A 58,197-nucleotide genomic window follows, 5' to 3' on the forward strand; every position below is an offset into this window, starting at 1 on the left:
GTTCCAAGCCCCAGCCCTGTGGGGACAGTGCCTTCCTCCAGTGTCACAGAGCCCTCGCTGTGCCCATGCCAGTGGAGCCTCCAGCCTCCTCCTGAGCCCCAGGAGCCACGGGATATCCTGAGGGAAGGGGTGCACAAGGATCATGGAATCACAGACCCACAGAATGTTATGGGCTGAGAGGGACCCTAAAGGCCACCCAGCGCTACCCCTGCCATGGCAGGGACACCTCCCACTGTCCCAGGCCGCTCCAAGCTCTGTCCAACCTGGCCTTGGGCACTGCCAGGATCCAGGGGCAGCCACAGCTGCTCTGGGAAAACTGTTCCCCATAATGAGCCCAACCTCATCCTGGTCCTGTTCCCATCCCTGTGCCGATCCCAATCCCATTCCCATTCCCATTCCCATTCCCATTCCCGATCCCATTCCCGTTCCCATTCCTGATCCCATTCCCATTCCCATTTCTGTTCCCATTCCCATTCCGTTCCCATTTCCACTCCTATCCCCATCCCTGTTCCCGTTCCCATTCCCGATCCCATCCCCATCTTCATTCCCATTCCCGTTCCCATTCTCATCCCTGTTCCCATTCCCAATCCCGATCCCAATCCCCATCTTCATTCCCATTCCCGTTCCCATTCCCATTCCTGTTCCCATTCCCAATCCCATTCCAAATCCCGTTCCCATTCCCATTCCTGATCCCATTCCCATTTCTGTTCCCATTCCCTTTCCCGTTCCCATTTCCACTCCCATCCCCATCCCTGTTCCTGTTCCCATTCCCATTCCCGATCCCATCCCCATCTCCATTCCCATTCCCATTCCCATTCCCGATCCCATTCCCATTCCTATTCCCACTCCCATCCCATTCCATTCCCATTCCTGTTCCTATTCCCAATCCCATTCTCATTCCCCATTCCCATTCCCGATCCCATTCCCCATTCCCATTCCCGTTCCCATTCCCATTCCCGTTCCCATTTCCAGTCCCATCCCCATCCCTGTTCCTGTTCCCATTCCCATTCCCGATCCCATCCCCATCTCCATTCCCATTCCCATTCCCATTCCCGATCCCATTCCTGATCCCATTCCCATTCCTATTCCCACTCCCATCCCATTCCATTCCCATTCCTGTTCCTATTCCCAATCCCATTCTCATTCCCCATCCCCATTCCCGATCCCATTCCCCATTCCCATTCCCGTTCCCATTCCCATTCCCATTCTCATTCCCACTCCCATCCCGTTCCATTCCCATTCCCGTTCCCATTCCCAATCCCAATCCCATTCCCATTCCCATTCCCATTCCTATTCCCAATCCCATTCTCATTCCCCATCCCCATTCCCGATCCCATTCCCCATTCCCATTCCCGTTCCCATTCCCATTCCCATTCTCATTCCCACTCCCATCCCGTTCCATTCCCATTCCCGTTCCCATTCCCAATCCCATTCCCATTCCCATTCCCATTCTCATTCCCCATTCCCGATCCCATTCCCATTCCTGTTCCTATTCCCAATCCCATTCTCATTCCCCATTCCCATTCCCGATCCCATTCCACATTCCCATTCCCGTTCCCATTCCCAATCCCATTCCCATTCCCACTCCCATCCCGTTCCATTCCCATTCCCGTTCCCATTCCCAATCCCATTCCCATTCCCATTCCCCATTCCTGTTCCCGTTCCCATTCCCATTCTCATTCCCACTCCCATCCCGTTCCATTCCCCATTCCCGTTCCCATTCCCATTCCCATTCTCATTCCCCATTCCCGATCCCATTCCCATTCCCGATCCCATTCCCATTCCTATTCCCACTCCCATCCCATTCCATTCCCATTCCTGTTCCCATTCCCAATCCCATTCTCATTCCCCATTCCCGTTCCCATTGCCATTCCCATTCTCATTCCCACTCCCATCCCGTTCCATTCCCATTCCTGTTCCCATTCCCGTTCCCATTCCCATTCCCATTCTCATTCCCCATTCCCATTCCCACTCCCATCCCGTTCCATTCCTGTTCCTGTTCCCATTCCCAATCCCATTCCCATTCCCATTCCCCATTCCCCATTCCCGTTCCCATTCCCAATCCCATTCCTATTCCCCATTCCCATTCCCGATCCCATTCCCATTCCCATTCCCATTCCCATTCCCATTCCCATTCCCATTCCCATTCCCCATTCCCCATTCCCATTCCCCAGCCGGTTCCCCCCGGACCGAGCATGCCTCGGAACGCTGGTTGCGCGGCGCAGGCGGCGCGGTTTCGGCGGCGCACGGGCCGGGCCGGTTATCGGGTGCGCAGCTGGCGCTGTCAGTCGCGGCCCAAGATGGCGGCGGCCGGGGGCGGATGGAGGCGCTGGTGACGGTGCGGAGACTCGCCGCCGTCTGTACCATGGTGAGAGCCCTCGGGCCGCCCGGCCCGCGCCGCCGCTCCTCAGGGGCTCCCGGCCTTGTGCCCCGCGCTCAGCGACGGGGAGAGCCCGCGCTCCGCGCCCTGGCGCCGTGCGGGCAGTTCAGAGCCATCGCTGCGGGAGGCCCCGCCGCCGGCTCCGGGCTCTGAGGGGCCGGAGCGGAGCGGCTGTGCCGGGGCAGGGCGAGCGGAGCGCGGGGAGCCGCGGCCGGGCTGAGCGCGGGTGCCGGCCTGGCCGGGGCTCGCAGGGGTTTGGGATAATCGGGCTGAAATCCCGGTGGGAAAGGTGCTGGAGGCTCGGCAGGAACGCGAACCCGGCGCTCCCGGTGGGTGTGTCTGCCGCCGCCCGTGCTCTGAAATGTTTTTCGGGCCGGTGGGTGCTGCCTTTCGCAGAGAAAAGGAATTATCGAGCATTAATTGGCCTTGTGCCCGGGTCGCAGTGGGTTGTTGTGATAACTTGAGTTCATTTTAAAGCTCGTTCTACTCGTTTGTCAAAGCTCTGCAGTCGCTCCACGTGCATGCGTGTACCGGGACCGTCCCTGCCGCCAGCGAGAGAGGCCGGCTGGTAATTGCATGATTATGCAGAATTTTTAATGAAGCTCCGCTGCTGTGTAAATAGAGCCTGGAGTGGCCGGGCTGGCGCTGAGCACGGCTGAAATACCTGAGCCCGGCCGTGGAACAGCCGAGCTGTGCCCAGAGAACCTTCTGGGAGGAGCTCCGTGCTCCCAGCCCCGGCTGCAGCTCCCAGAGCCAGCAGGGCAGCGGCCCGGGGGTGCCCACTGGAGCAGTTTGGTGTTCACAATCCCACCTTTTCATTGCTCAGCTCCCCTCTGCAGCCTCCACACCAGTTCACTGGCTCTCTTTTCACCTGTGTGGGACAGGAGCAGGATTTTCCTACTGTTTGATGCAGGTGCTGCCTCCCAGTGTAAGTCCAGGCCCAGCTGAACTGAACCAGTACAAACTGACCAAAATGCTCAGCTCCAAACTGGGGATTTGCAGCCTCACACCCCTAACAAGGAGACATTAATCTTTGCTTTTCAAATCCCTGGCCATGGAGACCTCCCTGGAAGTCTTTGGGAGAAGACTTCCCAAGACTTTCTCCTTCCCTAATCTCACCAAATGGGTTTTTTTTCTGCATAATTTGTATTTTTTAATTGCCATCACAGACCCAGTGAGATGAGGGCCATGAGAGGTGAGTCAGGAATTTGCTGAGGAGTTCTGCACCCAGGGCAGAGATTGACTCAGTCCCTGGAATATTTTGGGTGCATTCCTGAGAGCAGCTGGCTGAGTCTGGGACTGGGAAGGCAGAGCATGTCCCTGGGACTGTGCAGCCACACCTGAGCACATCCCTGTGGGACTTTGGCATTTTTGCTCCTGATTTTGGTTGGGATGGTGGATGGAAGCTGGGCAGGTTCTTCCCATTCCCCTCCTGAGGTTCTGGGAGTTCTTTTCCAAGAACTGCAGCAGCTCTGGGGAGGCAGATTCTCCCCATTATGTTTCAAGTGGAGAATTTGCTGTTTCAGTTCTGTGCAGAAATCCTAAAGCAGTGCTAGTAGCACTTAATAATTGCATGAAAGTGGCTTCCAAATTTCTTAATTAATGATTCAATCAAATGCTGTGAGATCTGTCAGCATCAGTGTTTTAGGTGCATGTGTAGCTTGGCTAAACTTACTGTCAATATTAACATTTATTCCCTCATCTAGCCCAGGAAATTAAGGTCTGGGTGCTGTATTTTAGAACTAGATCAGTCTATTTGCATGCCCAGCAAGTCAAAATACTGTTTGGTTTGTCATAAAGGTAGATGAAAAAGCTGAGCCTTCTTTTTAAAAACATTGAAATACATGAACAAAGTCCCTTTGGGAGCTGCTTTCTTCAGGACTATGCTAAACTGTAGTGATTGTATAGAACTTTACATATTTTTTTAGTAAAATATGCAGTTTTTACCAGCATTTCCAGTCATCATCTGTGCTCCAGGCTGGAACAGTGAAACCCAGGTTTGTGACATGGTCAGACTCTTCAGCATCACAGGGACTGCTGTTCCTGATTGCTTCTCAGCCACTCCATTCCTCTCCAATGTCTCTTTAAAAATGAAATTCCAAGCTTGAGCTCATTCCAGCCCGTAATGAGGTTGAACTTGGATCATCTCCCCCTCCCTGAAATCACTTGCCCGTGGATCAGCTCTGCTGTGCCTCAGGGTGGTGGCATTTCCTTGCTGGGAGCACTGTCCCTTTTCCAGGGTTTTGATGCCTCAGGTTTGAGCTTTTCTATTTTTCAGATTCTGCGCTGCTTCAGTGTGTGGGTCTGGGCTTCATATTATGGGATGGTGAGCGCAGGGAGACAAAACAATTCCTGCTCCAGCTGGGACCAAGGACAAATGATCCAAATCTCAGCCCAAGAGCACAAACACCGTGGGCTGAGAGAGAAAAACAAGGATGGGACTGCATGGGCTAAAGCTGGAATGGGACAATGAACTGCAAGATGCAAATGGAGCAGAACTGATCACAGTGACAGACCCCATGACCAGTCAGGGATTTTTGTGACCATTTTGATTCATCTTGGGTGCAGCCCTGGCTGGGCTCTTGTGCTGCCCAAGGTGCATCCATTGAGGACATCCTTTGAATAAATCCCTGCTTTATTCTTTAGCTCTGTCCAGCCTCTGCTCAGCTCAGCCTTCCCAAGGCCTCAGTTTCATCACATCCCTGTGGCAGCTCCAGCCTGGCCAGGACTGGGAGCTGGGAGGCAGCAGGGGTTGTTCCCTGGGATGTGATTCATGGCTTGGGGAGGCTGTGGCACCACGTGGGAAGCACAGCCATGGCCAGGAGCCACTGCCCCAGCTCTGCCTCCCTGGCACCAGCTTTGTGTCCCAGCCCTTCCCTCTGCTCTGGGCTTTGGGGGTTTTTCCTTCTGTTTGTAGGCAACTGCAAGATTGGGGGAAATGGCTGCAGAGGTGGAAACAGAGAGCACTGCTGAGGCATTTTGCTTAAAAAATCTACAGTTGCTGTTTCAGAAGTGTTCAAAGGGGGGGTCTGTGGGTCTGGGGTGAGCAGGTGCATCCTGGTTCAGGGCAGATTTGGGAGAGAACCCCCAAAGGGCTCCTCTAGGAAAGCAGATTCAATCAGCCCCTCCCCCCAACCAGTCCAGGAGAAAATTCCTCCTTGGAGAAAAGTGGAAAAAACCCCACAGTCCAGGGAACTTCCTTGCCTCAGCAAGCTAAAACTAACTAAAAGCAAAGGAGAGCTCTGTCCCACTGTCTGTCCCTCCACAGACAGCACAGTCCAGGAGCAGGAATGTGGAGGAGTGAGTCCCCCAACCTGGGCCACATGTCAGCCTAGGACAAGGTGGGAATTCTCTCTTGGCTGAGGAGAGTGAGGAGGGCAGAGTTCCCTGGGTCTGACTGCATCCTCTGACCCAGGATGTATTTTCTGTGCTCTGAGGCAGTTGTAGAACTGAGTTTCTGAGTCAGAACTCGAGGATTTTGATGAATTGACAGGACTTCTGGAAGAGGACACCAGAACTTGAGAAGGGAGCAAGGTGCAAAGCCCAGAGCTGGGCTTTTCCTCTCTGGCAGCTTGTGAGCAGTCTGTAGTAAGCTGTGAGCAGAATATTGTTTCTTGTAGGCAATTAGGGCCACTTCCTCTGGGTTCATGTCTAATTGTTGGTCAAACCAGTAGGACATGCCTGAAGAACTCCAATCCAGGCTACAAATTGGGGGTAGTCTTACACACTCTGAATCAGGACATAATTATTGCCTTCAGTGCTGGAGGGGAGCTGGCTGCAGCATTTTTAAGTGCCACATTTCCATTTGCCACCTGAATAATTTACACTGGGCAGCTCAAGCAGAGCTGTGGTGTCCCTGGTGTGGAATGTCACCTCCCTGCTGTCACCTGTAGCTGTAGGACTTTGGTTTGGCTCTATCAGAGAATTAACATTTATAGCTTTTATTTTTATCACTGGTAGAAGGGAGTGTAGAGCTGGCTAAGCAGATTTCTGTCTCCAGCAGTGCTCTGCTTCTTGACTGACTTGTTAAGCTGAAAGAAACCAAATATTCATCTTTGCACTTAAAAGCCAGAATAACTGAGAGTAATTGTTTTAGGGGGAAAAGAACTACATAACCCTTTGCAAATCAGGGAGGAGGTCACGTCAAGGTTTTCCCACATGCTGTGTGTGATGGGTGTTTATTGCTGCAGATTTGGGGCTTCTGACAGTTTGGGGCTGGAAGCAAAGGAGGCTGCAGTTCAGGTTGGACCACCCAGGTTCCCTTGGAACGAGCTTTGGGATTTTACAGGAGTCCTGAATGCCTGAAGGAGCTTTTGTGCTGTTCTGGTGTCTGCTTTGACTGTCTATAAACTTTTAAAATGTCATTCTTTAATGACATTTCTCTCAGGAAAATGAGAGATCATGAGAGATCCCAGCTGTGTTGTGCCATGGAGTTGGGGAAACTGGTCACTCCATGGTTCATTTGTTCAAAGTAGACACTGATTTTATGAGAGGACTTGTGCTTCAGAGCTGCTACCGTGTAAAAATGAAGTGTGAATACCTGGGGAAGGATGCAAAAATACCAGAGTGTAGCTTGTTCAATATGTGCTCTGTTGTTGAATCTCTGCTGTTTGGTTCTTTAATCAGGATTTAGAGCAAATGCTTTTATTGCCTTGGAATTCATGTGTTTACATGCACATCACTTGCTGTCTTGTTGCCATTAAAAAAGAAATGGCTTTCAGTGCTTGCTCCAGCAGATGTCAGTTTGGGGGATTCCTGCACTTGCTGCCAAAATAAAGGGCAGCACTGTGCATCATTATGGTTTGTTTGTATGTTGTATTTTCTATTTTCAGCTCCTTTTATATACTGAAAGTGGGCTTGTAAAACAGATGGGGAGAAACTTTGTTGTGAAAGGACAGGAGGGAATGGTTTTGAACTAAAAGTGGGTTAATTTAGACAAGAAAGGATGGAATTTTTTTCCCTTAAGGGTGGTAAAGCACTGGCACAGGGTGCCCAGAGCAGCTGGGGCTGCCCCTGGATCCCTGGCAGTGCTCAAGGCCAGGCTGGACAGGGCTTGGAGCAGCCTGGGACAGTGGAAGGTGTCCCACCCTGGCAGGGGGTGGCAGTGGATGAGCTCTAAGGTCCCTTCCAATCTAAACTATTCCATGATTTATCCACTTAACCTCTCACACACTGAGTTGTGAATATATCTCCCCATTCAGATCCATTGATTGGTCTCACAGCTGAGTTTTACAGCTCTGTGCCTGTGTAATAGCTGAAGTTATAAATGAAATATTAACCTGTTTCTAAATCTTTGCTCTCCCTCAGCATCCACTTCCTCACCCTCCACAACATTGTCCCTGCCCTGTTTGATGTGTGAGGCTCCTGATAAAATCTCCCTGCCAGCTCACAAAAGAACAATGCTGGTAAACACTGGGCCTTGCACAGCTGGGAGCTGTTTGTGTTTGTTCTCTCGGGGAGCTGCAGAATCCCTGAGAGCTGAGCTGGCAAAGCCTCCTCTCCTATGTGTGTTACTGGGTCACTGCAGCCCCACAAGGACACCAGGAGTCTTGGGGTGGAGAAATCAGGGGGACGAGCTGGGAGCAGTGCTGGTGTGGGAGGCAGTGGCTGAGGAAACTGGGATGGACTGGGATAGACTGGGAGCAGTGCTGGTGTGGGAGGCAGTGGCTGAGGAAACTGGGATGGACTGGGATAGACTGGGAGCAGTGCTGGTGTGGGAGGCAGTGACTGAGGAAACTGGGATGGACTGGGAGCAGTGGTGATCTGGGAGCCTGGGATGGTCTGGGAGCAGTGGTGATGTGGGAAGCAGTGGCTGAGGACACTGGGATGCACTGGGAGCAGTGGTGATTTGGGAGCCTGGGATGGACTGGGAGCAGTGAGATGTGGGAGGCAGTGGCTGAGGACACTGGGATGAATTGGGAGCAGTGCTGGTGTGGGAGGCAGTGACTGAGGATTGGATGAGCTGGGAGCAGTGCTGGTGTGGGAGACAGTGACTGAGGAAACTGGGATGGACTGGGAGCAGTGCTGGTGTGGGAGGCAGTGACTGAGGAAACTGGGATGGACTGGGAGCAGTGGTGATCTGGGAGCCTGGGATGGACTGGGAGCAGTGGTGATGTGGGAAGCAGTGGCTGAGGACACTGGGATGAACTGGGATGCACTGGGAGCAGTGTGATGTGGGAGGCAGTGGCTGAGCAGTGGCTGAGGACACTGGGATGCACTGGGATGTGGGAGGCAGTGGCTGAGGACACTGGGATGCACTGGGATGCACTGGGAGCAGTGAGATGTGGGAGGCAGTGGCTGAGGACACTGGGATGCACTGGGAGCAGTGAGATGTGGGAGGCAGTGGCTGAGGACACTGGGATGCACTGGGATGCACTGGGAGCAGTGAGATGTGGGAGGCAGTGGCTGAGGACACTGGGATGCACTGGGATGCACTGGGAGCAGTGAGATGTGGGAGGCAGTGGCTGAGGACACTGGGATGCACTGGGATGCACTGGGAGCAGTGAGATGTGGGAGGCAGTGGCTGAGGACACTGGGATGCACTGGGATGCACTGGGAGCAGTGAGATGTGGGAGGCAGTGGCTGAGGACACTGGGATGCACTGGGATGCACTGGGAGCAGTGAGATGTGGGAGGCAGTGACTGAGGACACTGGGATGCACTGGGATGCACTGGGAGCAGTGAGATGTGGGAGGCAGTGGCTGAGGAGGGGAAGGAGCTGCTGCCAAAGGTCAGCCCTGAGCAGTGGTTCTGGTTTTCCTGCCCTTTTCCCAGCATCCTTTCCAGGTGTTTTTTCCCTGGAGCCCGGCTTTGCTGTCTCACTCACAGAGCATCAGCTGAGAGGGTTCCCAGGAGCTGGGCCCTGCTGTCCTTTGGGAGTGTGGATCCCTGCAGGACCAGCTCCTCACAGAACAAACACGTGCTTGGAGGAGTTCCCAAAGCACCCTGCCCTCATTCATTTAAACCACTCCAATGAAGCTTCCTAGGAGGAAATTCCTTTGGAAATGCAGCACTTTGGAGTTTCTCTGGGTGCCATGGCAGCAGTCAGGGTGCTCTGTGAGCTCTGCTCCCTGCTGGAAACGGGCACAGCCTTTCCAGGAGGGAGATTCCGTGGCATTTGGAAGGTGGAGCCTTGGATGGTCTGTGACACTGCTCCTTTCAGGATTATCAGTTTGTTTGGAGTGCTTATGCAGGCAAAGTGCTGCAATCCAGGGCTCAATTTACAGTAATTTGTTATGCCTGGAACACAGACAGCCTTCCCAGATCTGTGAAAAGGGATCCTTTCAAACCTAGCTGACAACTCTTTTTATCTGACTTCAGTGCTCAACAGCCAAGGAGTTTTAAAGGATGGGGAAAGCAACATCTAATCTATGTTTACAACCCCAATCGGCTCCATTTCCACTTCCCCCCAGGGTAATTTTAATAGTCCTGAAGCTGGAACTATTATCTCAGCAAATACAGCAAGTGCAGGCAGACTTCTGCATCAGCTCATGCAGATTCCTTTGCTGCAAAAGTAGCTTCTTAAAATTTATTTTTATTTTTTTTTTTTTAGGTTTTAAGTAGCTCTGGCTTGGCCTACTTGTTCTTTTCCTCCCTTTTTGTTTTGATTTGTTTATTCACTCTTAAAACAACTCCTCAGCAGTTGGTTTAAGCAGCTCCTCTAATCTGGAGTGCTGCACGATGGTGTCCCTGGGAGCCTTTCTGCACAACCTCAAAGCTGCTTCCCAGCTCCTTGAAACCCTCAATCTTCTGCTCCTCTCATTTGTTCAAATCCAAATGAGTCATTAGAGAGCAAGACTTGTGCACCAGGCATGTTCTGGACACTGAAATCCTGTCGGTTTTTTCCCTTTTTTTGCCTTTCTTTAAGGAAAATGTCTTTTGCAGGCAGGTGCTCAGTGGGAAGCAGCTGGTTCCAGTCCAGGAGTTAGAATGGTGTGGAGTCCAAGCCAAATATCCTCAGGGATTTTATTTCATCAGGTTTTTACTCCAGTGATGCTACACAACTCCTGGGTGTGCATCCAGCTGCAGGGAAAGGTTAGAGATCCCCTGAGTTATGAGCCTTTAATTCCTTCACTTGAACTGAATTAGATTCATTGCAAAAAAAGAAATGCATAAAAATCAGGTAATTTGAAATTAATATTTTGTACTGAGCTAAAATAATAGTAATTATCCTTAAAGAAAGGCTGAATCTTCCAATTTGCATTTATGGAGAGGGCTTTAAATTGATAGTTAAAATTGAGCTAATGGAATTGATTGGTCTTGGGTGTGTTTTAGACAGGCCTGAAGCAGCTGAAGGGTGGAGGCCAGCATGGAGAACTGCAGTTTCAACAGGATACAGTGAACAAATAGAACATTTTCTGAAATTTTGGGACACACATCCAGATTTTAAAAGTTCTCTTCTGACAGTCTGCAACTGTCCACAAATGAACTGCAAATGGAGCATCTTTTGGGGTGTGTGCATTTATGTGTGTCCATCTAAAGTAGTGGAGTGCCCAAAATAAACACAGCAGACTTTAACCAAAAAAAAAAAAAAAAAGACTCCTTGTAGATTTTGGCAGGATTAATTTTGAAAAAAGACCAAACTGTAAGTTTGTAGTTGTATTTTTGAAAAGATTGGAAGGACTTCACCATTTCAGTTAATTCCCTTGTACTTGAAGCAGCTGCTTCATCCCTGTTAAAAACCATCAATTAAAACCTCATGGGGCATTTGTTTGACAAGTCTTTCTGAATTTCTGTGTCTGTTAATGACACCAAAGAAATCTTGAGTATTTTTTGTCATTACATTGAGCCAGTGGTGGTTATGGAATGGCTCTAAACCCACTGGCAATTCAAAACCCGTGTAATTAGAGCCCCTCAGAACTTGTCAGGGGTGAATGCCATGAACTCTGAGGGCAGTGGGATCTCCCCACTCCTGACTCCTTCCCTGCTTTGTGGGTTTTTCCCTCATTTTCCAGCTCACTGTTTGCTGAGCAGCAGCACAGCACTGACCTGATTATTTTGACAGGAGCTCAGAATAGCACTGAGGGTCCTGCCCCAGAGTTGTGCTAATTTTGGTCCCTTTTTTTCCCTGGAGCTGCAGCAGCAGCTGCTCCATGCTCAGGTCTCCTCACACCCTTCTCTCTGCCTTTCTAACCATCCCCACAAGGGCAGAGTTACCTCCAGAGCACAGAAAGCAGATATTTGGGAATGGAAATGGGGATTCCAGCCAAGTGGGAAAGTGTGAATTCAGGGTAAAAAAAATGGGTAGTCTGTAATAACAGTGCACTAATTGTCAGCCAGGGTTTGTGGTGGATCAAGATTTCACTGCAACTCAGTGAAACTCATATTGCTGAGAAGGAAAGAGGCTCTGACTTGAAGCAGGAACCACGAGGATGCTGGAAATGTGGAATTCTCAGCTGACAGCAGCTCCTGTTCTGAGCTGTGGGGTTCTTCTTAATCACTCCCAGCTTTTATTCATCCACAGCTTCACCAAAACTCTTCAACTCTTGCCTGATTGCAATTTCTGCCATAAAGCTAATTCAATATAATACAGACAGAACTGAGCACTCCTCTGATTCCTGGCAGATAAGTGAATGCAAACTCTGAGCTTTTGTCTGTAAGAATAATTACAAATCCAGTAAGTTTAAGGTCACCAAGTCTTGAAGCCCTGTTGTTTGATACATTTCCAGTTTCTGAAATCAATTAAATCTAGGCTATGCAAAATACTCATTTTCTTTGCAGGAATAGGATTTTTTTTTCTTTTTTGCTAAGAAGAGGCAGTAATGCCTATTATCCTTCTCTATGATCTAGTTTTGGTGCTGCAGTGGCTAAGAAACAAAAGTCTACTATTATTTATTCCACTTGCATGTTGCATTGAACTGGAAAGAAATCTTTAAGACTTCTCTAGTGGGCAAAAATCGCTCAGAGCTTACAAGCTGGAAGAGTTGATAGATCTCTCTTCTGGATTTGATGGCTTTTTCAGTTAAAATTTCAGGAGTACTGTGGGATCACTGCCTCAGTTTGGCTTGGTTAGACAGCTCCCTCAGGTAAGGGGGTTTGAAACTGCTCCTTTCACATCCCTTTGCTTTAAAAAATTCACCAGAACTTGCCTTGAGTGTTCTCTGGGTAGGTATTAGTTTACCCCAATGCTCTTTTCTCTGTATCTCATCCAGCTCTGAGCATGGAATAGAATCCCAGAATCCTTTAGGTTGGAAAAGACTTCCAGGATTATTGAGTCCAATGTGACAGTCCCCACCTTGTCACCAGCCCAGAGCACTGAGTGCCCCATCCAGCCTTTTCTTGCATTTTTAAATCCAGATATTGGTGTGATGTCCCTCACTGTGTTGGTATAAAAAAGTGAGGAAAACTTGAATGTTACCAGTTCCCTGTGCTGTTTTTTGGTACTTCAATATTTGGTATATTCGATTTTTTAAGGGTGTTCTTTGTCTTTTCAGACATGAAATGTTCATGGATAGAGCCTTCTTTTAATTAGCTGATATACATAAAGTAAAATGACTGCAGCTGTGACAGGAAATATTTTCTTGTTGTTCTTTGGAGGTTTTCTTGGCCATTTTTAGCTGTGTGTATTCCTGCTGAGGTGGTGATAGTTGAGATGGGCCAGGCAGTTTTTCATTTTCCTGTTTGACTGATAATTGCAGAGCTGTGGAAGCACAGCCAGTTCTGTGAGTGGGCTGTGAGCAGAAAAGGGAAGCTCTGAGACAACACTTGAAATCCAGGAATTTCCAGAAAATGGAAAATTCTGCTTACAAGTGCTGAAACTTCCCTTGTCACCTCCCCACCACTGTGGAAGACCAAATCCACATCTCATGCTGGAAGTCAATCACTATTACCACGTGGTTAAATGAGAAGTTTTCCTCCTGGGGTAACTGTGTGTTGGACAAATCTGGGTTTATTCCTGCTCACAGAGCTGAGTTTGATGGTCCTGAAGCAGAGCAGCTCCTGGGGAGCATTTCCTTGCACCTCCCAGAAGTCAGGGAGGTACTCTGGGGTTGGTAAAACATTCATTTATTTGCCTTGCACTAGCAGTGAGAAGTCATTAATCTTTATCTTCAGCTGTATTTTAGTTTTTAGTGTTCTTGCTTAGCTGTTTTATGCCAAGCAAACTCTATTGCTATGGATGAGGGATTTTTTCATGGCATTTCTTGTTGCTCCCACAATATGTCACATAGTTCAGCAAAACTGTATTGATTTTCTGGTGGGTTTAGGTGTGCAAAGTGCCACAAGATGCAGAACACTTTGGCTGTGGCACCACAAAGAGGAGAATTTAATTAATTCCCCAAATAACAAAATTAATTTTCATCTTATGTACACTTCCCACTTTGGTTAGATTTTTAATTCTGGACAAAATGTGACTTTTCTATTTCCAAAATGATGAAGTGTGGATTGTTTCTGGTGAGGAATTATTCCTGTGATCTGTGACAGATGGAAGAATCTTTCGGCTGGGGTGGGCAGAGGGATGTGCCACCCGTCAGAGTGACAGCAAAGCCTCACTGCAGGCAGGCCGTGGCTCAGGCTGGAGCAGGTTTCACTGCCCTGAGTTAATTGCTAATTGTTAATTGGCTTGCAGAGATCCCTGACTGGGAGGAGCTGGACTTTGCCTGCAGTTCTGGACCTTACCCCAAAACGTGACCAAGTGCTGCCTTCCCCATAAAGTGAATTTCCCCCATGTCCTTGTTCAGTGCAGCTCTCCTGGACATTGACTCTGTGATGAATCATCTGTGATTCTGCAAGGGAGTTCTTTTTCCCTGGAACACTGGGCACTGCATTTCCTGGAACTTTTTCTCTATTTAATTTGCAAGTTTGCATCTTCAGAGCTATTTATGATTCATCTCTGGGTTTTTGTTTTTTTTTTTTTTTATTCCTCCCACAAGTGCTTTGAGTCCTGTTTTGGTTTTTTTTTAATGATTTTATGAATTGAAAATATTCTCTAGCAAGAAACTTTAGAATCATCACAGAATCCCAGAATTGTTTGGGTTGGAAGGGACCTCAAAGCTCATCCATTCCATGGGCAGGGACACCTTCCACTATCCCAGGTTGCTCCAGCCTGGCCTTGAACACTCCCAGGGATGAGGCATCTACCACTTCAATTGTAAATAAAACATTAAATATAATTAATATTAATTTGTTAAGGAAACCTTAATTTTTTAATCTGCCTCTGCAGTTAATTTACCCAAATTTATAAAGTTTGGGTAATAAATACAAGGAAACACTTGGGAAAAAATTCACCTGTGACCAGTCAGGTTAAATGGATACAAGTTGGTGGTGGCTTGGTTGACAACCCTAGTTTATGGCAGGTTATTCAATTCTTTATATCATAGCTTTACTCAAAATTACATTTTGAATAAAACCATTCTTCTGGTTTTATTTGTTTGTACAGATATTTATTCCATGTGCTGCTTTCCAGCTGGGTCATTTGGGCTCTCAGGTTTCACTGGTTTTGGAGGTTTGGTACCTCCTTTAATGGGCTTTTCTCCTAATAAAATACTGGAGATCATGGAGGGGCTGAGGAACCTCCAGAGAAATTGAAACTGAACTTCCCAAGCTCTCAGGGTTTACAAATCCTCCTTTCCTAATCTCCAAACATGCAGCATGGAAGAGCAAAACAACCTCAGCAGGAGCCAGTTCTGATTTCCAGGCTGAAAATTCCAGAATTTTCCCCTCCTGTGCATTTCCATAAATTTTGTCAGGAAATTTTGAATTTTGAATTTTACAGCATTTCCCAAAGGCAGTGTGGATCAGAGCAGAGGAAGTGGAGAGCTGAGGTAGCCCAGGAGAGACCCCTGGCAGCAAATCCTCCTCGCTGATGGTTCTCCTTTCATTTTAGGTTTGATTTGGGTTTTATTGAGGGCAGATATTGGAGGAAAAAGAGCTCCTTGGAAGCAGGGAATGGCTGCAAGGAAACAAATGAGAGGAGCTGCCTGAACTGGCACTGATGCCTCAGAAATGCTGTGTGTAATTGCTGCTTGAGCAGGCTCTGCTTGTAAATCTGTCAGCACCCTGGCAATGTTGGGTGGGGTTTGGAGTACCCAGTTCTGAGCCTGCCTCCTTTTATCTGCTTTGAGAACTGGAACTCACTGGGAATCTGATGGGGGACATCCAACTACAGCTGTTAAACCAGAATCCAGAATTGTTTCTTGGTTTCTCTCCTGGTTTTTAGGAAATTTTTAGTTATTTCTCTGTTAAAAACAATCTGGATGGAACTGTCCTTACTTGCTTGTGGTTTATATTAATAGGGAGCTGGTGGAAATGTTTGCTGAGCAATTGAAAAGCATTGGTAGCTTCAGGGGAAGAAATCAATTGAGTTTTGCTGGACTGAAATGTTTGGTTGAATGTTGTTCTGAGGTGCCTGAAGGTGGCTCACCTGTGCAGGAGGATTTCTGTTTGGGCAAGGTTAGAATTGGAGTCACTTGGGCATTTAAAACAGAATTAGGAATCCAAAGTGTTTGGATTCTGCACAAAGGAGCTCAGGAATGTTGGAGCATCAGCAAGAAGCATTAAAGAACAAGGTGGAGAGGAATGAGGGAAGGAACCAAACCCCAGGTATTGCCATCCATAAGGGGCTGGTGGATTGAAAATGGAAAGAGATGAAGAAACCACTTTGAATATGAAGTGGAGCAAGTTAAAATTAAAAATAAAGCATTGGAATGCTTTATGTGCCAAATAAGAGCAGTGGTGGTTTTCAGTTGTATCTAAAACAGCAAATTCCACCCTCATTGTACTGCTGGAAACTCAAGGATGTGTCAAAATGCACTGTGAGCTTCACACATCACCTTGAAATGGAAGGTAACCAAGCCACAGCACTTTCAGGTGATCTGTGGTAAAACTCTTCCTTCCATTCTTCTGGGGATTTGTAATAAAAATCTTCATTTGTCTGTAGTATTTTGCAAAATAAAGCTAGAAAAAGACAGGATAAGTTTATTTTTACAGTGCATTCTTGACTAAATTAAGTTGCTGTTTCTAGATCACTGTGGCCAACCTGGTGTTTTAAGTGAGAACAATTAATTGGGATAATTTTTAAAGAAACTCAAATGTAGCAAACCTTTCTGGTAGATCAGATTACTGATTTTGGTTGAGGGAGTTGAGATTTTAAATGACATCTTGGTACATTTATGATAATAAAGCTTCACATTCATTTAATTCTGACAAAATACTGATTTTCAGTGGAAGTAAATTATTTCCTAAGCTTTGGGGGGTTTTTTAGGAAATTTCTGTTTTCCCTAACATAAATATTGTTTTTTGTAGGGCGCCAATGCCTCTGCTTTGGAGAAAGAGATTGGTCCTGAGCAGTTCCCTGTGAATGAGCATTATTTTGGCTTGGTCAATGTAAGTGAATTTTGTATGCTTCAAATGCTGGGTTTTCATTCACATCCTAATTTGGAGCTTAACAGGATTCTCTCAGAACTTGATGGATGAAACTTCTCACTTGGAGTGGGACTGAGCGCAGACACCACATCCTGCAGTGTGCTTATTAACCAAGACAGCATTTCATCTGAAACACAGAAAAATAAATGTATTTCTTGTAAAGTCTCTGAGAGAACTCTTCCTCCTCCACTACATTTTTAATTCTAAGATTTTAATATTTCGCTGGAAAATTGGAAATAATAAAGTGTGTCCATTGTTCATATGCTGTTCCAGAGCAGATTTTCCACTGATGCTGCAGTGCAGGGGAGGCTTTAAAATTAAAATGTGTTACTTTTTAGTTCTAAAAACATCCCTCTCGTGGGAGGAGTGGAAGTTTTGTGCAGGAGATGAATGACATGGACTGGGTGGATATTTCCTTCGTGTCGTAATACTCCTTCTGGAGTTTTGGTGTAGCCATGAACCCTCCAAAAAGCTGAATTTTTGCAGTTTGTGTGGCTGTGGGGCAGCAGAGCTGTGCAGAGGATGTTGATCCTGGTGAGTTCAGAGCAGCAGTGGTTCTGTGGCATCCTATTCATGATGGGAAAATGCAATTTTGGCAGAACTCACTAGAAACAATTATTGCTGTGTTCTGGTCGTCAGGGTTGTGTTGAGAGCTGGGAGATGCTCCATGTCTTCACACACCAAGTAAGGCCAACTAAACAGTATTTATTGAGCTCATTAGAGACCCAGTTAATTGACTCTGTGTGGGTTTCTAGCAGTTTGTGTTTCACACACCCAGCTCTCCAAACACCCAGAATTCTGTTCCCTACGTGGGGTGCTGGTGGCCGTTCCAGAGCTGCTGAGGTTTGCACCAGAATGGCAAAAATGGAATTGTGACAGAAATAGCAGAGCACTGAATGGAGTGAGGAGGAAAAACAGCATCCTAAAAATAACCAGAATTATTAGAACCCCATCCATTCTCTGGTTTGAAGGACAAAACATGACTAACATTGTTGTGCTTCATTGCATGCAACTGGGTTCTTGAGGGTGGTGTTTCCACACTGTTGTTCTGCTGAGCTTTTTCTGAAGTTATTTCTGGTTCTTTCATGATTTGGAATTAATTGGAGCATTTTAAAGAGGACAATTCCATGCCTTCAGCATCAGTGCTGTTAAATGTGTGATTGCACTGCAAATACAATCAGGTGTTGAACTTGTGGGCAATGGAGGCCAAAACTTTGGGTTGAATAGTTATTTAATTATTTATAGTATAGTATTTCAGTATATTTTATATAAAATAGTATATTTTTATATATATAAAATATATTTTATAAATAGTTATTTAATTTTTGGATCAATGAGTTAAAGCAACCTGACTCTGTTAAAATGTATCTAAAGCCACTGCAGAATATGTGGGAAACTTAAAATAGTTTATATTTACTAAAACCTAAGAGGGATGGAACAATGGTGTCATTCCAGAATTTCATCTCAATTTTCATTTTAAGAAGCTCCTATCTTCAAATAAGCTTTCAGAATTAGGATGGCTATTTTGTGTTGTGTGCAGATTTATTTAGCATGATGATTCTTTGTTTTTCTAGGTCACTAACAAGCATGTGAGTGATTCTCTCTCCTAATTCATGTGTTTGTTTAGTTTCCATATATATTTTCCTCGTGTCAATAAGTTTTAGCTGTTGTTCCCTGTTGTTTGCATATGGTATAAATCAATGTTACTGGAGCTATAATCTGTGACCTTTAGAGCTGTATGAATGAAGCTGTTCCTTTTCTGTTTCAGTCAAAGTGATTATTACCTTGAAACCACTCTGCTGCAGTAAACACCCCAAATTTGGGTGAACAGTGACTATGTCTCAGTGTATCACCTAAAACCAGTTTGCTCTACAGACAGATTTTTGTTTTTTTGCTTTATTTAAAATATGTTGCTCTTGGGGTGCAGAACCTCGTTACCAGAATATCTGGGGGCTGAAAACCCAGAATTTGTGTCCCTTTTTGAAGCAGCAGCAGCAGCAGCACAGTGGATTGCAGAGCAGCAGCTCTGAAGCCATGGTGTGTTGCTGTGGGTGATAAGCTGATATCCTGGTGTCCTCCTTGCTCAGCCAGGGGGAGCAGCCTCTGCAAGGCCTTATCTGTGCCTGACACTGCCTGCACACAGGCCAAACAGCTGCTCTGGGCATGGCCCTGCATCGTGTGCTGCTCAAAACGTTGTGTTATAAGCAGGAAATATTGGTTTTATTATTGATTTATAATAGGTTTTGCTCCTGGAATTGGCTCAGTTGGTCAGAGCAGGGTGCTGGTAATGCCAAGGCTGTGGGTTTGATCCCTGTATGGGTTGCTCACTTTAGAGTTGGACTCAGTGATCCTCAGGGGTCCCTCCCAACTTAAAATACTCTGTGGAATTTTTTATTGATTTATTTAGTATCCTTGCTAGCTCTCCCCTCTCAGGATGATGAGTTGTTCTGTGTCTCCACAAATTTTGATTCTTTGCTGAATCCTTAATTACTTTTTCTGTGTATTCCCAGCATCCTGTGAGTGATGCCTCCTCTCCCTACCCTTGCTGTCACAAGGCTCAGCCTTTCCCCCCGTTCCAGGCAGTGTTTCCCCCATTCCCCCCATTCCAGGCAGTGTTTCCCCCATTCCCCCCATTCCAAGCAGTGTTTCCCCCATTCCCCCCATTCCAAGCAATATTTCCCCCCATTCCAACCACTGTTTCCCTCCATTCCTCCCTTCCCAACCAATGTTTCCCCCCACTCCAGGCAGTGTTTCCCCCCCATCCCAGCCAGTGTTTCCCCTTATTCCAACCAGTATTTCCTCCCATTCCAAGCAGTTTCCCCCCACTCCAACCAGCGTTTCTCTATATTCCCCCCATTCCAAGCAATATTTCCCCCCATTCCAGGCAGTGTTTCCCCCATTCCCCCCATTCCAGGCAGTGTTTCCCCCATTCCCCCCATTCCAGGCAGTGTTTCCCCCATTCCCCCCGTTCCAGGCAGTGTTTCCCCCATTCCCCCCATTCCAAGCAATATTTCCCCCCATTCCAACCACTGTTTCCCTCCATTCCTCCCATCCCAACCAGTGTTTCCCCCCACTCCAGCCAGTGTTTCCCCCCATTCCAAGCAGTATTTCCCCCATCCCAAACAGCATTTCCCCCATCCCACAAGCAGTGTTTCTTTCCCCCATCCCAGGCAGTGTTTCTTTCCCCCATCCCAGGCAGTGTTTCTCCTTATTCCAGCCAGTATTTCCTCCCATTCCAAGCAGTTTCCCCCCACTCCAACCAGTGTTTCTCTATATTCCCCCCATTCCAAGCAATATTTCCCCCCATTCCAGGCAGTGTTTCCCTCCATTCCCCCCACTCCAGGCAGTGTTTCCCCCCACTCCAGCCAGTGTTTCCCCCCATTCCAAGCAATATTTCCCCCATCCCAACCAGCATTTCCCCCATCCCACAAGCAGTTTTTCTTTCCCCCATTCCAGCCAGTGTTCCGCCCCATTCCAGACAGTGTTCCGCCCCTTTCCAGCCAGTGTTTCCCCCCCATCCCAACCAGTGTTTCCCCCCCATCCCAACCAGCGTTTCCCCCATCCCAACCAGTGTTTCCCTCCATTCCTCCTATCCCAACCAGTGTTCCCCCCCCATCCCAACCAGTGTTCCCCCCCATCCCAAGCAGCGTTTCCCCCCATCCCAAGCAGCGTTTCCCCCCATCCCAAGCAGCGTTTCCCCCATCCCAAGCAGCGTTTCCCCCCATCCCAAGCAGCGTTTCCCCCCCCATCCCAACCAGCGTTTCCCCCATCCCAACCATGTTCCCCCCCATCCCAACCGGTGTTTTCCCCAGTAAATGAGCTCTGCCAGGTGACTTCTCCAGTTTCACTGTGTGACATTTGCAATGAACTCTGTTCCTGTCATTCCTTTTTGGCAGCCCTAATGCAAAGGCCTTTGTTTTCCCTGTGTTCTGTTTCTGACCAGTTCGGCAATACCTGCTACTGCAACTCCGTCTTGCAGGCCCTGTATTTTTGTCGGCCCTTTCGGGAAAAGGTTTTGGCATACAAGGTGCAGCCTCGAAAGAAGGAAAGCCTCCTGACCTGCCTCTCTGATCTCTTCAACAGTATTGCCACACAAAAGAAGAAGGTGGGAGTCATCCCACCCAAGAAATTTATTTCCCGCTTGAGGAAGGAAAATGGTAAATGAAGAAATGATTTTTTTTTTTAATGCATATTTAAGGATGTCAAATGTTAAATTCAGGGGTTTTTTTGGAGTAAAAATTGTCAAGTTTTAACAGGTTTCTTGGAGATTTTTTGTGGTGTGAAGTTCACCACCTGTGAGTTGTCCTTCTCTCAGTGTCTGTGTTTCTAGACTTGCACATGTCCAGATATTTCACACTGGCCTGGTGCTCCCTAGAGGAACAAAACACACTGCAGGTCATTGCTCTCGTGAACTCTCACAGGAGACCCAGCCACTCATAGCCTCTTCCCTTGCATTTGTGGCAGGATGAATTCCTTAGGATCAGAGCTGCTGTTTGCTGAGGAAAAGTTCTGGCTGTTGATTTCTCCTCTCTGCTTGATCTTGAAAAGATAACAAACTTCCAGTAAGGGATTTTTGCCCCTTGGTGCTGGATTTAATGAATCAGTGGCCCAAGGCAAACACATCTGAATTTCTTTATTTATCTCCCTTCCCAAAGAAAAGAAGAAAAAAAACTACAAAAAGCCCCAAACCAATAGTGATTTCTTCAGTTCTGAGAAATGGCCAAATTAAGTTTCTTTAAGGGTATTTTTCAGCTGTGTGTTTCTTCTTCCTGAGGATAATCATTGAGAGAACAACAAAATGCAATTCTTCCCAAACTCACCAGTGCCACCAGAGCTGTGTAACAGGGGAGAGGAGGGAAGGGAAAAAGCCACAGTGACCTGGTGTTGGGAAGTGTCTGTAGTTGTTCATTCTCCTCCCTGTCTCCCTTTGCAGAATTATTTGATAATTACATGCAGCAGGATGCACACGAATTCCTGAACTACCTACTGAACACTATTGCTGACTTGCTGCAAGAGGAGAAGAAGCAGGAGAAGCAGAATGGGAAGCTCCAGAATGGCAGCATTGAGAGTGAAGAAGGAGACAAGGCTGATCTGACGTGGGTCCATGAAATCTTCCAAGGAACACTAACCAATGAAACCAGATGTCTTAACTGTGAGGCTGTACGTGCACCACCCAACCACTCCTCCTTAGCTCTCTCCCAGCTCCTGGATTGGTTTCCCCAACACTGAGCACCCTTTTTCATTCACTAGGGTAGATGAAATTGCACTGTCTCTATTAAAATATGGAGCATAGCCTATTTTAGGACTCTATGTTCAAACCAGTGCTCATTAAGGTATGTTGCCCAGAAAAAGCCCAGTGTTTTCCCTGTTTCTCCTCCCTGTTTCCATTGAGGCAGCTGCACTTGGCTGACCCAAGCTGCCTTTTTGTCTCCATGTTATTCCCTGTGTCAGTGGCTGAGAGTTTATGTTGTGTTCCTACATGAGAGTTGCTCTTAATTTAACTCTGGCACGAACTGAGTTGCTTGAACTGGAATTTTGTGCTTGGTGCTGGTCCTTGGCCACTCTCTTTGAGAGCAAATAAAGTGGCATGAATTCTAGAATTAGAACCACAGCACCTTCAGACCAGGGATTTGTAGTTTGTCATATGCTCTGATTTAATAGTGCTAAAAAAAAAAAAAAAACCCAGATGGGGAGAGAAATAAAAAACCCCAGGAGTGATTACAACAGAAAAGACTGCTCTTGGCATTTAAAATCTAAAGTTATGGCTATGTGGTGAGGAGAAGCTCTAAAAATGACATTAATAGGATTCTGTCTCAAGGTTTTTGCAATGAAATGTGACTGTTCCACAAATGGAAAGATGGTTTTCCTCCCTGCTAACCCATTTAATTGAGGAGCCATCTGCCTGTTTCTGCCTTGCCTCTGAGTATTGACTGTTACACCCTGAAATGCAGCAGAAAGCTGCAGCAGGCTGCAGAGAAAATGGAATGTGGTTAAAACCTCTCCAGTGAGAGCTCTGGGTGGTTAAAACCTGGCTTTGCCAGTGAAATAATCAGAAATGCCTTGAAGTCTCAAGGGGGAAGAGATGTTTCATGAGGAAGTGTTTGGGGTTTTGTGCTTTTTTCCGTGGGTTTTTGGATTTGTTTTGTTGTTGCCTTTTTTTAATGCTCCTCTACAGATTTTAACACCACATCAGACTATTTAATCACTTTTAGTTTACCTCAAGAAAAGGCCTCTTGGTGTACATGTACATTTATTTTTAATCACATTGCACCACTCCAGAATTGGATAAAAGAAATCTGCCAGCTCCAAATTGTTACCAAATATCTCCTCTTATTATTTTTTTTCAAGGTTAGTAGCAAAGATGAGGACTTTCTGGACCTCTCGGTTGATGTGGAACAAAATACATCAATTACACATTGTCTAAGGTAAACAGAATTCTTTGGGAATGGAAAAAATACCTGCCCTGGTCAGGAGGAAAGAGCCTGGATTAGTTATTCTCTGTAGGTTTTGACATGAGGTAAAACATTGTGAGTTTTGGAAGGGTTCTTAGTGGGTTTTAGTATTTAATAAATACTAGTGGTAGATAAGATTGATTTTCACTTTCTTTTATGGGGATTTGAATTTGTTACATCCCATAGCCAAGCTCTATCAAAAATAAACATGCAGTGTTTGATTTCACAATAAATTCTTGATTATTTTCATATTCTTACTGAATTTCAGTTGCCTGGCCCTGATGTTAAGGGTCAGTTTAGTTTTTCCTGGTAGACATTTACTCCATGTGTTTGTCTGCTAGATCCAAGGCTTATCAGCTGCTTGGATATTTAATTTGCATCCAGCATCTGGCTATTTAATAGCTGATAATGGATCTCTAATTGCTGGGAGCTGAAGGATCATCCAGACTTTGCTACTTAATGGCTGGAGATGTGAACATTTAATTTCTGCCACTAAAGAAAACATGGAATGGCTACTGATGGAAACAAAACTCAATCACCTTCTTGCTGTTTATTAGCTTTCCTAGCCAGAAAATAGGCAGTTAATAGTGTAAATTCCAGATTTTTCCAGCTGAACATTGATGCTGCATGCCAGGAACGAGACAAATACACATCAAATGGCTCTGGGAGCACCATGAGTGAAAGGAGTTTCATCCTCTGTGTGTTGTTTGGGGGTTTTTTTCAGCATTTTCAGCCTGGATGCTCTGGAATATCCCTGCTTATGCCACTCTCTGATTTCCACAGGGGATTTAGTAACACTGAAACTCTATGCAGTGAATACAAATACTATTGTGAGCAGTGCCGCAGCAAACAGGAGGCACAGAAGAGGTAAGGGCCAAACATTCAGGCTGAGGGAGATGTTCTCTCTACATTTCTGGGCAAATACACCTGGTGGATTCAGGCAGAGAAAAGGTGAGGTTGTGTAGGTCTGTGTTTGGTGAAGAAGTGGAGAGACCAAGTAACTTCATGAGGAGATTCATTCTGGGTTTCTCCCTGAAGAGTTTCTATCTGCTGTTTCCAGACATCCACATTTTCCCCAGTTAGCATTAATCAGCTTAAAGACCCTGGAAAACATCCCATCTGCTTTGTCTGGGAGCACTGGGTACAAAAAAATCTTATTTCTCCCCTCAGACTTGGTCACAGCCAGAGCAGCAACACAGATTTATTCCAGCTCTTTCTTCCCACTGATGGGTAAAAAAATCAATATTTTCCTGCAGTTGTTTTGCATTCAGATGCCAGTTGTGCTGTTAATAATTTGGAATAAATATTGCCTGTTCTCACTAAGAGAGGAAAAAAACCCTATTTTTTTATTCTATCAATATTTTGGATTATACGGGATTCATTTCATGGCGCTTCCTCATAAGGAAGATATTCTTGAACAAATCTTTGTCTGGAGTGATTTGCTAACCCTTCCCCTTTATTTCCCACATTTTTGTGCTCCAGAATGAGGGTGAAGAAGCTGCCCATGATCCTGGCTCTGCACTTGAAGAGGTTCAAGTACATGGACCAGCTGCACCGCTACACCAAGCTGTCCTACAGGGTGGTGTTCCCCCTGGAGCTGAGGCTCTTCAACACCTCGGGGGATGCCACCAACCCTGACAGGATGTACGACCTGGTGGCCGTGGTGGTGCACTGTGGCAGGTACCTGTGCACATCCCCTGCCTCTCCTTGGAGTTCTGAGGGGATCCCTCATCCCTCTGCTGCTTTATGACACTGCTGGGCAGTGCAGGAGCACTGGCAGAGCTGCTTGGATAGAAGTATTTCGATTTTTTTTAAATGTATTTTTTACTAGGTTTTTTGCTATTCAGTTTTATATTTTTACTGTCACTTTTTCTGGGTCTGGACTGAAGGCACTTGAGGAGGTAGCTCGTGTTCAGTTCAGGTGTTTATTATTTCTTATCATTGAGACAGCCTCACAACCATGAGTTCTGCACCTTTTCATTAGAAGGCACAAAATGGCCAACAATCTCTTGTTCCAAGATCTTTTAAGACTAAACTCTCCAATTAAAAAAGAACACCTAGATTATTTTCCCTTTTAACCCAATAACTGATCCTAAAAGTCAGCAATGAGGACTTTTCTGTCCAATTGCAAAACATCACCCAAACCCATGAAGAAGAAGGTGAAGAAGAACAACCTGTCTCCACCCTAAAACCTCCATCTTGCTTCATATTTATTTCTATATTCTAAAACCCCAAACTCTGAGTTTTCCACCCTGTGACATTACACATTTCTAACCAACTGCACACCCACAATCCCAGGGCTATCAATCAATTTTGGAAGTTTTCTCCACAGCCTCAGGTCAAATGCAGTGTTCTCTTGTGGCTCCGTGCCTTTCAGCCCAGAAAATTTAAAATTCTCAGCATCCAGAGCTCCAACATTTTACTGTTTTAAATTTTACTTTTCAGATTTGTCATTTTGTGTCATTTGTGTCATCTGCACAGTGGCACATCAGACAAGTTCTTCCTTTGAGCTGTAGCAAAGAGCAATCATTAAAAAAACCCAAAACAACTAAAAACCCCAACTCTAACCCTGCTTTCCAGGAAATCTAAATGGAAAAAAAAAAGAAATCTTGGAAAAACACCTACTGAAATAGAATTAAATTCTATTTTTCATCTTGCTGCTGCCTAAACCCTTGAAGTTTCTTTAGAAGCTGGTGCCATCATGTGGAATAAACTGTGCACTGCTGGGTTTCTAAAATATCCTTATTTTCTTCATTAAATTTTAGTTTTAGCAGCTTCAGTTCTGGTTTTAAAAGCAAAGAGGAAAAAACTTCTGAGCATTTTAGAAAAAAAGCCCTCATCAAAGGGAAAAAATATTTTTAACTGCCTTCAGGAAGTGTGAGTTTGAAAGTAACCAGTTATTACAGCACATAAATGCTTTGAAATATCTTTTTGAGGAAAAAAACCTGCTAATAATGAATAGATTTAGTATAAATAAACTTCATATAATTCTAGATTTTTGTTGTGCAGTTATAGTTATATATAATTTTTATCATTTTAGGATCTCAGGCAATGCATTTTCTTGTGTAGTTTTTATTTGCCATACCTGTGCCTACACTTACGTGTTTAGATAATGGTGATTAATAATTCAGATTATTAAATGGTTTTCCTTTTTTCTTCAAACCTTTTATCCTGTGTGGGGCTTTTAGGATTCCTGTAACTCACCTCCTCTCAGTTCTTACTGGGAATTTACCAAAGGCTTGAGATTAATGAGATTTTCTGAATATTTTGAGTTCTCAGAACTTGTTTGAAATATTTTGCACATAGGGTTTTACTTCAGTTTAAATTTAAATTAGGTTTAAATTCAAGTTCAAATTTAATTTTATGTAGTTGCCCTAAAAAAAGGAATTCCATTCTGGGAATTGGAAACTTCCACTAGAAAAGTGGGAAGGGCTCTCCCAGAGGGTCTGGCTGTGCTCAGGTTAAACCACACTGAGAACTAAAGGAATTCCTGCTGTGAAATAAAACAATTCAGAACTGATTTAAATCAAAATTTCACAGTGGTCAAAATACTCAGCAGTGGTGAATGCAACACAGGCGAGATTGAAATATTTTTAATTTTGATTTTTAAAATCTCTGAATGATGATATTCAATACAGCATTGTGCATTTGGAATATTTTGTGTTTTCAAGCAGCCAACAGCAACGTTTTAATTGAAGCAATTTGGCAAAAATCTAAAAACCTCCCCAGAGAAAATCTGGGCAGTGGAGCTGGGAGAGCAGAGGTGGTGCTGGGGAGGGCAGTGGCTCCTGGGTGATACATTTGCAATTCCTTCTCCTGCAGTGGCCCCAACCGTGGGCATTACATCACCATCGTGAAGAGCCACGGCTTCTGGCTGCTCTTTGATGATGACATTGTAGAGGTGGGTAACAAAAACACAGCAAACCACCCCAAAACTCTCATGGCAGCCCATTGTTAGGCTCCTCTCCATTGCTGACTTGCATTTCATTGCTGCACTCAAAGAGCTTCTCACTTTTTTTTTGGGTCGCTTTTCACCAACGAATTGTAGAAAAAAAAATATTTTAGAGATGATGTTGAAACAGCTCAAGCAAATTTTTCCTTTTCTGCCAACATATCTGTAAAGGCTGATATCCACAATATTTATACATCCATGGATTTCACTTAATTATTATGCAAATATCAAACAGTAGAACAAATGCCACAGCAGAGCTGCTTTTTGTAAAGATGAAAATGCTTTGTCTTGGAGATCCTGTGGTCAAGGCCTGATTAAGTGTCTAAATAGCAAAATCCATGCTTGTGTTGAAATAAAAATGTAGCACATTCCCCATTTTTAATTTTTTTTTTGATCTTTGCATGGCTTTGAGCATGAGGGGTGGCTCCCCAGTGTGTGTGGCTGTCAGCAGTTCCCTTTTTCCCATTTTTATGTTTTTGGGGTCATTTTCCTCTGTTTCTGTCATAGTCCAAGTACAGAATTGTGTCACCTAATTTGGAAGTGGTATTCACCCCAATATTTTAAAATGCAAGTGTTACCTGTATTTTCCATCCAGGCGATGAACTTCACATTTTAAAAGATGGAAAATAACCATCCTCTTATTCTGTATTTGTTTTCTATCAGTCACTTCTATGTTATATCTTCATTTTTAGTGCAAAACCAAATTTCTGTTTATCTGCAAGCACTGTTGACACTTTTATAGATGTGCCAAAAATGGCTTTTAAATGCGTGCTGTCTGATATTGGGCAGTAAATCCAGGAGCTGTCATGTAGTTCTTCTCTTCTGGGAAAAAATCCACTTTTTTTTCCTTTATGTTGCTTTTCTATCTTTAATTCTGGCTTGCTTTTGGTTTTCAAGTTCATCTTTTATAGATTTTTTTTTAATGCTGTAAAAACAAAGCTCTTTGGATGGTTTAAATTCTAGGTGTGGCCACCTAACAAAACAGGTTTGAGAAGGTGAGTGCAAAGCTCTTGTTCACAAATATTGCAGCTGAAAACCCAGGAAAAGCCTTTTCCCTCTGAAATACAAAAAGCTTTCTTGCATTTTTGGCAAGTGATGTGAGTGAACAGCTCCAAACTGAAAACAGGAAGGAGTTTGTCCTCATTACCCACTAAATGTCAGCAGTGGGGAAGGCAGATTTATTTGTGTGTTAGCATTTCATGGGAGGGCCAACTCTCAATTAAATTGGAGATTGATGATCCCCAAACATCCTGCAGCATATGGGGGAAACAGCAAATCCAGGGGACAACTCAGTCCAAGGGGGATCCTGAGCCAAGGCAAATGGGCTGAGAAAGCTGAGCCACTGATCTGTGGCTGATTTGAGTGTGACACTGGTCACAGAGCAGCCAGGGCATGCAGCCAGTGCCAGAATTTACCTGGAAACTCCATCCATGGAGCAATCCACACTGAGGGCAGGCACAGAATGGCTCTGCTTAAAAAAGCCCTCAGGGATTTGAATGCTGAACTGCATTTGCTTTGGAGAACCAGAATAGGTGGCTGGAAATGAGCAAATCTCAGTTCATAACATCATTTTTAATGCCAGGTGAAGTTGGAGAATCCTAAGAGTTGTAGCTTTAGAGTAACAGGATCCACTGGTTGGTACTCTACAGTTACAACTGGGTTAAACTATATCTGCTCAATAAGAATGGGAAGAATAGAATCTATATCATCCCCTTTCAGCTCCACTCTCTTTTCTGTGCATAGTGACATTAAAGGAGGAAGTCAGTTTTGCTGTGCCGAAACTAAAAATATCTGAGGCATGAATTAATATGGATCAAATGTTTGAGTTGCATTCAGGATGAGTAGTGGAAATAGGCTTGATTGCATGGCAAGTGAGCTGGCACTTAAAATAAAACATGTTTGACTTGTCTGCTAAATATACTGCAGGAGCAGAGGAGTGTTCTTTCACTATATTTCTGTTAAAATGTGCCTCTAACAGTCTGTAGTAACGTTATGTTAATAAATGGTGTGAAAATGCAGCAGCCTCAGCAGGGGATTTCAGCTTCCCCTCACTCCTTGAATGGAGAAAAGACAAAATCTGTTTAGGGGCTTTATTTCCCCCTCTGATTTTTTAAGAGAAGGTGTTTAACAAAACCCTTCAAGAGAGAATTTCTGCAGTTGATGCATCCTCTGAAAACTCCAATCTGCTTTTTCTTGTGCTGGGAAAAGGCTGCTCCCAGCTCACTGCTGTTTGGCAGTGCCACAGGGAGAAGCCAGTGCTGCTGAGCTCTGGTGATGCCAAAATCTGCTCAGGGAGCAGAGATTTCACCTTCTCCAAGTGGGTTCTGCAGCTTTCTCTTTCTTTCTTCTCTTTCTTTCTTCTCTTCCTTTCTTCTCTTCCTTTCTTCTCTTCCTTTCTTCTCTTCCTTTCTTCTCTTCCTTTCTTCTCTTCCTTTCTTTCTTCTCTTCCTTTCTTCTCTTCCCCCCTTCTCTTCCTTTCTTCTCTTCCCCCCTTCTCTTCCTTTCTTCTCTTCCCCCCTTCTCTTCCTTTCTTCTCTTCCCCCCTTCTCTTCCTTTCTTCTCTTCCCCCCTTCTCTTCCCCCCTTCTCTTCCCCCCTTCTCTTCCCCCCTTCTCTTCCCCCCTTCTCTTCCCCCCTTCTCTTCCCCCCTTCTCTTCCCCCCTTCTCTTCCCCCCTTCTCTTCCCCCTTCTCTTCCTTTCTTCTCTTCCCCCTTCTCTTCCCCCTTTTCTTCCATCACAGGCTGGTTTCTGCTCCTCCTGAGCAGGGCACGTGTTCAACCCAGAGCTTCTTGTGTTTGCAACATTTCTTTACTTCCTCAACTTTATTCCTTGGGAATAAAAGGAAACTTGAGGCTCATCTCCTCCTCAGCCTCTCATTTCTGTGGATCCAGAGTCCTAAAGGGATTAAAATACTCCATATCCCAGTGGATGCTGAGCAGCACAGGTGCCTGGAAATGTTTTATTCCAGTCTCTGGGCTGCAGGATCCAGCTCACTGATGGGAATCCAGGTGTGCTCAGGACCTGGACCATCTTTAAAAAACCTTTAAAATTCCCTCCAGTTGTGCTTGGAGTATGAGAGCAAAGCAGCTTTTCTGCACACAATCACAACTTGAAATACAAGCTGTGTAATGATTTGCTGTGCTAATAGATTTTAATTCTATTAGTACAGCAAATCATGATTTTTCTTAAGACACAAACGTTGTGATAGGTACTCCAGAAGGCTTTGCTTGGTAGAAAAGCTCTTTTATGACCAAAGATCATAATTAGAGGAGACCCACAGAATTCATGAAGCTCTTGCAGGACTTTTCTCCTTAAAAGAGTTACAATAACTTTGAAATCTGGAGTTATTTTAGCTGAAGCTTCTTGCCTGATTAGTGACTAATTAAAAAAAAAAAAAAATAATTTAATTATAAAATACTCAGTCAAGGTACCACCAGCATGAGGAAAGCAAATATAAAAATGTCATGTAGTCCTTTAAGGATACATTTTCATGGATCACTTGTTTTGTAGTCCAGCTAAGGACTGTACCCCTTCTGAAAAGTTTATTATTCATCCTCATTTCCTGGTTTTTCAATAGTCAGAAAGTTATTAAGTGGGGAAAAAAATGTTTTGTTGGATTGAATGATGTTGGAATGTCAGCATGTCAGCACTGCTTGGCTTTCCAGATCACCTCCAAGGGCTGGGAATAATGGTTTATCTGGGAAAAGGCTTTTAGGTGGTGATGTGATTGAAGCTAATTAAAACTTCCATTAATTTTCAGAAAATTGACGCCCAGGCCATTGAAGAATTCTATGGGTTAACATCAGACATTTCCAAAAACTCTGAGTCTGGATATATCCTCTTCTACCAGTCCAGGGACTGACAAGAGACACAAAGAATGGACACAAGGAAAAAGGGATCAAGCTTTGTCCAGGTGGAGCCTGTGTGTGCCAGCAGAGCAGCTCCTCGGTGCTGCTGTAGGACCAGGACAGAGCCAGGGGAGGGGAGAGCTCCCTCCTCCCCCTTTGGAGGATTAGTGCTGAACTGCCCTAACAAGAAGAGTTTTGTTCCAGTTTTCTTTCTGGGCTTTTTTTGGGTTTTTTTTTTACGTGCTATCTTCCAAAATCTGCGTTACCTCTACTTGGAACCCGGCTGCTTATTTGTTCATGAACTCAAGAAGAGATTTCAAAGTAGCATTGTAGGATTTTTACCATTTAAAGTTGGCCTGAGGCTATACCTTGGTTTCTGCCATCGTTTTTCTGTATTTTAGCAGAATGATTTCAATATTCAGTGTCAGCTGAAGGCATATTTTAGGATATGAGCAGCAGCTGCTTGCTGGATATTTTTGGTGACTCAGACTTGAGAAGCAGTACAAAGCTAAGACATATTGGAAATGTCAAGTCTGTAATTTTTATAAAGAAAAAGCAGACAAACCCTTTTCTCTGCAGCATTGTAAACCTCCCCATCCTGCATTCTCTTGGGTTTAGAGAACACTAACAGCACTGCTTCTTTTTGTACTCTTCTTTGTGCTGTTCTGTTTCTCCTGCAGAAGGCAGAGAACTGTCTCCACACCCAGCCTCTCCTGCTGTGCATTTTCCTTTGCAAGCAGCAGTTTTGCCTCCAGTTGCTGCAGGTTCCAGGGCAGCAGAGCAGCCCTGAGCTGTCAAAGACCATCTCTGCTGTAGAAAAGTTGGGAATTCCAGCCTTTCTTGGAGCTGTTGCATAAACCAAAAGTGCCCTCATTCTGAAGCAGGATCTGTTCCACATTTCACTCAATTCCAAGCAAACTGATGCAAATTGCATTTTGAATCTATGCTAATCACAGAAACAGCACCAGTTGGGAAGGGTTGGCCAAGGGAAGGGGTGTTTAGGGAACTAATCCAGGAGTTCTGAGTCTTCAGGGTAATGAACAGGGGAGAAGGAAAACCAACCAACCCAGCAGACATTACCTGGTCAGTGTTGCAGCCATTGTTGGTGATGTTTGTCTCCATCTGGGAATCATAACCCCCCTAAAATGCTTCTGATTGTTTTACCTCTCTAGGCCTTGCTTCCCAGGGGAAATGGTTGGTCTTTTGAAGACTGAAATGAAGCAATTATCAGTTATGTGTATATATTCTAATCTCAAGGATAACTAGGAATAAAAGACTGAAGAAGTTGGTGAGAAATCTCAGAAGATCTTGTGCAAGTTTCTTTTGGAGAAGCGCTGTTGCTGTGCCAAAGCCTGTCCCAGCTGGCTGCAGCCTCCCAGGGGGAGGAGTGTTCTGCTGGGCCCCTGAGCTGTGTGTCCTCAGTGTGGCTGTCACAGCCCCTCATCTGTCCCCAGTGCTTGTTGTTCTTGAGGATCTTTAACTTATGCAATTCTGTGGCTCGTGCAGGATATTCAATATTTTACCAAAACACTGTCCTCAGGAAAGCAGGATCTCACAGCTCCTCGTGCTGCCTGTGTCTGTTCCTTCCTCTCATGACCACAAAGGTGATGTTTAGCAATTAACTCCTGCCTTCAAAATGCAAATGAACCTTTGCCATTGTATTCCAGCTGGGTGCAGCTTCCATTCTCCTGGCACATCTCTTCCAGAAGATAAAATATGGACATTGGGTTTTTTAATTCTTTTTTATTATACAGAGTACTGTCATTTTAAGAGACACATTCAACAGCAGCAAATGTTCTTGTCATCTTGTTCTGTTGTGTGACAATTGTTCTGGCTAAGAGTCTTCTCCCCTTCTCCACACACAAGCTGTGAGTCCTCTCCTGGTGATGCCACCAGAAGACTCTCATCACTGAGTCTTGCAAAAAATGAAAAAAAAGAGAGAGCACTGAGTTAAAAATAATCTAAACAGTAAATACAAAAAGTAATGTAGTACACTAGACATGTATTTTGTATATCTGGTGATACCTTTTTACAAATAAAATACCTGACTGAGAGATAATATTGAAAGATATATACTATAGATTAAAAACTGCTCAAAGTGCACTTTTGCTACAGATTTATAAGGAGACTAAAAGGAATTAAATGGGAAGAGAATGGTGTGATGTTACTTCTGTATAATAAATGACCCCACCTGTCTCCAATAAAGGTCATTATGATCAAACCCACAGCACCCAGAGGTTTTTCCTTGAATTTCACTCCTTAACTCCTCCCAGCCTGCTGGCTGCCTGAGGATCCTGCTCCTGCTGTGTCTGCATCCCTGTAACCTGTGCAGGAATGGGTCAGGGCGGGAGAACTGAATCATTGATTCAGTGGCAGAGATTGTAACTGCTGTGCTGCTACAGCAGGGAGAGGTCACCCGGGCCTCTGATCCTCCTTCCCCCCTCACCCCTGGAGCTCTGCTCCTGCCTTGCCCTGGGATTTCTGCTCCCTCTTCCCCCTGTGTTGTGCTCCCTGAGACTTTGTTGCAAATATCTTCTGACTGATCTGGAACAGAGACATTTAAAGGCAAAACCAGGAGCCTGTGCTTGGAGCTGTTGAGGTTCATTGCAGGACAGGTTTTCATTTTGTTGTGGTTCACTGCAGTTCACCTTAGCACAGGAAAATGGGATCCTGTGAGAAGGAATTTATGGGAATACAATGCAGTGGGAGCAGGGGAGATTGGAAGATGGCAGCTGCTCTGTAAAACCAGGTTGTAAATCCTAAATGCTGTCTGGCCCTTGTCCTGCTGGGTCACACCTCAGCAGGAAATAAATAAATTGAGCTGATTTTAACTGCAGTGAACATGAGTTGGACTTGCAGGAAGAGCATTCCCTGGAAATTGGGAGAAAACAACCAAACCCAGAAGGGCTGAAAGCAAAGTGCTTTGAGCTGGTTTGAGCCACCAGGGCAGGACTGATGGAGCTGGGGTTTGGGAGCTGGGTTGGTCCCTGCAGCTCTTCTCCAGAACCTCTACTGGAGTGAGGATGGAGACCATCCCATGGTTATTATTTCTCTATTAAATGATATTTTGCTTCAAATTCCACATTTGTGGAGAGGCTCTGCCCTTGGCTCTGCAGCACAGAGGTGCTCTCTGACCTGCTGGTGGTGCTCAGCACGTTCTGGGTACCAGCAGCAGCTTTTAAAGCCCAGGTGCCAGCTCAGTTTAGGAGATACTTTAAACAAATCCTATTTGATGGGTACAAGAAAGAAAATGGGCTGACAAAAGCCCCTGAGACAGTTCAGACCTTCCCATTGTGGGGCATTTAGCAAAAGGAAACAATCCCTGAAACGTAATTAATTCCCAACGTGTGAAGGGCTGCTGGCTCTCACTAATTAACCCCGGGGCTGCTGCTGCTCCTGCAAACCCGGCCTGGCTGGGGCATCTCTGCAGAATCCGGGAGGGATGGGGTGTCTGGAGGGAGAGATCAGGTAGGGAGAGAGAGATGGAGGGAGCAGTGGAGGGGCAGAGATGGAGCAGTGGAGGTCAGAGAGGGAGCAGTGGAGGGTCAGAGATGGAGCAGAGGGTCAGAGATGGAGCAGTGGAGGGGCAGAGATGGAGCAGTGGAGGTCAGAGATGGAGCAGAGGGTCAGAGATGGAGCAGTGGAGATCAGAGATGGAGCAGAGGGTCAGAGATGGAGCAGTGGAGGGTTAGACATGGAGCAGAGGGTCAGAGATGGAGCAGTGGAGATCAGAGATGGAGCAGAGGGTCAGAGATGGAGCAGTGGAGATCAGAGATGGAGCAGAGGAGATCAGAGATGGAGCAGAGGAGATCAGAGATGGAGCAGTGGAGATCAGAGATGGAGCAGTGGAGATCAGAGATGGAGCAGTGGAGGGGCAGAGATGGAGCAGAGGGTCAGAGATGGAGCAGTGGAGATCAGAGATGGAGCAGAGGGTCAGAGATGGAGCAGTGGAGGGTTAGACATGGGGCAGTGGAGGGTTAGACATGGAGCAGAGGGTCAGAGATGGAGCAGTGGAGATCAGAGATGGAGCAGTGGAGGGACACAGATGGAGCAGTGGAGGTCAGAGATGGAGCAGTGGAGGGGCAGAGATGGAGCAGAGGGTCAGAGATGGAGCAGCGGAGGGTTAGACACGGAGCAGTGGAGGGTTAGAGATGGAGCAGAGGGTCAGAGATGGAGCAGTGGAGGGTTAGACACAGAGCAGTGGCAGTGGGGTGGTGCCAGGGTGGTCCTGTCCTTGTGCTCTGCAGCCAAAGCTGCAAAGGGAAATGCTTTGATCTTTCCACATCGTTTGTGGCAGAATGAATGGCCTCAAAGTGACACTGGGGCCCTTCAGGTGGGAATTTGGGAGGGAATTCCTCCCTGGGAGGGTGGGAGGCCCTGGCACAGCTGCCCCTGGATCCCTGGCAGTGCCCAAGGCCAGGCTGGATGGGATTTGGAGCAGCCTGGGATAGGTGAAGGGGTCCCTGCCATGGATTGGGATGATTCCCCTCCCTCGTGGGATGGTTGGATCTGCTGCAGTGTGGGGGCTGTTTCTGCACCCGCAGGAGAGGGAAGGATGAATTAATTACACAGCAGCAGCAGCAGCTGTTAAATATTTGAGTTGCTAATAATGAGTGCATTAGTGGTTGTCAGTTGTTTTAAAAGCTCCTAAATACAAATAAACACAAATACAAAACACTGCAGTGGTTGCAACACTTCAGCTTGTGTAAAATCAATTAAAAACATTCAGATAGTCCCAGCTGGGCCTTCCCTGGTGATTTCCAAGTCCCAGGCAGGGTGAGGGGAGGGCAGAAGGGTGAGGATGGGGTTTGGGAGCTGTTTGGGGTTGGGAACATCCCAGACCTACCAGAGTTCATTTTGTTTTCCAGGTGCTTTTTAACTGGAGCAAGCTGTTTTAGCAGAACGTGTTGTGTGAGGAATTTTGATGCAGAAAGGAGACATTTACTCGCATTTAAGGCCTGGAATTAGCAGGGCCAAGCCATCAAGAGCTGCACTGAATCTGGGGCTGCTGCTGCCCCCAGCCCGTGGGAGGCTGAGGCCAAATGCAGCTGAACTTTGTGTGTCCATGAGATCGCAGGTGGAGTTCAGCAGGAGCTGAGTTTGGGAGTGATGAAGTGCCCTAATTAGCACTCGATTAAGTGGTTTTGTTTCCTTCTCTGAGGAGCAGCCACAGCTACTCCAGCAAATCATTGCCAGGCAGAAAAGTGCTGTGGGGAATGGAATGGAGTGGAGTGGAATGGAACGGAGTGGAATGGAATGGAATGGAATGGAATGGAATGGAATGGAATGGAATGGAATGGCATGGCATGGCCCAAAGGAAGGGAAATCCCATCTGTCAGTGCTGCTGTGCAGGCCCAGCTGTGTCCAGAGGCCCTTGGGAGCACAGGGTCACTCTCTTGGAGACCTTTGTGGGATAAACCCCACTCGGAGCCAGCAGGGAAAGGTGTTTAGCCAGGAATCTCCCACTGATGGCAGCTCAGAGACCTCCTTGTCTGGACTCCTTTGCATCCCTCAGTTTGGGTCTGTTGGTCCTTCTGGGTGATGTGAAACGATTGGAATATTTGGATATTTTGGAAGCATCAGCTGTACAGCAGGGTCCTGGCAGGTCGTGGGGACTGTGGCAGGGGGAAATTCCATCCCTGCATCCCAGAGAATCCCTGGATGGTGAAAGCCGGGTAGGTCCAACCCACACCTGTAAAAATCCAGTTTTGCTCCATTTGGGAGCTGTTCCAGGTCCCTTTGCTCCCACCTCCCACCCTCAACTCCTCCTCAGCAAATCCTCAGGGAATTGCAGAGGCAGCACGTGGGGGTGATCAGGGACAGGGTTATTCTTGGCCATCCTCCCCAGGTCCTCTTTTTTTTTTAACATTAAACTGCTCATTTTCAGATTTTGAGTCACAATATTTCTCCAAGCAAAAGGCCACGAGCCTGGAAAAAATCCAGTTTATTCCTTCAGAATTCTCTGCCGTCATTTCAGCCCAGCAGAGCCAAAGCAGAGCTGGGACCTGCTGCTGCTGCTGGCATGGAGGGACAGTCCTGACACCTCCAGGGTGCTGAGGGTGCTCATCCCCTGCCAGGTGTCCCCTGGGGACAGTGTGGGTTGGTGAGGATCAGGAGGGGGCATTATGGGATGTCTGAAGCCAGCAGACAGAGCAAAATTGAATTATTATCTCACCCTTAGGGAGTGAAAAGTGTAAAAATGAATGGAGATTTTACTTTTTTTTTTTCCTCCTGGTTTCTCATGGATGCTGTAAAACTGAGCCTAAACCCAGGTTTAAATGGAATTCCTTGAACCTCAGACCCAGCAGAAAAACCAAGCTTTGGTTTTAGTAAAGTTTCCACGGGAGGAGGTTTCTGGATTTGGGAAAACCAATTTCTCTGTGCTGTTCCCCCCCGCCAGCCTGAGCCAAGTGCTCCAAGAGCAGAGACTCGGGGATAGGAGGATTCCCGGGAGAGCTGGGAACCGCCCTTATCTTCTAAAAATATCTCCGACCCACCTCAAACCCCTCCGAAACAAGGCGGGCAAGGGGCGGGACGCGATCCTGGGATTGGAGCAGGGAGGGACAGAGGCAGGGGACAGCAGGGCTGTGCTGGGTGCGAGAGGCTGCAGGAGCATCCTCCGGGAGCGGGGGAAACGGGAAGGGAAGAGCGAGAGCTTGGGGGGACTCTGTGTGTGGTGGCTGGTAAAAATAGGTTGGAAACTTGGGAAAGAGTTGATAGATCGTTAAGCATGTGCTGGTAGTTTGGTTGTTATATTGCAAAAGGGATTAAAAGGGGAGTTATAAGGAATCTGGTACTCAAGGTACCATAACACACCTCAGTAAAGAAGCCTGAGTGAGAACCAATAAATAGACAGGACCAGCGTGGGGGTGTGAAGCTGCCTGGTGCTCCACTTCAAAGCTGGGAATTTGTTCCCTTCCCCAGGGTTTCTGGAAGCCAATGTCCTTCCTGCCCAGTGAAGTGCATCACAGCCAGCCTGGACAGAACTGTAATGCTGTAATGGCCAATCAAGCACCTTAAACCTTCCTGCAAATAAAGGATCCAAACAGAAACCAATCCAAAGGGACAGAAAACAGGATAAAAAGGGGGATCTGACCCACTGAATGTGTGCTGCTCTGTAGCATCCCCTGAATTCTCCCCCCTTGGTCAATCCCCAAGCCTTGGAAGCATTAACCCCTTACCACAGAGTCATCCTTCCCAAAGGGAAAAACAGCTGTGACCGTGTTCACAGGGGTCTGAGGATGAGGGAAGAGAGGAGGATCTGACTGCATGTTTCAGAAGGTTTGATTTATTATTTTATGATATATATTATATTAAAACTATACTACAAGAATAGAAGAAAGGATTTCATCAGAAGGCTGGCTAAGAATAGAATAGGAAAGAATGATAACAAAGGCTTGTGTCTTGGACAGAGTCTGATCCAGCTGTGATTGGCCATTAATTAGAAACAACCACATGAGCCAATCCCAGCTGCACCTGTTGCATCCCACAGCAGCAGATAACCATTGGTTACATTTTGTTCCTGAGGCCTCTCAGCTCCTCAGGAGGAAAAATCCTAAGGAAAGGATTTTTCATGAAAGATGTCTGTGACAAACAGCCTCCCCCACGGATTTGGTGTCACAGCCTCCTCTGGTTTCTCCTTCCCCTGTCACTGGTTCGGTTCCCCTGGAGGCCAGGCCCCTCTGCCCAGCCCTTAGCCCCGCTCCCCACCCCTTCCCCTCTATAAGCTCCTGCTCCACGTGGTTTTCCTCTTTTCCCCGGGTTTTTCCTTTGGTAACTGTGTTACTCTGCTGGGATAAAACCTTGCAGAAGAGCCTTTCTTGCCTCTATGGCTGAGCCAGCTGCGGTGAGTGTTGAGTGGAGGTTTGACTGCATTGCCTGAATGTCAACTCAGGCCTGCCTTTCGACAGGAGAGGCTCGCTGGGGACAGGGGATGGGCAGCAGCAGCCACCACTGTCACACCTGCATTTTACTGCTCCACCTGGGCCATCGGGGCCATCCCTGGGAAGCCCCAGCACCGGCGCTGCTCCATCCTCGACGGGATCGCTGCTGCTCGGCCCAGGGCACCCTTGCTTTAGGCCTTTATTTAATTACAATAAATGCTGAGATCACGCTAGTACCGGGAGCCCGCTCTCGTTTTTATCAGCGCATCCCAGCGGTGATGCTGGCGGTGCCATCTCCCAGCAGCGGCACTGGGAGGAGCCGTGGCTGCCTGGGGGCGGCTGAGCGAGTGTCCTCTGCTCCCCGAGGCTGCACAGTGGCCCTTGGAGTTGGGCTTTTTTCCTTCCCCGAGAGGAAAGAACGTATTTGCTCTCTCCTGCACCTTCCTTCAAGGTTTGCCTGTTGGTCACGGTCCCGAGGAAAGCCAAGGCTGCGGGGTCTGAGTGACAGCTCCTGGAGGAACCACAGTGATTTTATCTCAGCCCTGAGCAGAGCTGCTGGATCTGCTCCGGCTGCTCCTGTTCCAAAACCTCAGAGCAGCCACTCTGCAGAACCACCGAGCCCTCCTCCATGCCTGCACCATTGATTATCATCAGGGAATCATCATGGAATGGTTTGGAAGGGACCTTAGAGATCATCTGGTTCCACCCCGTGCCAGGGGCAGGGACACCTTTCCCTCTCCCAGGTTTCCCCAAGCCCCATCCAACCCCTTCCACGGATGGAGAGTCACCTTGCTTTGGGTTTCATCCCATCCATTTCCACCCTGCTGTTCCTCCAAGCCTGCTGGGAGCTGTTTAGCGAGGTCTCCCTTGCCCTTGTGCATCTTTGATGGATTTGAGCTCTGTTCTCCCTCTGGTCTCCCCTTGGCAGCCAGAGCTGCACCATCAGCAGCTCTGTTCCCTGTGGCAGGGGGAAATTCCATCCCTGCATCCCAGAGAATCCCTGGATGGTGAAACCCGGGTAGGTCCAACCCACACCTGTAAAAATCCTCCCTTTCCCATCAGCTGGACCAGCTGAGGTGAAATACTTCAGTGTTTTGCTCCATTTGGAAGCTACTGAGCAGTCCCCAGCCCTGCCCCAGGGCATCTCCTCTCCTTCAGGTACTGAGAGAAGCTGAGCTGTTTCTTTTCCCCTTTTCCCTCACTCCAGAAGGATTTGGGCTGTCTCAGGAGCCGAGCAGAGCCAGGAGCAGAGGATGGAGGGCAGGGCTGGGCTGGGCTGGCTCGGGGCTTTTCCAGGGCCTCTCGCCGTGCATTAACTCTCTTTTATTTACCCTGCTGAGCAGATTGCCCTACCCAGACACAGCCCTGCTCCCCACCAGGGTTTTGCCCCTTGCCAGAGCGCCCGTGGTAGCCCAAACACCCCCAAATGACCCTGATTTGGGGTCATTTCCCCGGGCACCCCCTCCTGGCTGGGCAGCAGAGCCGGGCACAGCCCCAGCCCTGCAGGGCCAGCCCCAGGTGCTGCTCTGGCTGCCGGGTTGTGACACCTGGAGAGGTTTAGAGGATGAAAATGCTGTAATTAGAGAGGAAATAGCCCTGGATTTGTCCAATGCAGTGCCAGGCAGGAAGGGACTCCCAGGGCCACCTTGGGGTGCCTCTGCTGGGGCACAGGGACAGAGCCCAGCCCTGGGGATGCTCCAGCCCCAGCAGAGCCCCGAGGGCTGGGCCAGGCTGCTGGGGGGGTTCTGGCCGTGGCCCCACCCGCCCTGGGTGCTCCACAAACCAACCCCGCTGCCTTCGCTTCCCTTCCCCGCGCACTAATTGAGCCGAGGCACTAATTAATCCACAGCACCCAGCCGTGCCCCGGGAGGATGCTCTGATCTCCCTGCTCCCGGTTTAACAGGGCCAGGAAATGCCGACCCCCTGTGCCTTGGGGTGAAATCTCTGACATTTCCCTAAACCTGCCGCGAGCCAGGGCTGGGGTCGGGCTGCGGGTGCCGGAGCACTCGGGGATGCTCCGGGGAGCGCTCCCGAGCCCCGGCAGCTTGGGCTCGGTTTATTTCTGCCAATATCCCTGCCATGTTTTTTCCTCGATGGGGTTTTGTTCTCTTAAAAAACCACGCAGCTAAAAATAGTCCTGAGCCCGCGGTGTCCTGGTGTGAATCCGTGTGCGGAGCCGCCCCGGGAACTGCGCTTGTGCTGCGCTCTTTAGAAACCTCTGCTGTGCCTCAAGAAACGCCTGATGGGGAAAACGAGGGGGTTTCCCTCGCTGAAAGAACCACCTGGACTCAGATTCCCCCAAGGTGGACGATTTCGAGTCGGATTTCATTAAGCACAGGGCTGTGATAATTTGGTTGGGTGGCCCTGGAGAAGCTCTGCCTTCCCCAGGGCTGGGGTTGTGCACCCTGGGGTGCAGGGAGACAGCAGGACAGGATTTGGGGCTCAGGGACTCGCTGAGAAAGGATCTGGGGGGTTGGCACTCAACAAGGGGGATTTGATGGGAAGAGACTCAACAAGGGGGATTTGGGATGCAGTAACCCAGCAGGGCAGGGTTTGGGACTCAGGGACCCAGCAGGGCAGGATTTGGGATGCAGGGACCCAGTAGGGCAGGATTTGGGATGCAGGGTAGGATTTGGGATGCAGGGACCCAGCAGGGCAGGATTTGGGATGCAGGGCAGGATTTGGGATGCAGGGACCCAGCAGGGCAGGATTGGGGAACTCAGGCACCCAACGAGGCCGATTTGGGCACAGAACCCCTGTGAAGCACGAGGGGATTCGTGGAGCAGAGGGAATTCCAGTGCTCCCCCCTCCATGGGTGTGGTGCTGCCAGCCTGAGGAGCTCCCAAAATGCCTGGGGAATTTGCCAGGCTGGGTTTGGAGGGGCCGTGGTGGCTTGGAGAGGATGGAGGCGGCGGGACAGAGCCTTCCCCAGTGCTGGCAGTGCCACTGTGGCATCAGAGCACCCAAAGCCATCAAGCCCCCATGGATGTCTGGGTCTCCCCAGGGCCATCTTCTCATTTTTCCCACCTTTTGTTTTTCCCAGTGGATTTGTGGAGGGGGAAGATGCTCCTCTCTGAAACCCAGAGCTGCTGGGAGTGCAATAAGGATCTCTCAAACCCCCTCATGCAGGAGGGATTGAACACAAACACTTCTGCAGATCACAGCTGAAGGCTGGAGGCTTCTTCCCTCTCTCCTCCCCATCATGAAGAGGCACCAAATTCTCCTGATGCACAGAAAATGGGTTTGGTGGCCATGGAGAAGCTCTGCCTTCCCCAGGGCTGGGGTTGTGCACCCTGGGGTGCAGGGAGACAGCAGGACAGGATTTGGGGCTCAGGGACTCGCTGAGCAGGATCTGGGGGGTTGGCACTCACTCAACAAGGGGGATTTGATGGGAAGAGCTGAGGCTCCCAGCTGCTTTCACAGGGACGTGGTGAGGGAATTCTGCCAGGTCCATCCCTGCAGACCCTCGGGAACCCCCGGATGCTGTGGAACCCCACGTCCCTGTGAAAGGAGCCGGGAGCCTCAGCTCTTCCCATCAAATCCCCCTTGTTGAGTGCCAACCCCCCAGAACCTTGCTCAGCGAGTCCCTGAGCCCCAAATCCTGTCCTGCTGTCTCCCTGCACCCCAAGATGCACAACCCCAGCCCTGGGGAAGGCAGAGCTTCTCCAGGGCCACCCAACCAAATTATCACAGCCCTGTGCTTAATGAAATCCGACTCAAAATCATCCACCTCGGGGGAATCTGAGTCCAGGTGGTTCTTTCAGCGAGGGAAACCCCCTCGTTTTCCCCATCAGGCATTTCTTGAGGCACAGCAGATGCAGGATGGGCAGTGGGCAAACTGCATCCGTGCCAGGAGCAGCAGAGCTAAACTCAGCCACACAAAGCGCCAAGGAACAATGGCGAGGTAATTAGCGACTCCCTAATGAGGAGCTGGGAGTGTCCTGTGGGACAGCAGCATCTGGGCGTTCCCGAGGCTCTGCAGGGATGGACCTGGCAGAATTCCCCCACCACATCCCTGTGAAGTGGCTGGGAGCCTCGTCCGGGGCTGAATCCGGGGCTGAATCCCAGGGAAGGGAAACGAGGGTGGGAGGGACGGACAGACAGCCCTGGGGGAGCCTGGCTGGGGGCTGACACCCAGGGAAGAGGAATGAGGGATTTGTCTTTCCAAACCAGCTGTGGGGCTGCTGGTGGATAAAACCACTGGGACATAAAAGAAACAATGGGAAGGATTCCACTGATTGGTGAATGGAAAAAGAGATTTACTTTTACAAATAAACTTTAGGTTTGCTGATAAGTGAAATTAGACATTGAAAGATGAAAGAAACAATGGGGAAGAAAACCCCTAAATTCCATAGGAATTAAAAATGAAAAGGGAGGGTTATACATTGGAGGGGAATCCCTGGTATCAGGGGTATTTGGAAATCTGAACCTCTCAAGTACCTCAGAAACGGGGAAAGAGAGAAGGGAATTGTGGCTGGAAATTGGGATAAAAAAGGAGGCTGAGTCTTCCAAAAATTGGAGACATCCTAGGGGAATGCCCCATGGCCTCCCCCTTTATTCCAAAAAAGTAAAAGGACTCCTCTGTCTCCTTTTTGGACATAACCCTCTGGTGTTTGTGGATGAATTCCCCTAACAGGGGGGATGAAGGCTGCAGTCACCGAGCTGGGAGGGGATGGTGACAGTGACACTGAGAGGGGATGGCTCACGGTGACACTGAGAGGGGATGGTCACAGTGACACTGGCTGGGAGGGGATGGTGACAGTGACATTGGGAGGGGATGGTGACAGTGACACTGGGAGGGGATGGTCACAGTGACACTGGGAGGGGATGGTGACAGTGACACTGGGAGGGGATGGTGACAGTGACACTGGGAGGGGATGGTCACAGTGACATTGGCTGGGAGGGGATGGTCACAGTGACACTGGCTGGGAGGGGATGGTGACAGTGACACTGAGAGGGGATGGTGACAGTGACATTGGCTGGGAGGGGATGGCTCACGGTGACACTGAGAGGGGATGGTGACAGTGACCCTGGGAGGGGATGGTCACAGTGACATTGGCTGGGAGGGGATGGTCACAGTGACATTGGCTGGGAGGGGATGGCTCACGGTGACACTGAGAGGGGGTGGTCACAGTGACACTGTTTGGGAGGGGGTGGCTCACGGTGACACTGACGTGTCCTCCTCGGTGCCCTGGTGGCCGCATCCCGAAGGTGACACAGTCACAGCTCCCCCAGCCCAGCACAGTTCTCACCTTTCCGAGCAGGGCAGCAGCCCCTGGCAGAGGGATCGGGCTCTCCCGGGAATGCTGATTCCCTTCCATGGAGGGAAAAGCCCTGAAGAGGGGTGGGGAGCTCAGCAGGGTCTGCTCCTGTCACCCCAAAGCCCCTGGAGCTCCAAACCCAGCCCCAGCGTTCATCCAGACCCCTCCCTGGACTTTGTCCAGCCCTGTGATGTCCCCAAACTCCAGGATGTCCCGTGCTCAGGGACCTGCCTGGCCATCCCTGCAGCCACGGTACCAAACTGGGCCAAAAAGTTACAGCAAAGGGGAGTTTGGGCTGGAATTGTTGCGATTTTCTGTTTGCTCAGGGTAAGGGAGGGATCCTCTCCCCTCTGCTGCCATCCCTATAGCAACCAGCAGCCTCTTCCTGTTAAACAAGTGACTCATCAAACACGGTTGCACTCGTGTCAGGGATGCTGCTTGTGACTTCCAGCTCTGACAAGGGAGCTGACCTTTCAGGAGGAAAAAAAAATCAGAAAAACCCCGGGGAAGAGCTCAAACCTGGGCGGGAAGGGGCAGTTCTGGGTCTCATCCTCCCATCCATCCTGCTGCTTTCATCTCCCCCAAACCCTTCAAATTCAGCAGTTTCAAAGAATTTGGAGGGATTTCCCTGTTGCTGCTTCTCCCATTCCCTGCCCCAGGTGCCTTTGTGCCATGGATTCATCCCTGGGGATCTGGGGGAGGTTCCTCAGCCAAGCCACCTCCAGCATCACCAGGGCAGAGAAGCCCAGCACAGCTCTGGGGTGGAGCTCCCAGGGCAGAGGGAATTCCTGTGGGACCAGAGAACCCTCCTGCTTTGAACCCCAACCTGGGGATGGAGAAGGCAAATTCCCAGGATGTTCAGCAGCTCTCCACTCTGGCTGGGTGTTCCCACTCCTGGAAATGTCTCTTTTATCCTGGGGGAATCCCCAAGTGCTGAGACAGCTCTGGAAGTGGTGCTGAAGGAGAAATTGCAATGCCCAGAGAGGGAAAAGCACTTCCACACCCCCAAAATCCAGGTGGGTACAGCTCAGGCTGAGGGCTGGGGTGTGACCACGTTGCTGGCAAGCCCCACTCATGGCTCTCTTTAAGTAAACAGATTTTTTCAGAGGCAAGCCCTTGCTTTATGGAGATGATTTCACTCCCAGCCAGCAGCTGTGGCCTTTTCTGGGTGATGTCCTAACCCAGCCAACCCTGGATCCAGGCATTGTGGTTCCCAGGAATGTGCCCTGCTCAGGAGGGCAGCCCAGTGCTGTGGCTCCACACAGGGTCCTGTTTAAATGTCACAAGCCTGAGTTAAAGCCAATAAATAGACAGGACCAGCGTGGGGGTGTGGAGCTGCCTGGTGCTCCACTTCAAAGCTGGGAATTTGTTCCTGGGATTTCTGGAAGCCAAAGTCCTTCCTGCCCAGCAGGAATGGAGCTGGGGGGGCTGCAGGTGCTTCCAGGGCCACCACAGGAGGTTCCCCATGGAAAACCTCACGTTCCCCATGGAAAACCTCATGTTCCCCATGCCAGTCCCCCAGGAGGGATCACCAGGAGGGTTCAGGGATTGAATGGAGCAGCAAATCCATCGCTGCACGGATTCCACTCGGTGCCTGTGGGTTCCTGCTGTGCTGGTGTGTCCTTGGGGCAGCTCAGGGCTTTTCCCCACAGAGCTGGCACCTTCCTGATGTCAGAGCTGCTTCTCTGCTGTGGCTCCAGGGTTTGGTGCTCTGGGGTGCTCACTCCAAGCCTGGTTTTGGAGAACTCCCATTGGTGGCAGGGGCACAGCAGGGAGGGAGGGATGGCTGCCCAGCACTTGGATGCAAAAACATCCAGGTTTTCTATTGTTTTAAGGACTTTTCCTATTTTTCCCCACCCAAACCCCTAGAAAACCTTCCTTACCTCCGTGCCACATCAGGTAAATTGGGTTATTGTTAATTATTAATTATCACACTCATATTTTGCTGAATATTTTGCCTCATATTCTGCAGGCTCCCAGTGTTCCCTGCGGCTGAATGGCAGTTTAGGGAAACAGTCACTCCTGGCGAGGCACCCAGCCAGAGCAGCACATACAGCTTGGGAGAAGGAGTAAAACACAGTGCAAAACCCTTTATTTGGGAAAAAAAAACCCAAACCTTTTCCCAGAAGCCCTGCTCAGTGACATATGGTGACACAGCATGTGCCAGCAAAGGTGCTCCAAAACGTGTCCCTGTGGCTCAGGAAAGGACTTGGAGCACAACCGTTCATGTGGGGATGATATCACTGATGGAAGGAGCAAAATTCCTCCCCCTGGCTTGGTCTGAGTGTTTGTTTAGTGGGAATCAGGAGGAGAGCTTGGAGTGAGCCTTGGGATCTCTCCTTCCCTCCTGGCACAGCTGAGCCCTGTCCCCCTAAATGGGGAATGTTCCCTGCCTGTGGAACAGCAGCAGGGCAGTGGGACACGCTGTCCCCGCTGTCCCCAGGCTGGGCAGCCCAGAGGGAAGGGGCAGGAAGGGGTTTCCAGCTGCTGGCAGAGCCCAAGCTCCACCCGTGGCTCTCCAGGCTTGCGGCAGCGCCGCTGCAGGGGGTGCCACAGGTCACCCTGCAAGCCAGGACCTGGAAGGGACCCACTCCAGCCACCTGGAGAGAGGCTTTTCAGGCAAATCAGCTGCTTTTCCACAGAGCTGGATGATGTTATCAGCCACACTCCTGCCTGCCACCCTCCAGCTCCTCCAGTGCCTGGCTTGGGCACCTACACCTCGACCACCCCAAGCCACCCCGGAGCCCTGGCTCTTCCCACCAGGCTGGGGTGCTGCAGCTGGAGCAGCTCTAGGAGAATTCCCATCTTTCCAGTGGCAGCAGTGAGAAAATGGCCTCATTTCCACCAGGAATTATGCAAAGCCTGTGAATGTAGGGCTCCATCACTCGCAGCAGCGCAGCCCCCACGGCCCCGTTTTGGGGAGGGCTTGTTTGCCACCCTGATTAGTCAGCACTGCTAATTATAGCTGAGCTTTTCCTGCTTCGAGCTCCTCAAGCACCGTTGGAGTAACAGGGAACAAGGGAGGTGCTGGAACAAGGCTGGATCCGCTCTCTGCAGAGAAGGGAAATGAAATGTGGGGGAATGTTCCAGCTCTGAGCCTGGCTCGGGGGGCACAAGGCAGGGAGCTCGAGGATGTGTCAGCTCAGCCACAGGATGCTCCCAGAGGAGTGGGAGCTGGGCTGGGAAAAGCTGATGGGATGCTGGGAGGTGATGGCGTTTCCCCAAAGCAAAGATGTAAAGCTGATTTTGGTACTTGTGGAGGTGAAAATGCTGGAGAATTGGAGTTGTGGTTATCCCTCTGTACCAGCAGTGTGCCCTAAAACAGCAGCCCTTGCTCCAGCTTTGGTTCCCAGTGGGCTGGGCCTGGGACACCACGTCATCAGTGACTGCCACCCCAGTTTTAACTTGCCACCCACTTGTTTTAACCAGAAAAGCACAAATTCTGAAGGGAGGATGAGCCCCAGGTGAAGCCCTGCTGTGGGCTGGGAGCACAGGGCAGTGCCACAGGAAAACCTGCCTTGTTCAGCACTGAGCTTTCTCCCAAGGGCCAAAATCCAAGGAAGATGGTGAGGAATGAAGGTGGGAGACATTTTCCATGCTGAACAGCAGTTCAGGTGAGGCTGGTGGCCTCTTGCTCTGTAATTAGTGTCAGGCTTGTGTCTTTGCTTAGCTTTGATCTTTGCTCTTCTCTATTGAGTCTCTAATTTAAATACAGATAAATTCCTTTATCTAATATATGAATATTCCCAGAATGGTCTTGCAGATACTCAGGGAGCTCAGAACATTGAATACAACTTCAAAACTGGACTCTCAAGCCTTGAAAATAGGGTGTGCAGTGGCCCATCCTCTCATGTGCAACAGGGCTGCTCTGGGGACAGCAAGCCCTGGTTTAAAAGGGGCCAGATAATGTCATTTTTGTCACCAGAAAATCTCAGCGTTCTTGGGGTCTTTGCCAATCCACCGCACCCCCTTGCACAGGTGAAACCCCCCAAAAAATCCCATTGGAGGCACGGGGTTGCTCTTCCCTGGGCAGGAGGACAAGCAGCTCCCAGCACTGGCTGAAATCCACTGGGATGTGCGTTTGGGAAGGGGAACTTCTGGAGCCCAGAGGGGTAACACTGCCAGGGACTGGTGTTCCTGTAGGACACAGCAAAAAGCCTCCCGGGGTTGGGGCAAACTTGTGGTGGGGATGTCGAGGGGAAGGAAGGGGCTGCCTGGAGTGCCGGGTGTTGGAGGGGCAGGAAGGGTGGGACGCTGGATGGAGCAGGAGGCCAAGGCACTGCAGCGATCCACGGGCTTTGGCATCAGCCGGGACCCTCTGGAGCGCGCGTGTCCCTGCCAGGGGCAGCGCCGGGGGACAAGGGCGAGCCCGGGTCACACACACAGGGACTGTCCTGGGTCTGCCCATCCCGGCTCAGCCCTGCTGCCCGCGGGCTGGGCACAGCGGGGACATCCCCGCTCAGCCCCGCAGCGCTCCTGGCTGGGCTCTGGCCCCACAGAGCACCGGGCACAGCCTGGCGTCCCCTCTGCCGCCAGCGCTCCCCGCAGCGCGTCCCGCAGGTGAGCTGCTGAGATCAGCTGTGGTTGGAATTCCCATTATCCTCTCACCCCCTTTAGAAATGCTTCACAAATACCGTTTTCCCAGCACACTGATAAAAGCCTGGATGGAATCAAGTGATAATCACAGAAGGAGTGAAAAAAATGCTGTTGATGATACAGTGTTATCTGAATTTCTGAAATATTGCCACCTTTACGCCTGGTTTAGGTGATAGTTTTACACCACTATACCTACACCAGCCCTAGGGCTGATTTCTGTGTCTTACAAATCACAGGCCCCAGTTTAAGACAAACTTTTTCTTTTGCTTATTTGCAGGTTTTATTTTGTGCGATGAAGGAATAAGCTCATATTCACTGGATTTTCTGTGTCATCTGTAGCTTCTGCTTTTAAGTGACATGAAACCCTGGTACTCAGCTGTGCCACACGTTCTGCCAGAAACAGGAGCTCAGTCCCTGCTTGTGCTTCTTGGCCCAGAATCCCTCAGGATAAGACACTCAGAACTCTGTATTGAGCTGCTGCCGGGGGGAGCCGGGCAGGGCTGCTCGGCCGCTCCCCTTCCCCGGCCGTGCGTAATTCCCGGGAGCGGGAGGAATTCATTCATTCAGCTCCTCGCTGCTCGGCTTTCCTCCGCCCCTTGTGCCGGCGGCTCCCGGCGCTCGGTCACGCGGCCCCAGGTAGATGAGGATTCACATCCCCCGGGACGGGGCTTGGCCTGATTAGCGACCCAGATGCTCCAAATTGGGGCGCTTGGGTTCAGCCAGAACCGCTGCTATTCACCCAAATATCTCTGCACATCGGGAGCTGGAAATGCTTCCCAGCGCTGAGCTGGCTGCAGCAGCCTGGAAGAGAGAGGGGGATGAAAGGGGGAAGCTGGAGTGTTATGAAACGAGTAGGAAAAAGGGGAGAAGGTGTAGCTGAAATCCTGTGGATCCAGGAGCTGAGCATCCCTGCTTTGATGATCCTGCTCCCGAGATGAATCACGGAGCCATTTATAGCTGGAAAAATACTCGTGTCTTTGGGATTTGTTCCTTTCCGGGCTGTTCCTTTCCCAAACAGTCGGGGAGGAAGTTCTGGGGATGGGTGGGTGCTGCGGTGGGGGGGACAGACCCCATACTCAGCGTCCTTGGGCAGGTCCCAATTCCCGTGAGCTCCTCCTCATCCCAGCTTTTCGCTGCCTGGAGGGAACCCGTGTGGGGCGAAGGCTCCGGGCCGCGGTGTTTCCCCGCGGAGGGATGCCCCTGGCCCGGGCTGGATCCCCGAGCAGCCTCAGCCGCCGTGTCCCGGAGGCGCCGGGGCCGGTGCCGCTGTCCCGGGCATTGTCCTTGAGCATCGCGGCCCCGGAGCCGCGTCGGATCGCCGCCCTCCCTTCGCATCCATGCCCGCGTCCCTCGGCACAAGCGGTAAAAATAAACCCAGCGAGGCGGCCGGGCCTGGCCGGTGCCCAAGCTGCATCCGCAGGACGCAGGTGCAGCGGGCCCGACCTTGGGGAGGCGCGGCGGGGCGGCGGGAGGCTGATGAATGAACGGGCGCGGGGCGTGCCCGCGGGTGTGCGGGGATGGGAGCGGGGAGCCAGCCTTGTTGTTATTCTGATCACAGCGCCTCTGATTCACAGACTTGGATCATGAATATAAGTGAAGACTTTGACGTCAGAGTTGAGATTTATCAGCAGATCCAATGGGGCAGGAATATTAAGTGCAAGTCGATGCCAGCTCTCTGCCAACGCTATTAGCGATGCTCGCCGAGGAATGAGGCTTCGCACCAAGGGCTGGAAGGACCGGCGAGGAAAAAAATAAAAACGGGGTGGGGGGAGCGAGCCGATCCTCGAGCATTAAAACCAGGTAAAACAACAACCCCCGGCGGCGCGGCTGCATGCGGGAAGGGGCGACGGTGGCGGCGGGGGATGGCAGCGGGCACTGCCCCGACCTTCACACCTCGGCTGCCCGCCCCGGGCGGGGGATTCGCTCCTGCGGGCACGGCAGGATGCTGCCGCCGGCCGGGAGCATCTTGCAGCAGCCTTTTCCAAAGGAGGGAAAGGCGGGGAGGAAGAGAAACTTAACGTAGGCTGTTCCTTGCCGCTGCCTTCTCCTTCCATCAGCGGCTCCGCATACAGGCGCTGGCCTATTAATAGTGTTTATTTTTACTCACCGCACGCAAAAAAGAAAGGGCTGCGGGAGGGGGGGCTGAGGGGTTGCGCTATAAATAGGCAGCAAAGGTGGCCGTGCCCCAGGGAGGGGGGGGAGGAGGAGGAGGAGGAGGAGGAGGGGGCGGCCGGTTCCTCACCGGGTGCGCAGTGGCTGCGGACCCTGCATGGAGCCGGGCGCACGGAGGCGGCTGCGGGCAGCGGGGCGATGAGTTGTGCTCGGCCTCAGCCCGGCGGCAGATAGCGGCCAGGGGTGCGTGTGGGGCGGGGGGACGGCGAACCGGGCATGGGGGGCTCGGTGCCCGGGAAGCTGCAGTGGGGCTGGCGGGGATGCGGCGGCGGGGGCGGCGTCCCGGGCCGGGGGGCTCCAGGCTCGGTCGGGGGCTCCCCCCGCTCCGGGAGGTCCGGGCGGGGGTCGAGGCGCGGCGCTGCCCGGGCTGAGCGCGGGGCTCTCCGCGGGCTCGGGCTCCGTCGCTCACCGCCCCCTTCTCCCTCTCTCCCCAGCGATGCTGCACGGCCCCGCCGCCATGGGGGAGCCGTGGCCGCCGCAGCCGCAGCAGCAGCAGCAGCGGCTCCCGGGGCTCGGCAACGCCTCGGAGCCCCCCGCCTGGCCCTCGGCGGCGGCGGCCGGGCCGGGCACGGCGGCGCCGGGCGGCGGGGCCGCGGCCGCGGGCTCCGTGAGCCCCTGGGACATCGCGCTGTGCGCCACGGGCACGGCGGTGGCGGGCGAGAACGCGCTGGTGCTGGCCGTGCTGTTCTACACGCCGAGCCTGCGGGCGCCCATGTTCCTGCTGATCGGCAGCCTGGCGCTGGCCGACCTGCTGGCCGGGCTGGGGCTGGTGGCCAACTTCGCCGTGCGCTACCTGCTGCGGCCGCCCAGCGAGGCGGCGGAGCTGGCGGCGGCGGGGCTGCTGCTCGCCGCCTTCTCCGCCTCCGTCTGCAGCCTCCTGGCCATCACCGTGGACCGCTACCTGTCGCTGTACAACGCGCTCACCTACCACAGCGAGCGCACGCTGGGCTTCACCTGCGCCATGGTGCTGCTGATGTGGCTGCTGTGCCTGGGCGTGGGGCTGCTGCCCCTCCTGGGCTGGAACTGCCTGCGGGACCAGAGCTCCTGCAGCATCCTGCGGCCCGTCACCAAGGACAACGCGGCCGTGCTGGCCGTCACCTTCCTGCTGCTCTTCGCCCTCATGATGCAGCTCTACCTGCAGATCTGCAAGATCGCCTTCCGGCACGCCCAGCAGATCGCCGTGCAGCACCAGTTCATCGCCACGGCGCAGGCCACCTCCACCCGCAAAGGGCTCTCCACGCTCTCGCTCATCCTCGGCACCTTCGCGCTCTGCTGGATCCCCTTCGCCATCTACTCGCTGGTGGCCGATTCCAGCTACCCCGCGGTGTACACCTACTCGCTGGCGCTGCCCGCCACCTGCAACTCGCTCATCAACCCCATCATCTACGCCTTCCGAAACCCGGACATCCAGAAGTCGCTCTGGCTGGCCTGCTGCGGGTGCATCCCCTCCACGTTCTCCTCCAGACCAAGGACATCCAGCGACGTGTGAGGATTGAGCACGGAGCCAGAGGAGCTGCCTGGCTCTCCTGCTCCTTCTCTTTTTCCCCTCTGTCGTTATTGTCTCCTGCCGGGAGGAGTCCCCTCCCCGGTCAGCACATCTCGTTCCATGGAAAGATGGCCAAAAAGAGAAAAGAAAAAAAAAGAAAAAAAGGCAAAAGAGAAAAGCAAAGAGAGAGAGTAGAATGATAATGGTTTCCTTTAGAAATGTTATTTTCTTACACATTTTATTTTTTATTTAAAAACACAAAACACCAAAAAAAAAAAAAGGAAGGAAAAAAAAAGAGAAAAAGCAAAGAAAAAGGATCCTCGCACCATGGCGTTTGTCTGCTCTCGGGGTAAGGAGCCGGGGGACCAGCGGGCCCCATCCGGGCGGCGCCACCCCTCGGGGCTCATCCATGGGCGCATCCCACGGGAGCAGGGGATGGGCAGGGAGGTGTCGCGTCCCCCCCGGCGGGGCTGGTCCCCAGGCGTGGGGTGGCTGCGCCCGTCCCCCCGCAATCAGGGCCTGCTGCGATGCTATGCAATAAAGGGGGCAGGAGGGGCAGGGGGCTGCCCGTGCCTCTGTGCTTGGAGAAGCTCTTTGAGGAGCTGCGGGTGAGGGACACTCGAGGTGTGGCTTGTGGGGCTGTCGCAGGGCTGGGGGCACCCCCGGCATCCGTTCCCTCCTTCCCCCCCTCCCCGAGGATGTGGCTGGGGCAGGGCTGGCGCTGCGGGGCTGGCGGGGGCAGAGGGGAGGCCCAGGAAGGGCTCTCCTGGTCCAGCTGGGCACTGGGGCGCTGCTTTCCCCCCTTCCACACCAGCTGTTTACATGGGGTGGGGGTTTCATCCAAAGAGGGCTCCGGGCTCGCTGGGGTCCCCGAGAGAGGAGCCTCTGTCACCACACTTGTCACTGCTGATGCTGCCGCCTCAGCCCCGACATTCCCGAGCTGTGTGCTGTGCTTTGTGGTGTTAGTGAGGCCGTGATGATGATGATGATGATGATGAAGTGTCCTTTATGCTGGGCTTTCTTTTGGCCGGGAGGTGGAATCGTGCATTCACTGATGGAGAAAGGGAGAACCCAGGCAAGCCCCGGGGAGGGGCAGGGCTGGGGTGGCACATCCAGGGTGGCTCGGGGCACAGGGGGTGTCCTGGCATGGGGGGCTTGGGAGACCCTCCAGCAGCTGGGTCTGGCACCCAAATATTCTGCTTTGCTGTAGAGAAATTGTTGTGATGTTGGAGAGGGACTTTGGGAAGGGTGTGCAGTGACAGGACCCAGGGAATGGCTCCCACTGCCAGGGGGCAGGGATGGATGGGATATTGGGAATTGGGAATTGTTCCCTGTGAGGGTGGGCAGGCCCTGGCACAGGTGCCCAGAGCAGCTGGGGCTGGCCCTGGATCCCTGGCAGTGCCCAAGGCCAGACTGGACACTGGGGCTTGGAGCAGCCTGGGACAGTGGGAGGTGTCCCTGCCATGGCAGGGGTGGCACTGGGTGGGCTTTGAGGTCCCTCCCAACCTGTAACATTCTGTGAGTCTGTGATAGTGGAAGAAATGTTCTTGCTTTGTGTGGCTGCAGAGGGTACAAAGTCACTTTATGGCTGGGTACAGACAGATCCGGGTGGGTTTTGTCCCTGGATCTGTGCAATGAATCTCTTGCTCCTCAGAGCTCAGTGCACAAGAGAAAGCTCTGAGGTTCCCAAGTGTGCCTGGGGCTTGGAATTACTGTCTGCCTGTGAGACGTGGCCAGTCTTGGAGTTTTTATGTTTTGTGGGTTTGGGGTTTTTTTTCCATTTCCTTTCTCTGATGAATTCCTTGGAGAACGGGCAGTTGGCACAATGTGGAATCAATGTGAGTTTTAAAGTAAATATGTATGTGAGACTAATATTTATACAAACACTTTACTCATTCTGTTTCTTCTGGTTTCTTAAGCGCAGCCAGGTCCCTGCAGTTCCTCAGTGTGAAAACCCAATAGCTTAAACCCTTTTTGAAACATTGTGAACATTTGAAATGTTTTTCTACAACCACCCTAGCTAGAAGCCAGGATTTGTTTCTCTGGGCAGCTCATTTTGTATCTTTAGATGAAAGGTAGTTTAACTAATCAGCTCCAGAGAAACCTTGACACAAAAAAGTTGCATTTTCTTGGCTTTCCAGTAAATTCCCTGTTGCTGAAGAGCTTGATTTTAACAATGTTCTTTTTAGAGTTCAGTTGCTTATGTAAAATGTGTCTCAGTTCGAGGGATGCCCTGATGAATTTTGCCAAAGTCAAATGAGGATCAAAGAAAAATTTCTCCCTGTGGCCCTCCACAGCAAGAGGAGAAAGATTTGGGATGAGAGGAGCTGAAGCTGGGACACAGCCCCTGCCAGGGTGAGGTTAAGGGCAGGTGGGGGTGTCCTCACTGGGACACTGGGGGCTCACCCAAACTCATTCCCAGCCCCTTTGGCAAAGGCAAACTCTGAGTTCTGGTCCCTGGGTGCCCTGGCCCAGCTCACAGTCAGCACCAGGATGTGGTACAAGCCCATTCCATGCTCAGAATTACTGTAAAATAAAGATCTCATTTCTTTTTGTGTGATGGTCTAGCACCTCTCTCTTTGAGATGCTAAAGCTGCCCATGGAAGCTGTTAAAAACTCTTGTTAGGTTTCAGGAAAAGTCTTAAGAAATCTCCTCTAAAAAAAAACCCCCATTTTGATAAATTGGCATTTTTGCAGTCATTCCCCTAAATAAAAATAGTGCAATTTCCAGTTTGTTTGGGGGTTTTTTTGCTTTGTTTTGGTTTTGGTTTTTTGTTTTGTTTGGGGTTTTTTTTCTTTTCTTTTTTTTTTTTTTTTCTGTTTTTCCTCTCCTGTTTAATCAGAGGAAATGAGGGGAAGTGAAGAAGAAGATAAAGAGGTTTAGGTTCACCTGCCATGTGTTGCCTTGTGGAAACCTCTGAGCATTTTACTGCACCTTTGCTGCAGTGCTTTGGTTCTGTTTTTCACAGAGAAAAACTTTTACTGGGAAAGTTTGGAGTTTGGCAATGTTGGACATCAGGGGGATGATGGATTTTGGAGCCTCCTCATGCTGAACAGCAGGAAAGTTGATTTAAAACCTGAAATCACTTGTTGGGGCAGTGTTGCTGTGTGCAGAGTGGGGATGTCCTGGTGTTTGGGGCTGGCTCTGGGATGTGTTTAGGATGGAATTCAGGGCTTTAGGATGGGGTTCTGCTGCCATAAGGAGGGAGCAGCTCCCATGAATGTAAAGGAATCCCACGTGGATGAGGCACCAATGGTGAGGGAATCACCAAAAGCAAAATGGGGTTTCCATGGTGGATCCTCTGAGGATCCAAAGCTTGGTGAGAAGAGCCCAGCAGCCCCTGTTCCCCTCTTGGGCACCTCCAGAAGGACACAGAGCACCTGGAGTACACCCAGTGCTCCAGGTTTCCCGGTGCTGGATGTACTGGGAGGCCTCCTCCACCTGGGATTCTGCATCTCCATTAAACTGAGGGCTCTGAAAGCCTCTGATTCAATGATTGTGCTTTTCAGCTGAGGCAGGGGCCAGTGGCAGTCCTGCAAAGCACAGGGTCTCTGCCTTGGTGGAAATTTGCAGGGCTGATGTCCACAGGGCCCCCTGGCCCCTCCAGGTGGGAGCTGGAGCTGCCTGGAGAAGGCTGGGGGTGTTTGGCTGGGGGTGTTTGGCTGGGGGTGTTTGGCTGGGGGTGTTTGGTTGGGGGTGTTTGTTTGGGGGTGTTTGTTTGGGGGTGTTTGGCTGGGGGTGTTTGGCTGGGGGTGTTTGGCTGGGGGTGTTTGGCTGGGGGTGTTTGTTCCCTGTCCTCACCCTGGCCAGGACCTTGCCTCTGCATCTTCAAACTCTGAGCTTTGCAAATGATAAAGGATGAGAGGCCAGAGCCAGGCTGAGCTTTTGTCACTTCTGGACTCTCCAGGAGCTGGTTTGGATCTACAGCAGCAGAAATGGGCAGAAAACTGGTCCTGAGTGATTCCAGGTGGCATCCAACCAGCCCTGAGCTATGGCAGGGATCAACACAGCCAGGGAAATGAATCCATGCTTATTGGCTGATTTATTTACAGGTTTCTGGGTGCCTTTGGCTTTTGCACCAGGAGCTGGTGGCCAGCAGAATGCAGAGGTGCAAAGCTTTTGGTGCTGGTGCTTGGCTGGTTGAGGGGATGAGGAAAGGGTGAGGAGGAGAAAGAAGGAGCAAACATTCCTCAAATACACTGTGACAAGGCCAGGGCCACCATGGGCTGGGATGTAACCACAGCTGCCCTGAGGTTGGTGGAGGTGTGCCAGGCTTGGGGGAAGCTTGTGCATTTACAACAAGCCCTTGTCTTGCCCCAGCATGAGAAGTTAAAAAAAAAAGGGAAAAAAGTACAAAAAACCCTATTAAAATGTACAGACTGTACCAACAAAGCTGCTTAGTTTTATTTTGGGGTTTGTTTCCTTTTTTCCTTTTCCCTTTTGGTCAATTTGGGACTTTGAGCAGTGAAAATGTCTCTCTTTAGCCAGCCTCATGTCAGTAAGCAGCAGTAAAGATTCCAAGGGTCTCAGTCCTGGTGTGGCAGGCCCAGTCTGTTCACATCAAAGAGTTTTAATTGAACCTGGAATGAACCCCCAAGAAACCATTACTGTTCTCATGAGGTGATGAAGTATCTCTTTCTTGTAAAAGCATCAAATCTGGGGTGGGGAGACCTTTTAAAAGGCCATTGGTACTCACTTGTATTGGTGTGTCCTGACCAGCATCGAGACCCACATCATTGCTAATGAAGAATTAACAGTTCACTTCTAATTGTCAGGAATAATTGTTGGGTGCACATGGTATTTCCCTGTAGCTCCTCTCAGCCCTCCCTCTGGTGAGGTGAGGCAGCTCCACTTGGACCCTCTGTAGCTCCTCTGTTGTCAGTGCAGCTGCCCACTGCAAAATCCCCCTGAGCACCCCCAGTGTCCCTGCAGCCCTGGGACCAGAGCTCCCCATTCCCACTGGAAAACTCTGCCACACAGACAGAAAAGGGGCTTTTCAGCAGAAAACCCAGGTCAGAGGGGCGCTGTGAAGTCCTTTAGTCCCTGGCTTGGAGGGGTGTGAGTGAGCTGTCCCCAGCTCCAGGTGCCTTCAGGAACTGTGGGCTCCAGGAGGATCCTGCCCTGCTCAGGGGCTGCAGCAAGCAGGGCACTGACAGCACATCCTGTCCCTGGCCACTGGAACCACAAGCACAGGTTTTACTGCAGGCTCTGGCAGCTGGAAAACAGCTGGCTGGTCCCAGGAAAAGCTTTTATTCCAGCTGGGCAGGGTCTGGGCTCTGCAGCACAGGGACAAGGAGGGGCTGGAGGCTGATCAGGTCCCTTGAGAGGAGGACAGAGCACACAGTAACAAAGAGAGTCCTCCCCCGGCAGGGAACCCTCCAGCCCTGAGGCAGGGGTGGGATTCTGGTGTTTTTGATGAGTTTCCAAGGGCAGCCTTGGAAACAGGGGTTTCCTCTCCCCCAGAGGCAGAGCCTGCCCTGTGCTCCCCCTGGGCTCTGAGCCCCGGGTCAGGCTGGCTGGGCACTGCCAGCAGCACAGGCAGGGTGGGAACCCATCCATCCCCCCATTCCCTGCCTCCCTGATTTCCCAGGAATGAGGCCACCCCTCAGCAATCAGGACAGCACCTTGCTTGCTGTCAGTGCTGTCATGAGCCTTTAAACTTGACTGGGAAAGTGGATCTCAAAGGGAAATGTACAGCTGTCATCCAGTTATGGTCAATCAAGCCCCTTCGATGCACTTTATGAGTGAAAACAAATCAATGCTGTTATTGCACTGTATCTCTATTGTGTATAATATTATACATTCAT

General features: G+C 49.7%; 2 protein-coding genes across 4 annotated transcripts; both read left to right on the forward strand.

Moving 5' to 3' along the window:
• Positions 1-2,300: 2,300 nt before the first annotated feature.
• LOC118698651 (ubiquitin carboxyl-terminal hydrolase 12-like) lies at positions 2,301-33,218 on the forward strand. Of its 2 annotated transcripts, XR_008508617.1 has the most exons (10): positions 2,301-2,368; positions 16,621-16,701; positions 20,684-20,897; positions 21,674-21,900; positions 23,089-23,165; positions 23,976-24,059; positions 24,675-24,872; positions 27,015-27,093; positions 30,904-32,074; positions 32,164-33,218. XR_008508617.1 is itself a non-coding variant. In XM_036402117.1 (9 exons), the coding sequence occupies exons 1-9, from the start codon at positions 2,321-2,323 to the stop codon at positions 31,003-31,005; spliced, it is 1,110 nt and encodes a 369-aa protein (XP_036258010.1). In that variant the 5' UTR covers positions 2,301-2,320; the 3' UTR covers positions 31,006-33,218. The 2 variants fall into 2 exon arrangements, 1 of the variants encoding a protein (XP_036258010.1); XM_036402117.1 differs by having other exon boundaries at positions 30,904-33,218.
• Positions 33,219-49,453: 16,235 nt separating this feature from the next.
• LOC118698893 (G-protein coupled receptor 12-like) lies at positions 49,454-54,284 on the forward strand. 2 transcript variants are annotated; one of them, XM_036402451.2, is made up of 3 exons: positions 49,454-50,093; positions 50,306-50,531; positions 51,338-54,284. In XM_036402451.2, the coding sequence occupies exon 3, from the start codon at positions 51,340-51,342 to the stop codon at positions 52,390-52,392; it is 1,053 nt and encodes a 350-aa protein (XP_036258344.1). In that variant the 5' UTR covers positions 49,454-50,093; positions 50,306-50,531; positions 51,338-51,339; the 3' UTR covers positions 52,393-54,284. The 2 variants fall into 2 exon arrangements, with proteins under 2 accessions (XP_036258344.1, XP_054372354.1); XM_054516379.1 differs by lacking the exon at positions 49,454-50,093 and having other exon boundaries at positions 50,291-50,531.
• Positions 54,285-58,197: the final 3,913 nt, after the last annotated feature.

Source organism: Molothrus ater, chromosome 14 (genome assembly GCF_012460135.2).
Source record: "Molothrus ater isolate BHLD 08-10-18 breed brown headed cowbird chromosome 14, BPBGC_Mater_1.1, whole genome shotgun sequence".
Lineage (NCBI taxonomy): Eukaryota > Metazoa > Chordata > Aves > Passeriformes > Icteridae > Molothrus > Molothrus ater.

Coding starts and splice junctions, on each gene's coding strand:
- LOC118698651 (XM_036402117.1), top strand. CDS start 2,321: ATGGAGGCGCTGGTGACGGTGCGGAGACTCGCCGCCGTCTGTACCATG. Junction 23,166..23,975: donor TCAATTACACATTGTCTAAG/GTAAACAGAATT, acceptor TGATTTCCACAG/GGGATTTAGTAACACTGAAA. Junction 27,094..30,903: donor TTGATGATGACATTGTAGAG/GTGGGTAACAAA, acceptor ATTAATTTTCAG/AAAATTGACGCCCAGGCCAT.
- LOC118698893 (XM_036402451.2), top strand. CDS start 51,340: ATGCTGCACGGCCCCGCCGCCATGGGGGAGCCGTGGCCGCCGCAGCCG.